The sequence below is a fragment of the Juglans microcarpa x Juglans regia genome, chromosome 1S (assembly GCF_004785595.1).
Source record: "Juglans microcarpa x Juglans regia isolate MS1-56 chromosome 1S, Jm3101_v1.0, whole genome shotgun sequence".
NCBI lineage: Eukaryota > Viridiplantae > Streptophyta > Magnoliopsida > Fagales > Juglandaceae > Juglans > Juglans microcarpa x Juglans regia.
Window position 1 is genome coordinate 18,102,112 of NC_054595.1, and position 60,948 is coordinate 18,163,059.

General features: G+C 36.0%; 5 protein-coding genes across 6 annotated transcripts; 4 read left to right on the forward strand and 1 right to left on the reverse strand.

The window, feature by feature from the left end:
* Positions 1-11,487: 11,487 nt before the first annotated feature.
* LOC121245999 (major allergen Pru av 1-like) lies at positions 11,488-12,579 on the forward strand. Its single transcript, XM_041143956.1, has 2 exons — positions 11,488-11,799; positions 11,992-12,579. The coding sequence occupies exons 1-2, from the start codon at positions 11,616-11,618 to the stop codon at positions 12,285-12,287; spliced, it is 480 nt and encodes a 159-aa protein (XP_040999890.1). The 5' UTR covers positions 11,488-11,615; the 3' UTR covers positions 12,288-12,579.
* A 26,922-nt stretch (positions 12,580-39,501) lies between these two features.
* Positions 39,502-40,225, forward strand: LOC121246000 (major allergen Pru ar 1-like). Its single transcript, XM_041143957.1, has 2 exons — positions 39,502-39,685; positions 39,927-40,225. The coding sequence occupies exons 1-2, from the start codon at positions 39,502-39,504 to the stop codon at positions 40,223-40,225; spliced, it is 483 nt and encodes a 160-aa protein (XP_040999891.1).
* A 1,142-nt stretch (positions 40,226-41,367) lies between these two features.
* On the forward strand, positions 41,368-42,714 carry LOC121246002 (pathogenesis-related protein STH-2-like). Its single transcript, XM_041143958.1, has 2 exons — positions 41,368-41,694; positions 41,787-42,714. Exons 1-2 carry the CDS (start codon positions 41,511-41,513, stop codon positions 42,083-42,085), a joined length of 483 nt encoding a protein of 160 aa, XP_040999892.1. The 5' UTR covers positions 41,368-41,510; the 3' UTR covers positions 42,086-42,714.
* Positions 42,715-50,104: 7,390 nt separating this feature from the next.
* LOC121246003 (proline-rich receptor-like protein kinase PERK10) lies at positions 50,105-51,479 on the forward strand. Its single transcript, XM_041143959.1, has 3 exons — positions 50,105-50,206; positions 50,315-50,399; positions 50,526-51,479. The coding sequence occupies exons 1-3, from the start codon at positions 50,189-50,191 to the stop codon at positions 51,224-51,226; spliced, it is 804 nt and encodes a 267-aa protein (XP_040999893.1). The 5' UTR covers positions 50,105-50,188; the 3' UTR covers positions 51,227-51,479.
* A 4,857-nt stretch (positions 51,480-56,336) lies between these two features.
* Positions 56,337-60,317, reverse strand: LOC121246005 (probable polygalacturonase). 2 transcript variants are annotated; one of them, XM_041143963.1, is made up of 7 exons: positions 59,850-60,317; positions 58,916-59,057; positions 58,740-58,838; positions 58,495-58,615; positions 58,227-58,401; positions 58,049-58,119; positions 56,337-57,477 (listed from the first exon to the last, which is right to left on the reverse strand). In XM_041143963.1, exons 2-7 carry the CDS (start codon positions 58,916-58,918, stop codon positions 56,807-56,809), a joined length of 1,140 nt encoding a protein of 379 aa, XP_040999897.1. In that variant the 5' UTR covers positions 58,919-59,057; positions 59,850-60,317; the 3' UTR covers positions 56,337-56,806. The 2 variants fall into 2 exon arrangements, with proteins under 2 accessions (XP_040999897.1, XP_040999896.1); XM_041143962.1 differs by having other exon boundaries at positions 58,740-59,057; positions 59,854-60,317.
* Positions 60,318-60,948: the final 631 nt, after the last annotated feature.

Sequence of the window (60,948 nt, forward strand, 5' to 3'; positions counted from 1 at the left end):
TCTTTTTGTTTTATGATTTGAAAATTTTGATTTTTTTTTAAATTTGAAAAATTTGTAATGATTAATTTCAAAAAGTTATAATAATTACTATTTTAAAAATATTTATATTTGAATAATATTTTAAAAAAAAATAAGATAAAATAAGAATTATTACCAAGCATCTCCTGAGAGAAGCATGTGACTTGAGCTATTAATTTGAGGTTGGAACACGCCATCATTTACTTGTACTAGTAATACTATAGGTGTTACACGCTGGTTACGCTGCTGCCTCCTCAACCCCTGAACTGTTATTTGGACCTTTAGAGCGGAGATTACCTAGTTCGGTTATATGAGATGAAATTAAAATTAAAAGTTGAATTTTATTAAAATATAATTAATTTTTTAATATTTTTTATTTTAATATTTAAAAATATTAAATTATTTATTATATTTTATATAAAAATTTAAATAAATTATAATAATTAGATAAGAAAATAGAATTTATAAAAACAAACCAGTCCCGAAACCCCATCACAAAGCCAGCTGTGGGCTTTAGTAGAGGCCTCACTCATTCTTAGAATCTTAGTTCTTAAAAGGTCAAAAGCCGCCGTTTCTTAAATTAATCACTCAATTAGGAAACTAATAATATCATCTAATTACTAAAAAACCGTTACGGGCGACAGAAAATAGAGAACAGATGTAGGCTTTTGCTACGGATTCTTTTCTCATGATAAATGATCGTGGTAAATAGTGTGCTAATGACATGAAAATAGTCGGTGGGAAAAAAGATAAGCCTTTTGCCACGAAATCATGTTGGCAAGTAAAATTTTGTGGAAAAAAACTTTTTGCCACGAAATAAACATTTTTGCGGCGATTTCTGGTCATCGAAAATAAATTTACCAAAATTATTTTTACTTTCGTGGATAAATAGTTTTTGCGGCAACTTTGTATCGCCGAATATAATTTTATCAGAAATATTTTCCTCTCATGGGGTAATAGTTTTGTGACGAGATTAATATCTTTTTGCGGCGATTGATAATTGTCGCAAATAAACTTGCCTACTAATTTTTTTTTTTTTGGCAATTCTGGGTATTGGTAATTTTGGCGACTAAATACCATTTGCGGCGATAACAACTCACTGCAAATAGTAATAAAAATTTAAAACCCTTCTTCATTTCTTTTCCCCCTAACCCCTACGATACTCTCGTCTCTCTCCCTGCGACTCCGTGCAACTGTCGAGGTTCTCCTCCCCACTGCGCCACCGTGAAAGGCTCCCCTTGCCGTCAAGCCACCGGAGGCCTTCCCCTCGCCCTCTCACACACTCTCTCTCTCTCTCTCTCTCTCTCAAATCCCAACAGATCCGTGCACCTCTGCCGTCTCCAGCCATGGCCATCGCCATCCTCAGTCGCCTACAGCTCCTACAGTCACCAATCGTCGCTCCACCCCAGCTCCCGCATATCTTTTCCTCTAAGCCGTGCGACCATAGCAACTAAGCAAATGATTTTCTTCCTCCCAAGTCGTGCGATGCCCTCATCCCACTACCCATTTTAGTTTCTTTCCAAGTTTGATTTAAGGTCTTGTTCTCATCTTTCGAAAGGGAAAACCTTGAAGGTAAAACCATTTTGATTCACTTTCTATTATGGTTTCGAATGGGTTTCGATTTCTTCAAGGAAGGTTACCCATTGATGTTTCAGTTTGGGTTTTTTCAGTGCAATCACTTGTGTTCTTTCCTCTACATGCCTATAGCAATATTTGGTCATCCATTTTACATCTTGAGAACGAGCTAAGAACCAAGGTAAAAACCTAACTTGACTCTATTTGATTTGGATATTATTTTGAAGCCATCCGAATTCTTTTGTGATGGAAAGCTTGTGTCTTGGGTTGTGTTTATTTCTCTAAATTGCAAAATATTATAATTGCTCTGTTTTGGTCCTAACTGAATGATGATGGAGTTGTTTTACTATATGATTTCCTATGTTTCGAATTTTGTATTTTGCTAATGAGCTTGGTTTTATTCTGAAGCAATTTAGTGTGTGGTCACTGGGAAGCAATTTAGTAAGCTTTTATTCTGAATATTATCTTTAACACCAAAAGTTATATCACATACTGAATCTGGACCCGTAGATAGTGTGATATTAATAAGGTGGCCAGCCACTTGGTCTCCAAAGGATATTATTCACTTTGGTGAATGTAATCACTCAAGAATTAAGTTTAAATTTGAGAGCATTGATGTGAATACAACTCATCTATAATGGTTTTCGTAGTAGCATTATTGAACTGTCTTTCAGAAACCTAATGGCGGAGGTCTGAAACATGAAGTTTGACGACTTTCCCTTCCACAAGATATCCTCTTCAAGTAGGCAACCGTCAACCATTTCTTATTCTTCAAGATATCCTTTTCAAATGATATTTATCACATTCTGGCAGCCCTTGAGTTTGTGTTAAACATGGTATAATGAGTTGGAGTGTTTGGGCTCTGTCTTGTCTCAAGTAGAGAAGTGTCTTATTTTTCCTGGAAAAGGCTATGCATTGTGTGTACTAGGCTACTAGCCATGTCCACAATTACTAATGGCCCAGTAAGAATTGGAAGACCTATGGGTAGAAATTTAAAAACTTCGCCCCAAAAAGAAGTCATGTAACTTTTTTTTTTTTTTTTTTGTGATGCTGTGGTGGCTCTAACCAAATAAAAAACTTTCCTTCCTACAGGAAGATGATAGTATTACGGAGACAAAAGTTGTTGCAGGACATGTGGCTGCCAATACAATAAGGCTTTTGATTGTTGGGTCCCAAGCAGGTTTTTTACTTGGGATGTCTGGTCAAAACATTGAGAAATTCATAAATTCTTGTGGTGCCACAACTACAGTTCTTGTTGAGGTATGGCAGACCTTTATGTTTCCATTGTTCTCACTTCTCCTTACCTATAATTTGTTTGAAAATCTTAAGCTATTATGCCTCTTTCACCTTTAGTATGTGTTTATGATTCTATCGGTTTGAGATTTGTGAAGCTATGTAATTATTTAGGTTTGTTGGATATTGAGTTTAAATGGATAATAGATTTAAGTTATATGTGTATATTGATTTAGTTGAAGAGTTGGTTAGATTTTACTTAAGTACAATGGTTTATAGATTGGAATTTATTTGAGGACCATGAGGTCCAAGAATTTGACAGCTTTGAATATGTTGAGTGTATTACGCATGAACAATGGATTGTGTGATGTATTTAGGTTGGGCTCAAGTGATAAATGAATTAAAGATCCTTTGGGGCAGCAAGCATACTTTATGTTTTTGGTTTGTTGGTTGGGCGATAGCCTATTTGGATTACAATGGAGTGAATGGAATGGAGTGGCTTCACTTGTGTTGTTGGAGTGATAAATAATTGGAAAACACTACTTTACCTCCTACTTTGACCGCTCAAAGTGACCGCTTGACTTTTTTTTTTAACTTAGTGATTAAGGAAGTGATTTTAAGTATATTGGTGTATTTTTTTTTTATTTTTAAAAATATTTAAATGTATTAAAAATGTGAAAAGAAAAAAGGGAAAAAAAAAAAAACGTCTGGCCAGTACGCTCAGCGGTAAAAGTGGGGCGGCATAGTGGCCCACCCTAAATAATTATTGTTGCCTTTGTCTTGTTGAGAATTAATGAACTACCACAATAAGAAATTTTCGTGCCATTCTATTAATCTTCCAACATACTTTTGAATTTGATTAATTGTTTCAATTTATTAGATCTTAACATTGCTGGACCTTTTCTTTCTTACGATTTAGGGTGTAGGGCACAATGATAAGAAAGTTCTTTTTCTTGCAGCTACTTTTCCTATCTCAAGCCTACGGGCAGTTTCACCACCAACCATCCGAGACATTCTTAGCCCCTAGAGTTTTGGTATAACCTCTATTTCCCTATCTCTTAGATTAATAAGCACACTTGATTAAATGATCTTGTATTTGAATGCTTGGACATAGGCAAGTTGTATTATATTTGGTTGGAATTGATTTGAGCCATGAATGAAGCTTATAAATATTTATGATTGTGTTTGGGGTTGGTGTATAAATAATATGAGCAGATTTATACATTGAATGTGTTGGTTTCAATGAACCAAGAAAAATGATGTCAAGGTTGGGAATTGTGTGGAGCCAAGAATGAAGCTTATTAAAATTTTGAAATTTGTAATTGTGTTGGATTGATGTAGATGGGCAGCAAATATGTTAGTAAGTTTTATAATTGATAAATTGAGTATGTGTATGGGCGGCAAATATGTTAGATTTTACTTAAATTCAATGGTTTATGGATTTGAATTTACATGAGGAGCTTGAAGTCCAAGAATTGGACAGATTTGATTATGTTGAGTGTGCTATGCATGCATGAATAATGGATTGTGTGATGGGGCTTAGTTTAGGAAACTTATGCATTTTTTCATTGATTAATTAAATTAAAGTTAGTTTAATTATAAACAAATTTTAATTAAATGTAGATGTTTGGGTTAGTTATAATCTGTCAGTGGTTCGAATATAATAATTATAGCCTATATTAGACTATTTGTTATGATTATTTTTGGCTCAGTCTCATTTTTTTTATTTGACAATTTTTGTTTTCTGAAATCTCATAGCATTTGCCGCAAATTAAACTTGTGGCAAATGCTTTTTTTTGGCCGGGAGTAATTATTTCCCACGATAAAATTTCTTCATAAATATGTATTTCCGACGAAATATTTTGTGAAAAATATATATTTCCCATGTAAGTATTTCATCGGAAATACCAAATATCACTTTTTCCATGGAGATACATCCTGGGTAAACACATTTTGCCGCAATCTCTTCCATGGATAATGATGTTATTTCCCACCACATTATATCACATGGGACCTTATTTGCCACGAAGAAAAAAAACTTTAACCGCTACAAATGTTGTGGGAAAAAGAATGTTTTTCCCATGAAGTTGTGGTTTGGTGGAAAAAGACTCTTTCTCTACCTATTATATGCCACGAGTCTCCCACGGAACAAATTGGTGGAAAAAAAAATTTCACTAAAGATATACTTTTTCCCACGAATATCACTCTTGGGAAAAATCAGTATTTGTTGTAGTGAAATTGTATAATGAATTAGTTGTTTGCAGCTAAATTTTAATAATTGAGAATTATTGTGTTTTTGGAATAAATGAATTTTTTTTGTTTCTTACTCCAATTGATTAGAATCTTTAAAATTTTTTTGGGGTGTTGATGTCGTATTTCACGGGCCTGGGCAAATCCATGCAGGCAGTGCCACAATGTGAATTATTTCGAGCCCCCGGCAGTGTTCCGGTGTGACAGTACGGTAGCGATTCATACGTCTATGGCGGTGAATGAAAAATAGATGTTGTGAAAGTAAAAAGAAATGACACCAAGATTTACGTGGTTCGCCAATATGCTTACGTCCACAGGAGTTTGGGAATGGAAGTCTCCAATATAATATATATATCTATTTACAATCACTAATGGATCCTCATATCTCATTGTATAGAAAAGGTCAATTGATCTTCTTCTTGATCTCTCAATCTGTCTTTCCATCCTGATCTCCCTACTTCCTTGGTCTCTCATCAATCAATCCTCTTTAATGTTGTCTGAGCATTCCCTTTTATAGGCTTGCCTGACCCCTTACTGTACATGCCAACCTGCCTTGAGTTGGCAAATCTTCCTTGTGTGAACCCTTTGCATTCTCTCCCTAATCTTCTAACACTTTATAGCCTCTCATATCGCTCTTGTCCCCTTCTTACCTCCCTCTGATATTTGCAGCCCTCATGTCTCTCTCTTGAACCATGTCCCGTAATGCAAAAAATTGAGGCACGGCTTAGCCGTGTTGCAGATAGAAGAGATACCGGTGGAGTTCCTCGTGGTTCTCTGACAACGTCTTACCTCGCCGATGCTGTCTCCAATGCCCATGGCTTGCTCATGGTGGCCATTTGCCTCGCACCCAAGCACACGGTGCCGTGCACACAACAAAGAACTCTCGGCGTCCAGTCATGGGCATGGTTGTCTCACCGGCGGTCACTACGTGAACTGTCGGCGCTCTCTGCTTTAGCCAATACAAGAACTGTCGAGAGGGGCCATTGTCTATCCCGCTGTGTACACGGGAGCTCTACAGTGGTACTATGCCCAAGCTCGATCTCCAGTTGTTACCAAACCAAGCTCAGTCTCCAGCTCTGAAACCACCTACTTGGAAGTCAATAGCTCGGAAACAACATGCACGGGGACCCTTAGCTCGGTAAAATACATGCACGGAGGCAACAATAGGCATGGGAGCATGCACTTCATTACATGAGTTCCTTTGCTCGAAAACAGCACACTCAGACTCCATGCTCAGTCTCCAGCTCGTTCTCTAGCTCTGACGTCACCTACTCGAAAGTCAGTAGCTCAGATCCATCAGCTTGGAAGTCGCTAGACAACCTGCACAAACTCACCCTCATGGAAAACTATTGCTTGGAGATCACCGTGCAAGAGCATACACTTCATTGCACGGATCCTTTAGCTCGGTAAGATACATGCACAAAGCATACACGTCATTACATGAAGCACCAACTTAGAAACCATCACACGGCTACATTTATCATGTATTGGATGAAATTGCGCAACTTGCGCATAAAGTCGCATGCGCGACGTCCGCCATGTATGGGAAGCCCATGACGAACCAGACCAATCGTACAAACAAAAATTGATAAAATTACATAACTTGCATGAGACTTTTTTGTTCTGCTCGGCTCGGATGTTCTGCTCGGCTCGAATTTTCTGCTCGGATCGATTTTCTTGCTCGGTTCGGTTTCTTGTTTGGCTCTGATTTTCTGCTCGAATCAGTTTTCTTGTGCGGTTTGGCTTTCCTGCTTGACTCGGCTTTTCTGCTCGGATTGGTCTTCTTGCTAGGTTCGGCTTTCTGCTCCGCTTGGCTATTCTGCTTTGCTCTGCTATGCTATTTTGTTCTGCACGGCTTGAATTTTCTTCTCGGTTTGGCTTTTCTACTCGGCTTGGTTTTCCTGCTCAGCTCAGCTATCCTGCTCGGCTCTACTGTTCTACTCTGCTGCACTATTCTGCTCTACACTGCTGCGTAGGCAAGCACAGACTCTCCCTGACTAAACAACAACTCCAGGTTTGTTACTCTCAAAGTTCATGTAAATTCTGTTTCTACTAATAAAGTTATTTCTATCATTGGAACGAACTGCCAGGAGCGAAAGGTCAAGAACCGCCCGACCTACCAGAAACAAGCCTGGTCTCTAGATCGGCCACGAAGTATAAAGCACAAGAACTGAGCCACGAGTTCTGACCTGCTAATAGCTATTCTCAACGCAGTCTAAATGACTTGCCGAACTTCATGCAATATGAGATGTGTTGGTGAGGGAGCAGGGCCCTCGGGCCCTGCCAACCTATAAGTGCCAATCCACGAAGTATAAAGCACAGAAACCAAGCCATGAGTTCTGACCTGCTAACAGCTATTCTCAACGAAGTCTAAATGAATTGTCGAGCTTCGTGCAATATAAGATGCGTTGGTGAGGGAGTAGGGCCATTGGGCTCTACCAACCTATAAGTGTTAATCCACAAAGTATAAAGCATAGGAACCAAGCCATGAGCTCTGACCTGCTAACAACTATTCTCAACGCAATCTAAATGAATTGCTGAGCTTCTTGCTAAGATCTCCAATGAACAAAATCTCCATCGAATATAATCTCCATCAAACAGAATCTCCATCAAGCAAAATCTCCATCAGTAATAGAATCTCCATCAAAAGGAATCTCCATCAGACAGAATCTCCATTAAAGGAATCTCCATCAAACAGAATCTCCATCAAATAGAATCTCCATCTGCGGAATCTCCATAAAAAAAGACCGAGTCACTAGACTCACGAGCTCCGCGCTCTCACATTATGAGGTCGAGTCGAGCCCCCGCACCATTTGAACTTCACACTCGCACTTTACGCGATCAAGTCCACCTCTTGCACCAATCGAGCTCCGCATTCGCGCTTTTTGCGGTCGAGTCAATCTCCCGCACCACTCGAGCATCGCGCTCGCTCTTTACACAGTCGAGTCCACCTCCCACACCATTCAAGCTCCACGCTAGTGCTTATGCGGTCAAGTCCATCTCCCATACCATTCGAACTTCCCGCTTGTGCTTTACGCAGTTGAGTCCAACTCCCGCACCACTCGAGCTCCGCGCTCGCTGTCCACCTCCCGCACCATCCAAGCTCCACGCTCGCAAGGTATTATTGGGCCCAGCCCAATAATGAGGTAATAAAAGCGAAAACAAACTGTGGAAATAGGAGCAAAAAGAAACTGAGGAAATAGGAGAAAGAGAAACTGAGGAAATAGGAACGAAAAGAAACTTGAGAAAATAGGAGCGAAAAGAAATTGAGGAAATATGAGCGAAGAAAAGCTAAAACAATAGGAACACAATAAATTTTCTTTATAATTTCCTGCCCCAAAATGGTACTAAAAATTAGCGAGGTTCTGTGAAGAGGAAAAGATACCCATAGCTCATAAATTGGGCCCAGCCCATCAAGATATCACTATGGACAAGAAGGGGGAGAAGAAAAAGACAAAAGAGGGAGACAAGGGGGAGATAAGAATGGACATGAAAGAGACTTGAGGGCTGCAAATGTTAGAGGGAGGTAAGAAGGGAACAAGAGGGATATGGGAGGCTATAAAGTGTCAGAAAATCAGGGAGAGAAGGCAAAGGGTTCATGCAAAGGAGATTTGATAACTCAAGGCAGGCTGGCATGTATAATAAGGGGTCAGACAAGCCTATAAAAGGAAATGCCCAGACAACATTAAAGATGATTGATTGATGAGAGACCAAGGAAATAGGGAGATCGGGACGAAAAAATAGATTGCGAGATCAAGAAGACGATCAACAGACCTTCTCTATACAGTAAGATATGAAGATCTATGAGTGATTGTAAACAGATATATATTATATTGGAGACTTCCCTCCCTAAACTCCTGTGGACGTAGGCATAATGTCGAACCACATAAATCTTAGTGTCATCTCTTTTTACTTTCACAACATCTATTTGTCATTCACGGCCATAGACGTACAAACCACCACTGTACAGCCCCACCGGAACACTGTCAGGAGCTCTAAATAATTCACACCATGGCACTACCTGCTAGGATTTGCCCAGGCCCGCGAAACACGACATCAACAGGGGAAAATAATTTTTAAAGTCTTAAACTAAGTAAATCCGACAATGTCATGATAAACTCACTTTTTTCAAATGAATTCTGCGAAGCTTATATTTCTTAAAACTGTATTTAGTATTATTTCTTTTTATGGTCTTATATTGAATATAGAAATAAATTCTAACAAGGAAAAATAAACAATATATATATATATATATATATATCCTTATTCTTAAAAAAAGGCTATCGGCATATAAACAGTAATAAACAGTGATTTGTGTTTGACACTTTCTTTCTTCCATCTATGCCCATGTGTTTATGTGTTTTTTTATCTTCCTTTTTTTTCCTTCTTTACCTCTCGATTTGAGTTGTTTTCCCGTTGTCGAGTAGGGGATGAATAGTGTTTATGTGTCTTTTTTTTTTTTTTTTTTTTATCGAATATTCAATTTGAAACGAGTCTCTTTGTTCGATGTTGGTCTTCAGGAAAACCGTTACAAAAAATATCAGTCCAATTTTTCTCACACCATTAAAAATACCACTCGAATTTGTACCAAACAAATCTCTTCAAATTTCTAAGGATTCACAAAGAAAATTTCTAACAAAGAAACCAACACAAAGAAAGGGAGAGATGAAAGGAAATCAGAAAAAAATTCGTTTTGAGGACTCCAGACAGAGATATGTTTAGATCTCGAAGAAACAACACAGATCCAAACAAAATCCCTTCAAATTTGTATAAACTCACTACATATATCATACTCATTTACATTAACATACCGATGTACACCAAAACAAACCAAATTTAAAAACCATCGGTAATATGTGTAGATCTAAAACATCCTTAGACCCAAATGCAATGGCTGCCATTTTCGTCGTCTATGTTGAAATAAGAGGCTATTTTCTTTGAATTCCTACAGGCTTTCAGTTGGTCTTTGTGGAGAACTGAGTGACACAGTGGAAGAGTTCGGAATGATTTTGGTCTTCAAGCTTTTGGTAAGGAAAGGGAGACGGAGAGGGAGGGAGGTAGAGAGAGGGAGATGTTGCAAAAAATGGTGATGGTTAGCGTCAATGGAGAAAAAGGAAAAAGAGAAAGAGAGAAGAGGGGATAGACTTGAGGACTTTAAGTGACTTTTGAGACTCTAGAAGCAAAAATTGATGATGGTGATTAAATTTGGGAAGATATTTCCCTTACTTAACAAAGCAATGGCCAGGATTAAAGGTTATACTTAAAATAAATAAAATAGTAAAATTAAGGGTAATGTTGTAAAATTTGTAAGGTTTGGTGTTTCATTTTTTCCACAAAAGTTCACCTTCCAAAATAATATATTCACTAAAGAAAGTTTCTCTTCTATTTTGCCTTATTACACGCTCATTATCTTTTTTTAATACAAAATATACATTAGTGGCCATTGATAAAAAAAACAAACTTAGAAATTAATGTTTTAACCAAAAAACAAATTTCATAAAAGTAAATTCAAAATAGACGTGACTTGATATAATACGTTAGACTGTAAAACTATTTTTATCATAAAGTAGATCATCTAATATATCATATAGAGTCATATCAATTTACAGATTTATTTTTGTGCAATCTATTTGTGGTTGTAATACTTCTCAACAAATATATTAATTCTTGACATGATCTATAAGGTGAAATTAATTATATTTTTACTATCATTCATATATACAATTTTGCAAATCTGTTAATACCCACATCCAAAATAATTACAAATCTTTATTTTAAAATGTATAAATGAATATTTCACTTAAAAGAATTAATAAAAAATATAATTTTTGTAAAAAATCTAAACTAGGCAAACTAGTCAAATTTTTATATTTTTTTGTAAAAATATAAAAAATATAACCATGACCGGCCAGCCATGGTTATTCAAAGTCAGCTGCCGAAGTCTATGTCAACTTACAAAATAGTGCAAATTAGCTAAGGTTTTTTTTTTTTTTTTTTTTTTCACGACATATTTGGTGTATATATCAAACACAAAAGCTTTTAAATTCATGTCACCAATCTCGCTTTTCTTTTTCTTTTTTTTTTTTATTAAATTACTATGATAGCAAGCCGATCGACAACATCATCCGCCAATTTGTTTTTCTCTTCACATGTGTGATAATGCTATTTTTTCTTTATTTATTAATAATTGATCTTAGTACTACATGAACATCTAGAATCATTCATCTTTTTTATAATATTATTATTATGATTATTATTAAAATATTTTTCGAAGGTGCTTTCCTTTGACTATTTCGCAACGTCCCATTTGATTTAAAAAAATAACATTGAAGTTTCGTATAGTGGGGACTTTCAAAAAAATAAAGACGAAAGTAACTAAAATTCTTTGATTTGCAAGGGACTTTTCATACAAGGTAATCAATCATGAGCCTCACCCTATAAATACCAGCCTCTGGTGTTCGTATTTTCCACACTCAAAGCTCTCTGAATTCATTCAACCAACCCTCTCTTCATCACTTTCAAACCCTAATTAGCTCATCATGGGTGTATTCACTTATGAATATGAGACCACCTCAGCTATCCCACCACCAAGGTTGTTCAAGGCCTTTATTCTTGATGCTGACAACCTTGTGCCAAAGGTTGCACCTCAAGCCTTCAAGAGTACCGAGATCCTTGAAGGAGATGGAGGGCCCGGAACCATCAAGAAAATCACCTTCGGTGAAGGTTAGTTTTTACAGTATTTATTGTTATCCGCATGAATCTTTTTGACAATATTATATGTTTAATAAATATTACATGACTCACTTTATGTGTCTATCTCTTTTTCAATATTTGAGATCGAACTCGAAAAAATCTGAGTCCGACAACATATGATCATATTAAGAGTTGTAACAAATCTTGGGGAATATTTTGCAGGTAGCCAATACAAGTATGTGAAGCACAAGGTCGAGAAGATTGACCACGCAAACTTCTCATACAGCTACAGCTTGATAGAGGGGGATGCTTTGGGTGACATACTCGAGAAAATCTCATACGAGATCAAGCTCGTAGCCCATGAGGCAGGATCCATCGTGAAGAGCACAAGCCATTACCACACCAAAGGTGATCACGAGATCAAGGAAGAGCATGTGAAGGCTGGAAAAGAGAAGGCTGCTGGTCTTTTCAAGGCTATTGAGGGCTACCTCGTGGCACATCCTGATACCTACAACTAAAAAAAATTTAGCCTCTTGTGTTTGGATCACATGCATAATGCCTATAAAATCTCCTGCATCGATCAAGATCAGTCATTAATGTTGTTGTTGTGGCTTTCAGCTTGTTTTGTGCCCCTGCAGTCAATCATTTCATTAGTCTTGGCTTGCTAATAATGGAGTTTGTGGTTGTGGATTGTATGCTTTAGTTCTGTTGATGTTCTGCTTCATGAGAGAGAAAAAAAAGCTATTGGTGTAATAATTTCAATACATTATATGTATAATAAAAATGAATCATAGTAATATTACTTGTAAACTGCATTCCTTATTTTAAGAATTTGTGATCCTCTGCTTCAAGTTATTCTTTATGGCTGCCCCAAATTTTTCAGTCCCTATAGCTTTTGAACTTGAGGACATGTTCAATATTTTCTTAAAAGATAAATGATTTAACTACAAATAAATTATATAAAAATAAATCTACAAACTGACGTGATTTAATATACATGGTACGTTAAATTATAAAATTATTTTTATTATAAAATAGATCAAATATATTATATAAAGTTACATAATTTATTTTTGTAATTTTTGTAAAATATTTTTTGCGACGGTATCACATTTCTTTCCAAAATCAAAAGACTTTCAGTTTTTCACATGAATCTTCGTACAAATTCATTTGAACAGCTATATTTACTGAGAAAATAAGACGTTGAAAATATTTCCCGACAGTACTCGAGGACTTGGAAGGCAAGGTCAATGCATGTTATCCTCTTCCCCTTCCATCACTCTTTCACGACAACTTGCAATAGATTAACCGTCACGTCAATTAATTTTTTGTTGACTCAATAAAAATTTTGTTGATTTTTCAAATGCATCAATCAATCCATAATTATATCTTGTGATTTTAAAATCATTTTCTAATCTTGATCTTCGTTAAGAATGGTAGGGTCAGATACGATATTGCCAACTGCCATGAAGATCGGTCTGGCTTCTAGAAATATGTTTTTGAGTTGTGATAATTTTAAATAATTTTTTAAGTTTTTAATAAACTAAATAATAAGTAATTTAAAATACGTACGTCATATTAGTTTATATAATTAAGAATGATAAAATTTAGGATAAAAATAATATTTTTACCAACCATGGTTACATTTGGATATTGAATTAAGTTGAGTTGAGTTGAGTTGAGATGATAAAATATTATTAGAATATTATTTTTTAATATTATTATTATTTTGAGATTTGAAAAAGTTAAATTGTTTATTATATTTTATGTTAGAATTTAAAAAAAGATTGTAATGACGAGTTGAGATGAGTTTAAGTTCCAAACGAAACTTAATACATGTTTCATTAGAATTCTAATGAACTAGGACTAGATACATTAAATTCACACTATATAGTATATATCGCATAATCCGAAATACATTAACAGACGTGACGTAAATCCAACGGTTTGGGTGAGTACTTGCACTTGTACTTGTGATGATAGACTCACTTTAAAGAACAATATATCGGATTAATAAGGTTGAGAAGTGATACACATAAAAGTAATTCATAAGTATTACTATTTCGCAATTAAAGAGTGAATTTTTTTATAAATAATAGTGAAATAATTTGAGTTAAGATATTTTATTGAGATTTTGAAAAATGAGAAATAAAAATTGAATAAAAATATTATAAAATTAAAAGAATGTTATAATATAACTAATATTTGTTTTAGAATTTGAAAATTTTGTATTGTTTTTTATTTTTTGTTTAGAAAATTAGAAAAGTTATAATGATTAAGTAATTATTAAATAAAAAAACTTGAAGATTTAGGCCTCGTTTAGTTCACGTACATAGATAAGATGAGATGATATGAAAAAATTGTTAATAGTAGCGAGATAATTTGTGAATAATAATGAAATGGTTTGAGTTAAGATGTTTTATATGTTTTTAAGAAATGAGAAAGAAGAAGTTGAATAAAAATATTATAAAGTTAAAATATTGTTAGAATATAATTTTTTAATATTATTTTATTTTAAAATTTGAAAAAATTGAATTGTTTTTTGTATTTTGTTTGAAAGTTTGAAAAAATTGTAATGATTAGGTAATTTAAAATTTAAAATTGAAAAGTGTTTATATTTAAATGATGTTTAAATATTAAGATGAGTTAAGATGATGAGTTAAGATAATATGTAAAACCAAATTGGCCACACTTTTAGTTTTAGTAGCCATTTTCCGTTAATTTGTATTTTGTTTTCTACTATTAATTTATTTGGGGGTATCTGCATTTGTTGCATGTTTATCAATTTTTTTTTAAATGTTGTTTCTTCGTTTAGGATGCTTAGGACACAGCTCATAGGCGTAACTAAACCCCACACAAAAGGATCAAACACAAGATCCGTATATGCTATAAATAGTCTAAATTAAACTATTTGTCGTGCAATGGGTGTCATTTCTCATTTGACATATGATTAATGAGTAGTACTCTACGTATACTTACAATTTAATTTATAAAAGAAATTATATTGATTTTGTCAATTTTTTTAATAATTCAAATTTTGAATTTCAAGTTTTATAATGTTCAATATATATTAAACTGATACATGGAGAAGTAAGTTTTTTATACATTTTTCATAAGTACAATTAACATTTTCCATGAATAATATATAAATTTTGACAACTTCTTGTTTAGGTCCTACTAACTAAGGTTGTATTTGGTTGTTAAACCAAATTCAACTCATTTCAAATCAATTATTGATAAGATCAATTATCTTTTCAACTTCTTATAAAAATATTAAACTCATCTTAATTTACTTCATTCATTTTAATCTACAAAATTAAACTGATCATCTCAAAGTAAAAAAAAGTTAATTTTATCTATTTATAAAATATTATTATTTACAATTCAACTCAATTCATCTCAACATTCAAACCTAGACTATGCTAACCGACAGATAAACCGAAGAAATTGATGTTATGTATGTGGACGTATTAATGGTTTTGGTCACAATACCGGTCCCCATGCACTGAATTCACTGTTTTTGTTCAACATCAATCCTTGTCGATACCAAGTTGTAGGTGTTCTCTTTTCCATCGATCGTTCACGAGTTGTCTGATCATGTCTATAAAATGTGAACAAAATTCACGGTAATCACATCCCCACTATACACACTCTCTTTATAGTTTTGGACAAGGCTAACCCTTTTATTTTTCTTTTTTCTTTGCACTATACACACATGGATTTGGGACGTCGACGATGATAAGCAAAGGATCGTCATCATCTTATTATAGAGTCAGGATTAATTAGAGTAAGATCAGGATTTGAATTAAGACATTTGTTCTAATATCTTATAAAATTATCATTTATCTCAAAATTTTAAACTGATGTTAATAACAGATTTAATCATTTCATATTATATTGTTTAGAGTAATGCTATATATAGTCGTGGAATGTGCAAGCGATGTGCAGTCGTTTTGAAAAAAAGTTAGATCTACTATTAAAAAATTAATTAATTTTTCATGTGAATTCAGTATTTATTTATTTTTTTTTAAAATGATTACGCGATACTTATATATTCACGATTACAACTATCATTTCTCTATTATTTAACACATCCTAGTCTCACCCATGCTTTTCTTAAATTCTTTGAAAAATCCCTTGGCATATTACTCATCCTTCTTACCAATTTGGCTCAACACATGACTTGAAAACATCGAACATGCGTACTAGTTGAAGTACTTTTCCTATTGGAATGTGAATTTAATTACCCTCTATTTTTCATAATTGATGTAACTATATATATTATGCTTAGGGACATGGGGTTATTGAATCAAATATCCTCTATAGCACAACATTAATGTTGAAATTCTTGTATAATATCAAGTTTAAAATCTTACTCCCATCCATCTTGTTCATACATTTCTCAAATACAAAATTGATATTAACTAATATCACCAATTAGAACCTATTGACTATATGCTGTACATGATCACTCCACCCCAAATTAACTAATATATAGTTTTTGGCTTGTAGTTTTAGAACTGTAGTCTAGTCCACAACTTCAAAGGTCAAACATGGTTGTTCTAAGAATGAAACTTGAAGCTACTTGGAAGATTAAAATCTAAAGAATTTGAGAAATTTGACCAGGTTTAATTTGCTTTCTCCTTAAGAAAAGGGGAGTGCTTATATTTTACAACCACCTATTGTAAACTCAAGCTTATATCCCACGTCACTAATATTTCAATACAAATATATAGAATATAGGGAATGAGTTGTACAGTCTTCGAATGTGTAAGGTTTGTGTACTCTTGAGCAGATTTAGAACTCACATAAAAGTACAAAGAACTGCACGAAGTTTATAATATATCCTAAAGGAAAAATCTAATTGTAAACAATTATGCGTACTAATACGTGCACCCATTCAATATGATTGGTCAGAAAGTAGATTTTATTGAAAACAATACTAATTTGAATTTAGAATATGAAGGCAATAATATTAGTACGCAGATTGGTATGCAAAAATAGATTCGGATCAACCCAACTCATGTCTATCTGACAAAAAGTCCTAAAAAGGAAAATCACAAACAACAATGTTTTATCATATCTATAAATGATGATAAACATTGACCAGTTCAGAGTTCTCTTGTTTGAAGATCGAGTTAATAATGTTTATAATCAAATTAACAATAAAATAATGTCCATTTGATTGCAAGAGTTTAATATTCTTGTCACCAACCTAAAAATAAAGAAAATATCAAAGTAGAAGCATTATATTTAAGAAATACAGAATAGAGAATTATATAAAATTATATGGGACTCCCTTAAATAAAAGAAAAAAGCAAATATAAGGATCAAGTGTATTTAAAAAGAGTGTTACTTGATAAGATAAGAATGTTATCGTTATCTTTTTATTTATCATTATCTCATCCAGAGACGAATTCAAGATTATAACTCTGGAGGAGCCAAATATTTTAGGTTGTAATAAATAGTTTAATTGGATTTTTTAAGTCACACCACTAACTATCTGTGTTAAATCTTATCTCATGGCCAATAGCGAAACCAAGAATTTGTTTTAGGGGGTCAAGCAAAACTAAAACTATAATAAAATATTTTTTGTTCTATTTCTATACGATTTTTCATGCGGTCTAGAACAATTTGATAGTAAGATCTAAAACAAAAACAAAACACGTTTAATACAACCTATGTATTAAAAATGTATATGATATATCAAGAACAACATATCATTGAAATAACATAAAGACATTCATACAAATATATCAAACAAAATAAATACAGAGTGTCTAAAATTGTAACTTGCGTTCTTTTAAAGAAACAAAATATTAAGTATTGAATCTAAATAAAGATTCTTAGCTATTTCTCTTTCAATATAGACAACTAAATTATTTGCTAGAAACTCATCTTCAATTTTGTTGCGAAATCTTGTTTTAATAATATTCATAGCTGAAAATGCTCATTTACTGGTCGTTGTAGATATTAAAAGAGTCAAAACAAAACAAATTAATCTATCAATAAGATAGTTTGTCTTTGATTTCTCTGTCTCTACCAATCTTCGACATAAATCTGCAGTGGATGACAAATTTTGAAACTTTAGATTAGTAAGCACATCAACTTCAAAATGCTTCAATTGAAACCTTAAATTAATTTTCTCGTTCTCAGAAAAATCAAGAGGATAATACTTTTCCGCAAGACAATAGATAGTATCAATATTAAAATATTTATAAGTATCCTTTGGATCCAAAGCTGAGCTAAGGGTTAAAAGCTTTGTCGCTCCTTCACCAAACCTACTAGATACTCTGGTAAACTTGTTCTGCTCATCAAGCTACTAACCATATCCTTCAAAGTCTGATTTTGTCTCTCAGAAACGTCATTCTGCTTAGGTGTCCCTGGCATGGTATATTGAGGTACTATCCCACATTGTTGTAAACATTTTGCAAAATCACCCATATTTTGACCAGACTATCATACTTCCCATAGTACTCACCACCACGATCACACCTAACAACTTTAATACTTTTCCCACATTATTTCTCTACTTCAATTTTGAATATTTTAAATTTCTTAAGAGTAAATGATTTATCATTAATCAAGTAAACATATCCATAGTAAGAGAAATCATCAATAAAAGTTATGATTTGCAATAAATAGTTCAACTGGATTTTTTAAGTTGCACCACTAACTTTCTGTGTTAAATCTTATCTCAAGGAATACTAGTACTATTTCATCTTCTTGGCAAATTTCTAGCAGTTGATTTGCCCACACACGCACACGACCATCTTTTGCACATGCATGCATAGAAATGGATTTATCTGCCCCTAGGGAGGATATGATGTAGGTTGGTATTGGAGATGATGGATTTTGGCAGAGAATTGAGTACGAAAGATCCACTAGTTTTTGTAGGCACTGTAAACTTCAAGGGCATGATGTTATGGATTTTAGAAAGCTTTTGGGTAAGGCCCCTATTGTTTCTAAACATGAGAAACCTATTGTTAAGAATGCCAATAGTACTGAAAGACATGCAGTTGAGAAAATATGGGTTCCCAAAAACAAACCCAATGAAAACTCAAGAATGCCTTCAACTAATAATCCTAGGTCCTCTACAAAACCTAACTCCATCATTAGGGGTGTAACAGGTCTGGTTCAGTCTGGTTTTGTATAGTTTTTAGAACCAAACCAATATATACCAATTTTAAAAATTTAAGAACTGATACTGAAACTTCCGGTTTTTCCTATTTCGGTCTGGTCCAGTTCGGTTTTTCCAGTTTTATGGATTATCTATGTTAGTAATAATATTATGTTTACATATACTAAACTATTAGTCTATTTATATTATAGTATAGTATATTATTTTATAATAATTAATACATACTAGTATAGTATTGAATTTAACTATAGTCTATATAAGTTCTTGACTTTTTATATGAGTATATATGATCAAATTGTTGTATATAATATAAATCATACTAAGAACAAGAATCACAATCATCAAATCACAGTTTAGAAAATATACATGCGGAAGACATCTTGAAAGCAAATTTTGATACTCCACAAATATTAGTAGTCAAATCTTCCCCTCCCTACTCCTTACAAAAGTATTAGCCTTCAATGGGGTAAGCCAATAGACACACATGGAGAGGAAAGGGGACATAGTCATATATATAGAAGACTTATGGAGTCCTCCCATTAAAAACTCAAATCCTAATTAGAAGGTTTAAGAAAATTTTAAAATAAAACCCTTAAGCTTCCCAATAAGGTTTAGGAAATTTCCAAAATAAAACCTTCAAGTTTTCTGACCTACATACGTAATTTACCACGTTAAATAGGATATAATCCTATATTACTAAGGTGAAAAAAACCCCAAATGATCACTCAATATATAGGGTTTAACCAAAGTACCATTATGAACTATATATCTAACCTGTTTTTATAAAACACAAAATATGCAATCAAATGAAGCCCATATTTTAAAAATATTATAACATTCTCCCACTTGGGCTAACATTGATTGCTATTAAATAATAAAATAAAAACTTGTTTTGAAAATGACTCTCGGGTTAGACTATATAGGTGGCCACACATATGTATGGCTCTAATGATATCACCTTAGAAAACACAATCCTGTCCAATAAGAATATTAAAATCGAACATGGAAGTCATTTCACCACTTAAATGATGTAAGACCACTCCACAGCTACAAATGTTAATATCCTTATCGACATGGATCTCCATCCTTCGACCAATGTGGTAGTATGTAGTATGAACTTAGCACCAATGTGATCAAAAGTTGTGCTCATTCATATCAGTCCTTATAATGCTTCAAAATGAAGCCACATGCCTCTAAAAGAGACTCATCTTATTTTTTTATCCATTATATCTCGAGATTTTAATGATATCATAATAAAATACATAAGACAAATGCTTGTTTGAAACATAGTTTATGAATAAGGGAGATATATATATTATTATTATTATTGAAAGGAGCTGTACCCAACAACATATGGGTTGCCTACGTGCCCGATAAAAAGGGATCAAGCGAAAACGTAGTTTTTTTTTTTCCCATACATAAGTAACTCACACTAACCAAAAATATCAAAAGTCTCCACAATACCCATATTAGTAACATGTGTTTTAAAGACTTTAGGAGCGAGTCCTTAGTCAAAGGATCTGCCATCATCGTCTCCATATTGTTCTATCTTTGTTTCTCATTCCTTAACTTAGTCTCTAACTACCAAATACTTGATGTCAATGTGCTTGAACCCATTAAAACTCTTATTATTCTTTGAAAAGAACACCGTTGCGCTATTATCACAATAAACAGTAATTGGTCTCAAGATGGAATCAACAGATTTTAGTCCAAAAATGAAATTCCTTAACTAAACAGCTTTGATCGTAACCTCGTAACATGCCACAAATTCAGCTTCCATAGTAAAAGATGCCACCAAAGTTTGCTTAGCACTTTTCCAAGAAACAGCACCCCCAGCCAGTATAAAAACATAACATGAGGTTGATTTCAAATCATCTTGACATCCAGCAAAATCAAAATCTAAGTAGCCTACCACCTCAAGGTGATTTGAGCACTGGAATGTGAGCATATAACTTTCAGTCTTCTTCAAGTATCTCATAACTTTCTTAGATGCTTTCCAATGCTCTTGCCCTGGATTTAACTGCACCTACTAAGAACACTGACTGCATAGGCTATATCTAGTCTAGTGCAAACTTGAGCTTACATCAAGCTCCCCACAGCACTAGCATATGGTATATTATTCATAGATTCCTTTTCTAGCTCATTTCTAGAACATTGAGTTTTGTTGAACTTATCCCGTTTTATGATGAATACATCACCAAGTGCACAATTTTGCATTTCAAACATTTATAGTACACGTCGTATATAAGCCTTCTAAGAAAGTCCCAACAAACCACGAACTCTATCACAATATATTTCAATACCAAGCACAAAAGAAGCTTCTCCAAGATCTTTCATCTCAAAATTAGCAAATAACATTTTCTTTGTCTCATGAAGTAATTTCAAGTCACTGCTAGTAAGCATAATGTCCTCAATATACAAAATAAGGAAAATAAAGTTTCTCCCACTGGTCTTGCGATATATGCACTGGTCAACTATATTTTCAATAAAACCAAGAGAAGTCACAACATCTTCAAACTTCAAATATCACTATCGAGATGCTTGCCTTAGGCCATATAAGGATTTATTTAACTTACATACCAAGTTTTCTTTTCCCTTCACAACAAAACCTTAATGTTGTCTTATGTAAACCTCTTCAAAAATATCTCCATTCAAAATGTTGTCTTTACATCCATCTAATGAATCTCCAAATCATAGTCTGTCACAAGTGCCATGATAATTCTAAAAGAATCCTTAGACAAAACAGGTGAAAAGGTTTCATTATAATCAATATCATCTCACTGAGTGAACCCTTTTGCAACCAATATTGCCTTATTTCGTTCAACATTCCCTTTTGAGTGCAATTTGATTTTGAAAATTCACTTATTGTCTATAGCCTTAGCATCTAGAGGTAGTTCAACAAGTTCCCAAACTCCATTCTGTTCCATAGAATGCATTTTATCTTCCATAGTACTTTGCCATTTATCTTACTCATAGCTTGTCAAGGCTTGATTAAATGTAACAGGATCAACAATATGCCCAATATAAAAATCACTCTCCAAACAATTAGATAATGTAATCATTTGACAATGCAGACTTTCTTTCCCTTTATGATCTTCTGACTTGTGGTTCAGAAACTGACTCAATAGTTGTTGGAGGAGGAAAATGAAGTTCTTCTTGATGCCTAGGTTCTTCATTAACAATTTCAATCGGCTGAGAAACAACTATTTCCTGTATAGCAGGAACTGGAACCACAACTTGATTAGGTTCAACAAAAGGTTCCTTCAATACAGAACTCCTATTATCACCAACATCATTCTCCAAAAATTTGGTAGTAATGGACTCAACAATTCTAGTGCCACGATTAGGACAATAGAACTATATCCTTTTGAACTATCTGGATACCCAATAAAATTACCAAGAGTGGATTTTGGGTCTAATATCTTTTTAAGAGGATTATAAATCCTAATCTCAGCTGGGCATTCCCAAACTCTAAAATGAATCAAACTTGGCTTACGTCCTGTCTACAATTTAAAAGGAGTTTTTGAAACAGGTTTATTGGAAACCTTGTTCAAAATGTACATAGCAATTTTCTAAACTTCACCCCATAGATACTCTGGTAAATTTGTTCTACTCATCATGCTCCTAACCATATCCTTCACAATCTGATTTCGTCTTTCAGAATTGTTATTCTGCTCAGGTGTCCCTAGCATGGTGTATTGAGGTGCTATCCCACACTCTTGTAAAAAATTTTCAAAATCACCCATGTTTTGACCAAACTCATCATATTTCCCATAGTACTCACCACCACGATCAGACCTAACAACTTTAATACTTTTCCCACATTGTTTCTCTACTTCAATTTTGAATGTATTAAATTTCTCAAGAGCAAAATATTTATCATTAATCAAGTAAACATATCTATAGTGAGAGAAATCATCAATAAAAGTTATAAAATACTTATTTCCACATATGGTAGAAGGTAAAGGTCCACTAATGTCGATATGTATCCAGTTTAAAAGACCATCACTCCTAGTATAACCTTTTCTTGTGGATTTAGTCTGCTTTCCTCTTATATAATCCACACAGGTATCAAAATCTGAATAATCTAGTGAAGGAAGTATATCAACTTTTACCAATCTCTCTATTCTTTCCTTTGAAATGTGCCTTAATCTCTTGTGCCACAACATAGATTATGATTCAAGAATTAAAGACATTTTCTTTGCTACATTAGTTACCAAGAAACTTAACCAAAAAAAGCCAAAGACATTCTATTCTATATAAACCATCACATAAAAGATCATTTCTAACCAAACGATAATCATAAAACAACTCAACTTTTCCATTACCAAACTTAAAAGAAAAACCAAAATCAACAAGTTTTGATATAGAAATTAAATTCCGTCTCATTGACGGTACAAAAATTGTGTTCTCCAAAACAAGAGAAAAACCAGACTCCAAATATAACTTTACTACTCCTATAAACTCAACTTTCAGTTGAACTCCAATCCCAACGTACTTCATTCTCACTTGGCCTCTGTTTGCTTATGAACCTCTGCAAGGAATTTGCAATATGAATCTCTGCAAGGAATTCACAATATGAATATTTGCACCCGAGTCTATCCACCAATAATTTAAAGGTACATCTACTAAAGAAGACTCAATACAAACTAAGGCCAAGGAGGTACCTGCCGAGTTTTTCTTCTTCTTCTCTAACCAAATCTTAAACTTAAACAATTATTTTGTCAATAACCATTCTTTTTACAGAACTTACATTGATCATTTTTCTTTATAGTTCCTTTTGGATCACCAGAAGCTTGACCTCCAAACATTTTATTGTGCTGATTTTGGTGCGACTTATTGTCCTTATGGAACTTAGACTTATGATTATGAGAAGACCCATTGTTCGGTGGTGGCTGAAAAGCTAATTGCACTGTTTCAACAATCTCACGACGCATCCTATACTCATCTTGGGCACACACTGCTATTAAATCATTTAAATCTCATTTATCCTGCTGAGCATTATAAGCAACCTTTAATTAATTAAACTGGCTAGGAAGGCTATTGAGAACATGATAGACCAAAAAAAGCTCTGCAATGGGAACTTTAAGGGTTTCTAGGTTAGATGATATATGTATCATTTTCATAATGTACTCCCTAGCTCCACTTGTACCATTATATTTCATATTCATTAGTTTATCCATCATTTCTCCAGTTTCAGCTTTATCAAACTTAACAAACCTTTGTCCTATGGCATCCACAAAATTTTTAGCATTGTCGTTGTCCGAAATAGTTCCCATAATGGAATCAGATATAGAATGTTTAATAATTTTCAAACAAAGCCTATTAGCCATTTCCCACTTTTAATACTCAGCCACATATTCAGCAGTGCTCTTATCTGTAGATTTTGAAGGCTACTCCTCTAGGGCAAGATCCAAACCCAAAAGACCAAGTGCTATTTCTATGTCTCGTTTCCATCTCACATAATTATTCTCAATCAAAGTTTTAATAGCAAATAATTGACTTGAAAGCGATGAGGCACTCAAAACTATGGAAACGTAAAACAATAAATTTTTATTTAATTATCATCCAAACATAAAGCATGCAGTCAATGGATGATAACAAATCTATCTAATTAACATGGACTATTAATTAGACAATCCGTAATTAAGCTCGAAACCATATAAGCTTTATTACTGTAAGAGCTTAGATGCATCATTGTAAAGTTACTTTTGGACCGACTAAACAACACTTTAAAAGGTACTCTTAAAACATATCATGAAGCAAATCAATAAAACCACATCAGTTTTCAAAATACCATCACCTTTAGGCAGAAGGGAATTTCTAGACTAATGCAATCCGATGATTAATTGTCTCATGCCATTTTCAAAAAGAAAAAAAAAATTCACACACAATAACACTTTTTGGGCAAGATATTATGTGCAACAATTTAAAAATGCAATGATATGCATTTTCTTTTAAATGAATAAATATTAATGAGTGTGTCACTTTGGCAGCTACCACCCACTAATATTTCAAAAGATTTCTCTTAATGGGAAAATAAGGATGTCAGAATAATGCCCATGAAAATTCAATCTCAAAATGGTAATTATGCAATAAAATCATAATCATCAACTTGTCACAATTCAAGTCAAAGTTTAAATGTGATTGAGAGACAAAAATCAGTAAGAAAAGTTCAAGCATATATGATATCGATCCCAAAAAAAATCTTAGTTTTAGTTCTAAAGAACTTAGATATATAAACTCATATTTTCTTAGAAAATCTTGAACGTCAAAATTACATAACTTAACCCCTATGTGTTGTCATAAAAATATCATCTATATTTCTTTATATCTGCACGAAGGAAGATATAAATATATAGATTATATATTTCGAGAGAATTAAGCGTGCGTTGGAAGATTCGTTATTCAAAGGTGTGCTTAAAAAAAAAAAAAAAAAAAAAAAAAAAAAAAAAAAAAAAAAACTAATTCGGTCATACCAAGATAGCGCCATGCATGAGATCGATAATATGATGGATAAACTGTTCAATGATCATGCATGCAATATAGATCCTATGAAGTATATATCCTTATCTCATGATAATTATGCTACCTAAATCATGTCCTTTTATTCAAATTCTAGTACTGTGGAAAACATGCGGAAATATGAAGGAATCAATAGATGCGTACATGCTGAGAAGTCAAACGTACGTGTGAAAAGTATACAAACACTACTTTATGAACAATTCTGATCTTAGTCTGTAGGCTCTGCTATCAATTGTTGTATATAATATAAATCATACTAAGAACACAATCATCAAATCACAGTTTAGGAAATATATATGTGGAAGACATCTTGAAAGTAAATCTTGATATTCCACAAATATTAGCAGCCAAATATTCCCTTCCTTACTCCTCACAAAAGTATTAGCTTTCAATGCGGGGCAAGCCAATAGACGCACATGGAGAGGAGAGGGGACCTAGCCATATATATATAATTTATGGAGTCCTCCCATTAAAGACTCAAATCTCAATTATAAGGTTTAAGAAATTTCCAGAATAAATCCCTTAAGCTTCCCAATAAGGTTTAGAAAATTTCCAGAATAAAACTTTTAAACTTTCTGGCCTACATACGTAATTTACCACATTAAATAGGATATAATCATATATTACTAAGGTGTAAAAAATCTCAAATGATCACTCAACATATTGGATTTAACCAAAGTACTATTATGAGCTACATATTAGACCCTTTTTATAAAACACAAAATATGCAATCAAATGAAGCCCATATCTTGAAAATATTATAACACAAATGTGTAAAAATGTATTTATAAAAAAATATATATTTATAATTTATTATGCCAAATATATATTTATCATTGATATATATATAAAAGTAAGTTTATATTAATAACTTAATATTAATATTTATGTTTAAGATTAAAATTTTATGTTATATTAATTTGATATTATAAGATTAAGATTTAGATTTAGATGTTATATCAAATGTTATATTAAAAATTATAAGATTAATTTTTATGTTATATCACATGTTATATTAATTTTATGTTACAAGATTAATAGACTTGAATAATAAGATTAGAATTTCATATTATATGAATTAGCAATTTAACATATAATATATATATAATATAATATAAAAAATTATAAATATATATACCAGTCCGGTTCGGTTTAAACCGGTTTTCAAAATATGAAAACTGGTACCGTACCAGTTTTAGACTGGTTTTGGTTCTTAAGAACCGATACCGCACTGGACCGCTTATAAACCGGGTCCGGTTTGATTTTTCGATTTTTTTTTTTCACACCCCTACCCATCATCACAAGCCCTGAAATATCCCAAGACCTTCAAGCCACACACCAAAAATCCCAATCCCCAGACCCTGCTTCTATCATTGCAGAGTTATCCCCAACGGCCACTCTCAATGGGGATACTATTGGTGGAAGTCTCTGATCATCAATTACCTATGATTTCTCAAGATGCTCCTCCCTCAGAGGATGTACCTATTTACAACTCTTTTTCTATATGCTTGTTAATGATTTAAACCTTGACTCTACTTGTGCTATTTCTGAGGAAGATCAACAACCCTCTAAAGCTAATCCCTCTGACTCGGAGATTGTGGTAAGTTCTGGCAAAGAGAAAGGCAAGAGAGTTACTCGAGTAATAGGTATAATTCCTAACACTAAAACCCAGATTATATTGTGATGAACTCCTTTTTAATCTGGAATATGAGAGGCATAGCCAATAAAGGTTCTATGCTTCACTTGAAAAAACTTGATTACTCTTTATAAACTGCCTTTTATTGCTTAATTGGAACCCATGACCTCTTTCACTAAGGCGGCTAACATCGAAAAAAAAAAAAAAAACTGCTTATTAATCCACGTGCATATGGCAATAAAGAGTTGGTTTTTAACTACTCTCGATAAAGTACATTTTGAGAACTTTGTGAGCATGTAAACTTTGTCAAAATATATCAAATATATTCCTAATTTAACAAAACAATCACCTAGAGATAACAATAAAGTCCAAAAAGTACTAACAACAATGTTTCTAACAACAATGTCCCCAGTAATACAACCATGTCCACAATACAAGTAGTACACCCAAGATCATATCAATATACATAAATTGGATCGAGACTCTAGCAAGAAACTAAAGTCCCTAACAACAAAGTACCAAGTAATTGGTCCCCATCACAAACACTAACAACAAAGTGACCATCGGTTGGTCGAGATTATATACAATAGCAAACCAACAAAGTCCCTAATTTTTTTTTTTTTTTTTTTTTTTAACAGGGCATGCTCCCCTCAATTTATTAATAACCCTTGCTTAAGGCGGAGGAAAACCAACATTATATCGACCCACCAATAAACCAATACCACAAAAAGACAAAACCGAACCAAAAGTAAAGAAAAACACAAGATTTCTATGGCCGAAAATTTGGAAGTCCCGTTTTATCTAACCGAATAATCCCCTTCAACAACCTTGGCAAATTCTGATCACCTTCGTAACAAACACACCTCCCTTCCTCCCTTGTCTTGTAAGAAAATCCGCCGCTTGGTTACCTTCCTGAAATTGATGCCCCACCATGAAATTAACACCTTGAAGCTCCTTGAGTAAGTCATCCCAAAAATCCCACAAGTACCACAAAGAACATCTTCCCCCGATGAGCCAATCCACCACTAATCTGGAATCACTCTCAATGACCACATTAAAAATATTAAGCTTTTTGCATAATACAAGCCCCTCCCTAATAGCCTTTAACTCTGCCTCATTATTAGTACCATGACCAAAGTGAGCTGAAAAAGCCCCTGGACCCTACCGAAAATGTCCCTAATCACGCCTCCTCCCCCACAACTTCCCAGATTGCCATGGTAGCTCCCATCACAATTTAATTTCATCCAACCAGCAGGTGGTCTCTTCCAAGCAACCAGACGGAGATGACGAACACATTGAACTGGCTGAGGCACATCAAGACTGCTAAGAAGTTGCATGTCATGCCAAGAGAGAGGCCCAGTTGCCTTGATTTCTCCTGCCAACACTCAAAGCCAATATTTCACCGACAACCATACATTTTCGACTGAGTCTTTCACTCCTTCCATCCTAACCTTACACCTCCTCATCCACGGTTTCCAAATGATCAAACATGGCAATAAACTGAGCATCAGACCTTTGACAGTTGACCTTCATGCACAGTGAAACCAAGCCGACATTCTTGCCCACCAAGATTGCAAATGCAGATGTGGGATCCCCAACTCATTACTAGCTTTTTCCCATACCTGGTTAGCAAACTCCCCCATGCACAAGACGTGATCTAAAGATTCTAGAGCTTTTCTTGTGCAACAGTCATTGCATGAGGCCAACGACACGCCCTTGCTTTGCACTCTATTATCCACCACTAGAGCTTGAAACCTTGCTTTCCACACACACACGGACACCCTTTTAGGAAGCAATCGGTGCAAAATCCACTCCTACCAGTATAATGGTTCCCCTTTAAGCCGGAACACTTCCTAAGCACTTGCCGAAGAGAAAATTCCATCCTTAGATGGCTTCCAGATAAAAACATCTTAACCTTCTTTGCCCACTAGAATTTTCGAAACAATCTCAACCGTGATCTCTTCACCAACTAGATCCATTAGCCTATCATAATCAAACCAATAATCTTTTATTTGCAGTGAATTGTTTTTAATGTCATCCACACGCACGGAAATAGGTCCTGAAGCAAGCCATCTATCATGCCAAAACGACGCATTTCCACCTCTAAAACCTTGATGTTCTAGTGACCTCAGGTAAAATCGAAACAATGGATTTCCAGAGCTGGGATCCTAATGAGTTCGCAAGGGCGAGAACAACATGTCTAGACTTTAAGTATTTTGCACAAAAAAAATCAATCCACAGGTTCTTCATCTACATAATCCTCCATGCAAACTTCATGTGCAGTGAACGTTAGACTTCTTTAAAGTCCCGCAAGCCCAAACCTCCCTCCTTTATAGGCTTACACAGCTTTCACCAAGCTCTCAATTTCATCACCTGAACACCATTGACATCCCCCCAAAAAGAAACTAGCTAAAATAGAATTAATCTGCTTGATGGTAACCAAAGGCACACTTGTTACAGAGAGGAGATGTATAGCCATACTCGAAAGTACATGTCTCAACAAAATCAACATTCCCTCTTGTGAAAGAATTTTTAACTTCCACCTGCCACCTTGTTACGAATTTTAGCCACAAGAGGTTTCAAAATTCTAGCCGTTAGTCCCCCCACAACCAGCGGCGCACCCAAATATGTCACAGGAAAATTTCCTTCCTTAAAACCCGTCATTCTCATCAAACCACGCTTATGTGAAAGATTAATAAACTTTGAAGGATAAAAAGCAGATTTTTCTTTAGTAATCTTCTGGCTTGACCATCTTTCATAAAGATCTAGCGTCTCAATAAGCCTCTTAATAGACTTTCTCTCGCCATTAACAAAAACTAAATGATCATCCACATACAATAAATGGGAAATCAAATGAGCTCCTACCGGATGGTAAATCTACCAATCCGACCTTATTCAAAATTCGTCCTTAACAAACACGACAAAAATTCCTCCATCACAATAAATAGATAAGGAGATAAAAGATCTCCTTACCGTAAGCCCCGAACAGGTTGGAGAAAAACTTTTGAAAGTTCCATTCATCATGGCTGAGAACCAAGGGGACTTAACACACTCCCCAATCAACCTGCAAAAATTGTTAGAGAAGCCAAAACCTTTTAGCACCGCCAAAAGAAAACCCCAGTTCACCCAATAATATGCCTTAGCCATGTCAAGTTTCACCATCACATTGCCACTCACGAATTTCTTATTCAAAGAATGCAGCATTTCTTGAGTAAGCATAATATTTTCAAAAATACAATGCCTAGACACCTTGCTCAGGAGAAGCCAACTTATTTAACATCTCTGACATCCTTTTAACTATAGTTTTTGAAAAAATCTTGTAGGCCACAGAGCAAAGACTAATACGTCAAAATTTATCAAAACTTTTTGGCTTCTGAACTTTAGGAATAAGAACAATGAAAGATGATGAATAAAACCTGGGCAAAGGCGTAACACAAAAAAATTCACTAGCTGCCTCCACCACATATTTTTTAACAATATCCCAACAAGCAATATAAAATGTAGATCTGAAACCATCTGCCCTGAGCTACTATATTTAGGAATGGAAAAAAGTGTTTCTTTTACCTCTTCCTCTAACGGATCCATGCGAAGCATATGATTATCTTCTGTCGTGATACTGACTTCCAGTAACAACGACAAATCGGTAGGTTCCACACTTGAAGTTTTCGTGAGAAAGTCTTTAAAATAATTCATGGCACCAATGTGAAATCGCCACTAAAGATAAAAGCTTACCTAGGAGATGCATGCAACTCCTCAACAAAAGGCTCAGAAATCACCACTAAAGATACACTTTTCTTGGTAACTAAACTTTCAACCGCTTTCTAGATCAGCCTAAACCCCTCACATTCCAGAACAATATTGTATCATTCATAGATTAAGTTTTTATGGACAGAAGTGCACCGTTGAGATTTCTTTACTGCCGTCTTAGCAAGACCTGTCCGCTAATCAAATAAGCTTCGAGGATCAACATCAGAATCATAAATCTTATTCTTACCCACCCTCAAAATTCGGTCATCCACCTCCCAATCCGAAGAGTAGTCAGGCACAACAACACTTTGTGGTGCATTATCCCCATCCAGGACCTTTTCTAAAGACGCTATTTTATCCAAAGGCTCACAAACCTCCATCATCTCATCTATAGGTACAACTCGCACTACTTCCCCCTGAACATCATTTTCATTAAAATTCTTGCCATGCTCCTCATCACACCAAACCTCCACACACACTGCATCACTAGCCTTGACCTGCACCCCTCCACCACTCAAAACATCGCCATGCACATGTACTTTTTATACCCCAACCGTAACCATATCACCCTGATGGTTAATGTCAGGCCCACTAATTAGACAACTCGACAACATTCCTCTGTGATCACTCCGTAATGAATCCTGCCTATCCCCCTCGACACCGACTACTTTTTCCCCTTCAGAAATTTGCACTGCCTTGTTCTTATTCTCATTCATGTTACCCAACACTCCTTTATCAGATTTCAGTTGCCAAATCTTTTTCGCCTTATGTTTTACCTCCTCTTGTCTCCTCTCCCCAACCTTACAGACCACCGACGTGTGCCCTTGACGGAAACATTTCTGACAATAAAAACCAAGTCTTTCATACTTGGCTTCCTGCCATATTCTTTCCGACGGTGAAAAAACAATTGGGAAACCCTGTACCAGCTCTACAGTCAGGTCCACTTCCACACAAATACGTGCCCCTGAAGCCCTAGTTCGATTGAGTGTCACATTATCCGTCCCTAGGTATCGACCAAATCTTGATGCCAATTTCTGTAAGCAATCCTTCCTATACAAATGCATCGGCAACCCTGGCAGATAAATCCATTGAGGAGCCAATGGAGATTCCTTATGCAAATCAAACTCTTTCGTCCATTTGAAAAGCTGAAAAGTATAACCCCCCACCGTTCGACCTTCACGTGCCCATCCATGCACAAAATCACGTTCATTTTTCATCAAGATCAAAACATGATATTCATCCATAAAACTTATCGTTGGGATCTCTAGCAACCCCCATGTCTTAACAACTACATGTCAAATATCATCAATAGAAGGTCGAGATCGCATGAACTTCATAACTAATGCAAACCGAAAGTCTTCTGCTGCCTTTGCCATTTCTGGTTTCGAAAAAATAAATCCAAATTCCCTGTCGATCTCCACCAGAAACCGCATAGGTACCTTGAAAGCAGGGGAATCCGCTGTATAGGACACCACCTGAGCGTAAGAAATTGCCCCCGAGCCACCCTGTTCAACAAGCCCCACCAACAATGAAAACATCAGAGAGGCTACGGTCGTCGACATGGGCAAACCCTAGCAAAACACACCAAAAAATTTTCAAAATTGGAAGTCCCAGAAATCACATAATTGCCTCAAAATCACCCATTAATTAGGCCTGCACTTTGATTGTATCAAGTATAACCAAATAAATATGCAAAGACACCAATACACACGAAATAGTGTTAGTGAACATCGCATGTCTGCTTCTTGCTTTCAAAGCTTGACTTGATCATTGTGGAGTCTCAACTCCCTCTTCCCAATTTCATCATCTCTCTTTTGAAGCTCTTCTTCCTTTCTTAACAATTGAGTTTCGCTCTTTACAAGTTCTTTCTCTCTACATTCACTACTATTTGCCCATTTGAAATAGTTATAGTATGTTAATCCCTAATTATACACAAACAAAACAAGTATGCTTGATGTCAAAACTTAGAAAAAAACATTAATACGTCAAATCGAAGATTGTGTCTACCTCTGTATTATATTTTTGGACATCCAAAGAAGGGTCACCCGAGATTTCTTTGAGTATTTGATGTTCAAAGTGGAGCTTTAAAACCGCAGATGCACACGCGTTCCTCAAAGTAAAATTAACCAAAGATGATGAGGAAACTAATGATGACATTCTAAATCTGTCACAAGGAATTACAACGATTGCATCTAATGACATTGAGTGAGTATGGTCAGGAAAAAATAATAATGTCACCAGAAAATACAAAATCTATAGTTCAAGTATTTCACAGACTCACACAAGTATTTCTAGTTTAGTGATCTAATCTTGATATTATCTAGAGTTCAAGTATATCTAGTTCAGAATACAACAATTCACAAAGTCACTAGAGAATTAAAAGGGCAAAGCAGTTTGTACAAGATCCACAAAGTCAGTTCAAGTATTTCAGAGTCACCATACACAACCTTCCTCTACTCAGCTGTTTCTCAAAAAGATAATTGCAGCTTGAATTACAATCATGCAGTGCTAAATAAACATGACACATGAGACTGCAACTCTTCTTTCCTCCCCTTTCCATACTCTATTTAATACCACAAATTATTGGTAATGTGTGTTAGGATGCATAAAAGTTCTTCCCATTCTTTTGCATAATGATCAAGCAATTAAGCCTTGTTTGTTTTCGTAGATGAAATAAGTTGAGATAAAAGTTGAAATTTGAATAAAATATTGTTAGAATATATTTTTTTAATATTATTTTTTTTGGGATTTGAAAATTTGGAATTGTTTATTTTATTTTGTATGAAAATTTGAAAATTTTGTAATAATTAGATTAGATGAGTTGAGGGGACTTTTGTATCCAAACCGGGCGGAGTGCTTAAATATTTACAATATTCAAAGAAGAGGAAGATTATTGTGATGAATTGGTGCTGCTTTCGTAGAAGGGATAAGTCAATTGATCTTTGTCTTGCACTATGAGGTGGCTATTGTTTTATTGGAATTCTATTTTTGGGTTGTTTGGGCAATGGAAAAGGCTGGGAGATTATAATTTTGGAGATTTTCTCCACTCCCATTACCCTCAAACAGTATCCAACTAGAGGGTTTTATCACTTTAACAAGAGCAATTGATGGAGGAGGCGGGGAGATAACTTTGTAAAGGAGCTAAATTTATTTTCTTTGCGATCCCTCTATGTTGGAACTTGGAAGAACTTCTGCTTTCGTACCGGCTCTTATATGTTAATGCTTATGTTTGCATAAGTATGGGGGATTCAAATCAATGCTTTGAATTGCACATCTATATGAATTCTTCATATTTAAGAATAAGGCATTTTCTTGAGATTATATGTTCTGATATCAATGCATCAATAGATTATATCCTTTCCTTGGTTCACGTATATGGTCCTTTTTTCTGCTTAATATTGCCTTTTTTTTTCTTTTTTTTCTCTTTTTTTTTCTTTTTTTTTTTTTTTATATTGTAGACCACAGATGGTTTGCTGGGTGGTACCATTCACATCTTGGATTCGGATTGCCTAAAACAAGCGGGGTCACACCAATTCATAACTTTTTGAATTTTATCTCCCTAAATTCTGCTGAAGGTCAAAGACAGTGAAAACACCCATTTGGCCATCCCCTTTCAGCCCTCTACTTCCCCTACTTCTTTCCTCTCCTCCTTTCACCATTGCTCTATTTCTATGGCTCTTCCTTTGTTCTTCCCTCCCTGTGGTTTTCCTTCCATCCATTTGACAAAGTCTAAACTCACTCAACCTCCACACCCCAGGGTTTTCAACATCTCTTAGCTCCATCAATACATCACTACCTCTCCTTTCATCGAAAGGGCCCCAAACCTTGCCCCTTGGCTAAGCTTTCACTGCATTTGATTTAATTGGGAGTAGTATTTAGAATTTGCTTTAATGTGGAGAGAGAATGAGAATGAGAGGGAGAGAAAGGGAAGAGAAGGGATAAATGGCAATGGAAAAGGCAAAAGATAAGGTTGAGGTGAAAGAGCATCCTACGAGAGTGAATGTGTGGAGCATGTCTTTTTCACTCAAAATTGTGGAGTCTTATTGGCTTTTCATCGGTTCTTTTATTTTTTTATTTTTTTTTTAACTTGTTTAGTTTAGGAAAGATAGGTTGTGACTACATTGATATTTAATGGTTATCTTTTAGATGAAATGTTATTTTTCTTTATGAATAAGAAGATTTTATTAAGACGAGTAACTAGGAAAAGCCAAGTAGACATGAAGTATGCAAATACTGAACCTAGTTACAAGTCAGAAACTAGAAAAAGAAACAAGAAACTCATGGACACTAGTTCCATTAAAGACAATGGCCAAAGGCCACAGAAATAAGGTATTAAAGAAAAAACATCTAAGTTTGTCCACCGAGTGTTCCTTATCTGTTAGTTAATAAATAACAACCATATATATATACACACAAATTTGTTAATTAAATTGATTATTATGATGAAAATCATTTTTGGTTGGATCTCGCTTGATGTTTCCAATTCTCTTGATGATTAGATTTTTTAAAAATCACGTAGCACTTGGACTCTCAACAGTTTGTATGGATACTTTTCTTTTCCTTTTTTTTTCCTTGGTGGTGGCTTTTGTCTTTCATAATCCTGAGCAAAATGCTTGACATGCTTGAGTCTTTTATCTTCTGCAGCGTTTTGAAGCTTTAAATCAGCGTGCTGTGGCTGTGGTTGTGGACCCAATTCATAGTGTAAAAGGGAAAGTGGTGATTGATGCATTTCGTTTGATTAACCCACAAACCATGATGCTTAGCCAGGAACCGCGGCAGACAACATCTAAGTGAGTGCTGAACAATTTGTAGTCTAGCTTTTCTTTACAATCCAGCGATTTGACCTCTTTTGATGCTTTTTTCAGGCATTGATCCATGGGTTAAATCGGCATTATTTGTAAGACCCAGTGATGTGAGGCCCGGTCCCGTGAACAAGGTCCAGCCTTTCTTGGAGAGCCTGATATGGCGCCGTTTTGGGTGAGCTTTTCTTCTTCATTAGCTTCCTTCCCGATTGTTTCTCTCCCTCTTTCTCTTTTCAGTTTTCTTTGTTTTTCTTTTCCAGCCATCTCTCACTCGCCCATTACACATCTTTCCCTCCCCCGATTCTTCTCTTCCCTTCGTCGGTTTCTGTTTTGTGAGTCCAGGTTTCATGCCGGACTGCTTCCCCATTTTCCTTTTCCTCTGCTCTGTTGTTATCGAAAAATATTCCTGTAATTTCCATTCTCTCTAAACAGCAGGTTTTCTTCCCCTCAAATCTGGTGTTTCTCTCTTCAGACTCGTCTCTTCTCTCCCTCTCGCGCAGTGTTCTTCGTCTTCAAGTATCTCTTCCTTTCTCTCTCAAGTCGACGTCTTCCCTCTTTTTAGTTTTCTTTTCTTTTCTTCTTTGTTTCATGTGTTGCCTGCATTGATTTTCCAAGTGGAGCTGCTGCGATTTCTCCCTCACTGATTTTTTTTCCTTTAGACGCTCACCCACTCTCGCTTCTCTCTTGTTCTCTCCCATATGCGAAGTGGTTAATCTCATTGCCAAGGTGTTGACGCCGAGCTCTGTCGAACGAAGGTAAGGTAACCGAGTGTCCGTTGTACATTTTTTTACATGGTGTAAATTAGTGGCTTATATTGTTATGATCGTTGGAAAATTTCTACTGTTTTATAATTGAATTTGAGGGTTTTGTAATCTGATGGTGAGTTGTTTTTGAAGAAGAATTATAAAGGGTGGCTGTTGAGCTTGACGTGGTTGTGTGGGAAGAGTTTTGTAACTGTTCGGGGTTGTTGATGGTTGTTTTGAGTGTTTATATAGACAATTGAATTGACATGATTTTCTTGTAGGTTATAAGTTGCAGTCTGAGTTGATATTGACAGTCAAGACTATTTTTATGGTTGGTTGCGTGTGACGAAGTGTGTTTGATTTTGGTTTGGTGGATATATCAGTCATTATTGAAATTGAAATACGATATCTTAGACTGAAGTGCGAGCTGTTCGGTTTAATATTTGGTTGTTTGAGTTGGGTTATTTTGCTAAAATGAGGGTTGGAATCATGAGTTTTAATTATTTTGGATCGAAGTTGTGTCAATGGCCTTTTAACACTTAGTGTATATTTTGTTTCTATCAATAGGTGACGAAATCATTAGAGGTCGAATTCAAGGCATAGATAATACACTGCAGGAGTCAAATAAGCAGGGTTCATATGCTAGACTTTATACGAGTTATTAAAACTGAGGTTGATTTTCTGAAAACTTTGCATATTTTGTAATGAAATGAGAACTTGGGAAAACAAAACCAACCCCGATCGCTTATTTGCATTACTCATGAAATCTGTGTGGAAAAATAAATAAATAAATAATTTTCTGAGATGCATTGTGTAGACATGAGCTAAATTCTATCATGTGATCTCTGAAATCTGAAAAAGAGCAATATTAGGAATCTGAAAAATTGTGCATTTATTTAGAAAGATGCTCTGACTTTTGTTTCAGTATGTGAAAATGACCTGATTATGTTTTGGTACTCTGTTTTATTTTGATATAACATCAGAAAACCTTTGGCATGGTGTACTGATTTTTGTATCTGACTCTGTCTCTGCTTTGCTCTGCTCTGTTATGCTCTGCTCTGTTTGGGTTGCTACCAACTTCTCTGTCTCTGAGTGCACCCACTTTGGAAACAAAGTGGTTTTATTGTGGTCTTTCTTGTGTGCACACTCGGGGCTCCAAAAAGAATAAAAGAAAGATTTCACATCTGTCTCTGCCTGGTTTGGCCATCGGGGTTAGCACAACCATATCACGTGGGGTGAAACATGGTCTCTACTCTGTTTTGATATGATGATGATACTCAGTTTATGTTATGCCAAAGTACCATGGGTTTTACTTGTCTTAAAACCATCGCTCGGTTACTTTTTAAAACATATTTTGTTTTGCACGATAACTCTGGAAAATATTTTGTTCTACATGTTGTACTTTGTAAATGCTCATATTTTGCATGCTAGCATATGTCATCTGCTTACTGAGTTGTTGATAACTCACCCCCTTATCTTCATAATATTTTCAGATGATGTGGAGAGTCCAACTGAAGACTTGGATTAGAATGATGAGCATGATTAAGCTGAGGAGATAGTATTAAAAGAAAGAATTATGATGTCTTTTAGATTTGATGTCTTTTAGATTTAATTATGTTTTTGGGTTTGGTAAGACTTATGAAATTATCAGTTTGGTATGTTATGACTACCAGGAGATTGTGGACCCCTTGGTTTATTACTATTGCAGTAATGACTTTGCGAAGTTTTTAATGTGTTTATTTAGAAGATATGAGATGGATTTTGCTTATGAAGTATTTTGGAGATTTTTTTTTTTTCTTAGATGTGTTGGGAGACATGTTATAAGTAACAGGTAATAATTCTCCAACCCACCCGGGTATGGAGTGTTACATTATTACTCTATAGCAATTAATTACATGAAGAATGAACTTGAGGAGAAGATGTTGCTTAACCTTGATAAGAAGAAATGGACTGATGGCTTGACACTTAAGAATTGAAATTGTATTGTACGTTCATAAGATAATATTCCTGAGTCTTTCCCTGCTTCAAAACTTACAGGATGGATGGATGTATGCCACCTAAAAGATAATGGAAGTTAAGTGAAATGCGAGACAAAAACTCTGGATAATATTTATACGTATATGCATATGCATAACAGTAGATGACATATTCTCGTATAGGAGGCATCATGATTTCCCACGGATTAAGCAGAAACTGCAAACATCTTGATGGCGTATTTACAGTGAAGATGTCAATTGAGAAAGAACAACATGCCTTTTACGGTTTAGCTCAATTAGCAGCGATGCCACTGTCAATTCTCCTTGTTTTTATTCTCACGCTACCGGCATTTATCCCTTCATTGTACTTACATGTTTCATTGCTTTGGATTATTTTGATCCACATTTTTGTACATTTGCGTACCTGTCCCCAAGCCGAAAGGGTGTCATACATATGCCATCGAGATCCATAATTTTGAACTTTTGTGTTCGCATATTTTCTAGCATAAGGTGGCCAAGAATGCTAATCTCGTTTGTTTTCACAACTCTTTTAAATTTATCTCATCTAATCATTACAATTTTTTTAAATTTTCGCACAAAATAAAATAAACAATTCAATTTTTTCAAATTTCAATACAAAATAAAATTAAAAAATATATATTTTAACAATATTTTATTCAACTTCTAATTTTAATTTCAACTCATCTCATCTCATCTCATCTTCGAAAACAAAGGAGTAAAACTCTTTAAATTTAAAAAACATTCTTTGTCCAAATTTGAAGGTTTTAAATGAGAAAAAGATAGATATATTAAGTGAATTTTACAATATTTATTGATGTTCATGAATGTTATGAAATTCGCTTCATATATCTTTAAAATTCTACTTAAGCACAAAAATTTGGATAAGAAGTTGAGAAAATCTTGATTAGAGTTAACCTCGAGAATGACAATACCTTTAAATAGTCATTAATCTAACGCACACCCTGACAAACACTTGCAACCGAAAGAAGACAAGTCCGGGAACAAGAGTACTGCCTCGACTTCAAACTATAAATACCATTTCCCTGCTATATTCCCTGTCAAGTTCAAGAAACTCAACACTCTTAACTCATCCTCTTTAGAAGTTAAAAGTTCCCAGCTAGTTTTAATCCTTTAGGAAATCATGGGTGTAATCACATATGCAGACGAGTACACTTCCCCCATCACTCCAGCCAGATTGTTCAAAGCCTTGGTCCTGGATGCTCACAACCTGATCCCAAAACTCATGCCACAGGCTATTAAAAGCATTGAATTCACTCAAGGGGATGGAGGCGCTGGTAGCATCAGGCAGATCACTTTCGCCGAGGGTAACCAAGCTAGCATATGTTATTTTATCATTACAAGATTTCACATCTTTAACTAGAAGAATTATATTATATACCGCATTCTCATCTCACTTTTGTATGTGACATTACTCATAAAGCATTAGATCAACTCTTATTTCTCTGAACAAAAAAAAAAAAAAAAAAAATCCAATGGCTGATGGATAATGTCAGATTGATACAGTTAGTATTGGAGAAGAATGTAACGCGATTGTTATACGTGCAGGTAGTCAATTCAGCACACTTAAGAACAGAATTGATGAGGTGAATGAAGAGAACTACTCATACAAGTACACTGTGATCGAAGGTGATGCATTGGCTGAGAAGCTGGAATTCATAACTCATGAGGTCCAATTCGAGCCAACACCAGATGGTGGCAGTAAAAATAAGATGATAACAAAGTACCATACCAAGGGTGACATTGTGATCAAGGAAGAGGACATCAAGGCTGGCAAAGAAAAAACACTGGGGATGTACAAAGTTGCAGAAGCCTATCTCCTCCAAAATCCTGATGCCTACGCTTAATCAGCACTGTTTTTTTCTTGAATATTAGTGCTCTTTCGGCCAGTCTCTTATTATAATTCTGCTTGCTGGTGTGGCTTCTTATGCTTCTGTCTGTCTGTCTGTAATCGCCATGGATTGGCGTTGTAATAATTCTCAGTCAGCAATGATTGTGGGTGTTAATTATTGTAATCATGCACTGTTTCTTCCAATATAGCTATACTCTCTTGAGAAAGTTAAAAGCCTGGTTTGGATGAGAGCTAGATAACATAAACATGATTCCTGTGGTTGTTTCATTTTGCATTGATTTAAAGTTTCGAATGACCTAATAATATTAATTAACTTCTTTTTTTCTCATTCTCTCCACAGAAATTGAAAATACGATATATCACTCGATAAATTAAGAGGCCAGAACCATTTCATGTGCTGCTTGTACTTGATTGAAATTTTATTTTTTTAAAAATGGGTTTTTTGTTTTTTTTTTCAATTTTGGACTGATCAAATAAAGAGATTAATAAAAGTGGATGTCTAAAAGAGATTCCCACATTTTTTAAAAAATAAAAAATAAAAGAAAAAACCATTTATCTAAGGAGTAATTCTATATACAATCATGAAATACGTAAATACCGCGTAATTGTTTTGAAAAAGAGTGGGGTCTACTATTAAAAAATTAATTTTTTTCATGTAGGTCTCATGTTTTATTCACCTTTTTCAAAGCGATTACACGACGGTTGCACAATTCATAGTTGCAAATATCTTTTCTCTTATGCAAGACGGTGTGATGTTTCCTTTACAATTTATTACTCCCAATCCTAGAACATGAAAGAGAAATATATATCTTATTAGTGTTAAAGAACTGCTACATATACAAATTAAACCCACAAACTGACATGATTTCCTGAAATCTATTAGATCTACTTTATAATTCCCAAACATAATTTTTTTTTTTTTTTTTTTTTTTTTCCCTGCTGAAACCGGCCTACCTAATCTGAAACCATGGAAACTCCGTGTCACTAATCGTGACCCTGGATATTTTTCTTTCTTAAAAAGAATCTTCCACCCCGTGTTGATATGGTCGACTTCACAAAGAGTTCAGGTTCATATTATAATTGAACACCACAATGGACTTTGAACATAGACGAATATTACAATATTAAATCAAGCTAAAGCCACCTACCCTCTCCCCAATTTCTGCATAGCTACAAAAATAAGGTCTTCCCATTCCCCTCTCAATACAATTCCCTCACTGATCCCCTTCATTTCATCTCTTTCTTCGTAGCATTGCCCTTGGTTCGTAGTTTCAGCAGTTATGGGTGTCATCAAAATCAGCCATTCTTTTGCAACTCAGGTTACTCCGGACAGGATGTTCAAGGCCTTGATCATGGACTCCCATAACATCTGCCCCAAGCTCATGTTCTCATCCATAAAGAGTATTGAATTTGTTGAAGGCCAAGGAGAGGCTGGGAGCATCAAACAGATCAATTTCACTGAAGGTAATTAGCAATATGATCTGTATTTTGAAAACAAATATGTAGTTATGTTAGTTGTAACATAATAAAAATGGTCTGTTTGTTACAATCTGCAGCAAGTCCTTTCAAATATGTGAGGCACAGGATTGATGCAATTGATGAGGAGAAGTTCACATGCAAGCACACTTTGATCGAAGGCGATGCATTAATGGACAAGCTTGAATATATTACCTATGAGGTGAAGTTTGAGGGATATGGCAGAGGAGGATGTATCTGTAAGTTGAGCAGTGAATACAAAGCAAAAGAAGGTGTAGAGATCAAAGAAGAGGATATTGAGCTTGGAAAGGACAGAGCCATAGGGATGTACGAAGTTGTGGAGGCCTACCTCTTGGCGCACCCTCGTGCCTATACTTAAAACAAGTCATGTAATGATTTTCGGCATCTGGCTTTAATGGATGATTCTATCTGAGTGTATGTATGTCTTGCTTTCTTCCAAGAAATTTTCTTTTTTGTTCTTTGAGATTGTGCAAAAGATAATTAATATGTGAATTACCATCACCTTATTGTTTGTGATTACAAATTTACAACTCAATCTGTTATAGAGCGATTAAAAAGTGTGTTCTAGCAGTCCCAACAACTTCATTAACCAACATGGGCTGCGAGCTCATTGACATTTGTTTCAGTGACAGTCTGTATACTTGGACAACTGGAAGATGAGGCAAAGTCAACATGAAAGAGAGACTAGAAAGAGTCATTGCCACAATCCCATCTGACTCAATTTAATTCCTAAATTCTGCAGTATCTCATTTCCTAGCCACCTCTTCAGACTCCCAAATACTGCTGGTGCTGATCTCTATCTTCCCCTGGCCAATTTATTTGAGGAATTATGGATTCAAGAGGAATCTTCCTTTAAGGTGATGTCGACAGCTTGGAATCAACCTTTTTGGTGGGTCCTCCTGTATATGCCATAACAAAACAAGGATGGGGAATTCAAGCGATGCATAGCCAGCCTGTATATGCCCCACAATCCAGGTCCAGCTAAACTCAAAGTAACAGCTCATTTTCTTTAATACTCTATTTGAGTATAGTATTTATTTTAATAAAGCATACTCGTACCGCCTAAAATGGATTTGCTCCTTCAATATTCTGTAACACGCCCATCAAGCCAAACTCCAGAGATGGCGATGAAGAAGGCGAGAAGGATGGCATCTTCTGGGAGTCTAGAGTCAAGTACGAAGGAAGGGAAGGGAGTTCAGTTCAGTTAGTACTTTAGTTGGGTATGGGCCATGTTGTTAAGTGGACTGAAGTGGTATTTATTTGGGTTGTGGTAGTGTTATTTTCTTGAGTGTTTTGTAAGTGTCGGCCTTGAGAATTTCAGGCCTTACGTAATGTTTCGAGTCTGGGCTGGACCCGTATCTGGATCAAGTATATTTAGTGGTCTTAATTTCCGTCAAAGACGTTAGGTCCATCTGAGGGTCACCTGCTTTGTAATGAACCAGAGACTGTTGTTTGGTTATTCTAAAAATAATTGGAATCTTTTTCTCTCACTTTCTTTATCTAAATCTGGAGGTTTTCTCACCTTCCAAGTGGGATCTTTCTTTAATACCCTTAATCCATTATAAAACCGTTACATTTGGTATTAGAGAGATACCGGATTCTATGAGAAAAATATGATTTTTATGGCTGAAAGAACCCGCATGACACAACTGCAAGATGGTCTGGTAGCCTTGAAAAAGTCCATCGATGCAGATCTGGCAACCCTGAAAAGACAAATGGAAGCAATGATGCAACATATGACATATTAAACAGCTGAAATGCAAAAAAGAAACGGAAGCAACAGCCCAGGTGGCTCTTCATTGAGGGTGTTGAATTGGGAAGAGGTGGGGAAGTGCAAACCAGATCTATCAGACTGGATTTCCCATTGTTTCATGGGAAAGACCCCACGGGTTGGTTATATAAAGTAAACTAATTTTTCTCTTTTTACAACACTTTACCCCAACACCGAATACGGTTGGCCTCATTTCACATGGAAGAGCAGGCCCTTGTGTGGTTTCAAAACCTTGAAGAATCTGACCAGCTAACTGACTGGGATTCCCTAGTTAGATCCTTATTCCTACAATTTGGTCCTAATGCCTATGATGATGTTATGAAGCCCTAACTAGGCTAAGGCAAGGAGGTTCTATGGAAGAATATAAGGCAAGGTTTGAATCCTTAGCCAACAAATTGAGGAGGTTATCTGACCCCTATAAACTAAGTTGTTTCTTAAGTAGCCTAAAGGATGAGATTAAACTTCCAGTGAGAATGTTTAGTCCCTCAACCCTAGCTACAACGTATAGCCTCGCCAAAATCCTAGAAGATAACCTCAACCTAGCCAAGAAATAGACCAAACCCACTCACTACCCTTCAACAGAACCAGGTTTATTGAAAACCCCACCCAACAAAAAAACAACCAGCTGAACCCACAAAAAAATAACCTGACAGTTCACAAGATTAACCAAGCTCAAATGAAAGATTGGAGGGATAAAGGGCTATGTTATTATTGTGACACCAAATGGAACCTATGTTATAAATGCCAAAACCCAAGATTGTATTTACTAGAGGAAGTCTTGACTAAAAATGATGAAGAAGGAACTCTTGAAGAAAACTAACCTAGAGTGGAAAATACAATGACAGTGGGGGAAGTTAATGTTGTACAGGTAAATTCCAAGATATCCTTGCATGCTTTGATAGTCTCCTTCGGGCCCAAGACAATGAGAGTAAAGGGTACCATAGGAAATACTTGGATTACCATCCTTATTGATACAAGGTGAACCCATAACTTCCTAGACCCAGCAATATTAAACAAAGTTGCTTTGCCCCAAATAATCCTTAAAAAAGTCAATGTAAAAGTGGCCAATGGTAACTTGCTCCCTGGTGAATGGAAAAGTAAAGTTGTGATGGTGAAAATCCAGAAGGTGGTCTTTACTTTGGATGTTCATGTGTTAGTACTTGCAGGGTGTGACATGGTTTTAGGAGTGCAATGGCTCAGGCAGTTTGGACCCATTTTGTGGAATCTTGGAAAGTTGACCATGCAGTTCCATTACCAAGGAAACACCATGACCCTCCAAGGCTTAACTCCAGCACACTTAATTGAAGAGGGGTCTCTACACCAAGGAAACAAGTTAGAAAAAAGATAGTGTTTTTGCATGTTATGGAAGGGATAATAGAAGATAAACAGCAGAAAGTAGAAGGGGATTTAGCCACGATTCAGACTTTGTTGCAGTCCTATGAGAATGTATTCCATGAGCCTAAAGGACTACCCCCTACCCGGGCTAGGGACCATGCTATCAATTTGCTGCCAGGTACCAAGCCTATTTCTATAAGGCCTTACCATTATTCGTATTACCAAAATGAGGAAATTGAAGAAATTGTAAGGGATCTTCTGGATTCAGGGGTCATACAACCTAGCCAAAGTCCCTACTCCTCACCCGTTCTCTTAGTTCAAAAGGTCGACGGTTCATGGAGGTTATATGTCGATTATAGGGGTGTAAATCAAGCCACCATCAAGGATAAATTTTTCATTCTGGTGGTAGAAGAGTTAATAGATGAATTGTAAGGGTTGAAGTTTTCTCGAAACTATTAGAGTTAAGGTTCGAGTAGCACCAAATAAGGATCAAACTTGAAGATTTTTCCAAGACAGCTTTTCGAACCCACGATGGACACTACAAGTTCCTAGTGATGCTCTTCGGGCTGACCAACGCACCATCCACCTTTCCAAGGTTGATAAACGAGGTATTTAGACCCTTCCTTCGCAGATTTGTGTTGGTGTTTTTTACGACATTTTAGTTTACAGCAAGAGTGAAAATGAGCATGGAACACTTGAAACTTACCCTGGACACATTGAGACAACACCAACTTAATGCTAAACGTGGTAAGTGCAGTTTTGGTTGTCGTGAAGTAGCATACATTGGCAACTTTATTTCAGAATTGGCAGCCATAAAGGATTGGCCACTCCCGAGCACTTTAAAAGGTCTAAGGGAATTTTTGGGCCTCACCAGCTATTACCAGAGATTTATAAAGGGTTATGGGGAGATAGCTGTCCCACTTACCGACATGCTGAAAAAGAATAACTTTGAATGGACAAAAAAAATCTAAGGATGTTTTTTTATCAACTTAAGCAAGCTGTGGTGAAACGGCCAGTGTTAGTACTACTTGATTTCTCTTTTCTCTTTGTGATTGAATATGATGCATTGGGTTCAGTAATGGGGGCTGTTTTAATGCAAAAAGAAGACCATTGGATTTATTTAGCCAAGCTTTGAAGGGAAGAACTAACTATATGTCGACCTAAAAGAAGAAGTTGTACACAATTATGGCAGCGGTGTAAAAATGGAGGCCATACTTATTAGGACAGCCCTTTGTGATAAAGACTAGCCAACAAAGCTTGAAATACATTTTTTTTATATACATGGGGATGGGGGATTCAATCCTTGGTTCTCTTAATGAGAAACTAAGGTATTGCCAATTGATCCAAAGGATCTTGGCAACAAAGGTTGAAATACTTGCTAGATCAAAAAGTAGGCACCCCTGTACAACAAAAATGGGTCACCAACCAGTTGGGGTATGAATTTTGTTAGAGTATAAGAAGGGAAAAGAAAATGTGGTGGCTAATACATTGTCCCGAAAGGAAACTAAAGGAAAATGCTCTATTTCCTTAATTTATGGGATGGGTCGAAGAGTTAAAGATGGCATATGGAGAGGAAGAAGATCTTCAACAGTTGGTGAGATAGTGTAAAGAGAATAAATTGGCCCCAGCTTACTCGTTGAGAGGGGAGTTGCTTTTGTATAAAAATAGGCTATATATTCCATCCCAATGATCATTTAATGCTAAATTATTGGAGTTTATGCACAACAGTCCGTGGGGAGGCCACTCAGGGTATGATAAGATCGTTCAGAGTTAGAAAGGAGTTCTACTGACCAGGATTAAAAAAAAATGTCAAGCAGTTCATAAGAGATTGTGATTTGTGCCAGCGAATAAAAATTGATAACAACCTGCCTAGTGGGTTACTCCAACCCCCTTCCTATACCCCAACAACCAGGGTCCCATATTATTATGGATTTCATCAATGGACTGCCTAATTCACAAGGATTTAATAGCTTGTGGGTAGTAGTGGACAAACTCACCAACTATGCACACTTTGTTCCCCTCAAACACCCTTATACTACCTAAACAGTAGCAGAGTTTTTTTTTTTTTTTTAAGTGTTTTCAAATTGCATGGGCTACCACTGTCCATTAAATTGCATGGGCTACCACTGTCCATTGTTTCAAACAGGGACAATAAGTATACAAGTAAATTTTGGTATGAGTTTTTCCCACCCTAAAGGGTGCAAATGAACATGAGTACTGCCTACCATCCTTAAATGAATGGTCAGACAGAGGCTGTTAACAAGGCAGTGGAGAACTACTTACGATGTTTCTCGGGTGACAAACCCGAAGATTAGTCTACTTGGGTACCTCTAACTGAGTGGTGGTACAACACAACCCTACACCACTTCACTAAACTCACCACATTTCAAGCCCTGTATGGATACCCTCCACCAAGACTCATCAATTACATCCAACGGACTGCTAGACTAGAAGCTATGGAAACTAGTTTACTGACTAGGGGCCAGATTTTATAAATTCTCAAGCATAATTTACATAGAGCGCAAGAAATGATGAAAAAATATTCGGATCTCAAAAGGACGGAACAAGAACTTCAGGTTGGTGATTGGGTATACATGCGCCTTTAGTCGTACCAACAGATCTCCATCTCCCACTGCCGTGACCTCAAGCTATCCCTGAGGCATTACGGTCCCTTCCAGATCCTTCAAAGGGTGGGATCTGTGGCCTATAAACTGGATCTACCCTCAACTGCAAGGATTCATCCAACATTTCATATATCTCAGTTTAAAAAGAAAATCGGGGCAAGGTTTACAGTGGTGCCTAAGCTTCCGCCAGTGGACTCCATGGGGTTCTAAAGTCAGAGCCTGAAGAAGTCCTTAGGCACCGTTTGACCAAAGTTTGCAACCAGCCACAACCAAAACTCTCCATCCACTGCCGAGGGTAGAATGCTGAAGAGACGATATGGGAGACCATCGGCAGCTCAAGGAAGACTACCCCTACCTTGTGGGCAAGGTCTTCTAAGAGGGGAGGGTCTGTAACATGCCCATCGAGCCAAACTCTAGAGATGGCGACGAAGAAGGCGAGAAGGATGGCATTTTTTGGAATTCTAGAGTCAAGTACGAAAGAAGGGAAGGGAGTTCAGTTGAGTTACTTCAATTGTTACTTTAGTTGGGTATGAGCCATGTGGGCCATCTTGTTAAGTAGACTGAAGTGGTATTTATTTGGGTTGTAGTAGTCTTATTTCCTTAAGTGTGTTTTGTTAGCGTCGGCCTTGAGAATCTCAAGCCTTACATGGTGTTTCGAGTATGGGCTAGGCCCATATATGGATCGAGTAAACTTAGTTGTCTTAATTTCTGTCAAGGACCCTAGGCTCTTTTGAGGGTCACCTGCTTTGTAATGAGCCAGAGGCTCTGTTGTTTGGTTATCCTGAAAAAAATTTGAATCTTTTTCTCTCACTTTCTCTCTGTAAATCTAGAGGTTTTCTCACCCTCGAAGTGTGATCTTTCTTTAATATCCTTAATCCATTATAAAACTATTACATATTCATATAGCTCTCCTTTCACTCCTCTAATTGGGAAAATTGAACATATGATACAATGGCTATGAACTCTATTTTACTCTTTGAGATTGTCTATATATATATATATATATATATATATATAGAGAGAGAGAGAGAGAGAGAGAGGACTATTTGGAAGCCTATACATTGAGACATTAAACACACCATTAATGTCAAAATGTGTCACATTAATTAATTAGCATAAAAAATATTGAACTTTTGAATTTGTATAATTGCTCGTCTCACAATAAGTAGCATGTTTACGCACTCATTTATAAATAGCAGAATTCTACTGTCATATTGATGAGCTATTTGATTTTTCCAGATTTTCATTTAAAGACCTTATTGATAAGTAGACAAAGTTTCATGAAAAACAAAAAGAGAGAGAGCCTAAACCTTGGGAAAATGATAAAGATATAACCCTTTTTACAATTATTTCACAACTTTATTTTAAAATGAGGATATTTTTATAAAATGAGTAGTAAAATAATTATGCGATTATACGAAAATGCACCTCATTTAACAATAACTTCCGGTCTTCCACAGTCCAAATCCCTTTGTATGAAATTTATAGTATAAAATGTTGCATATGCTCATGTCCAGAAATAGCTTTTAATCAATGAGTCCTTGAAAAAGCAACACATGCCCAGTAAATGGGGTGTAGAACAGATTGTTTAGTACTCCATTAATGTCGAGAGGGCATTTGGCAGGCAATATATTGGAGTCACCAACCTTGAGGTGCCTGAAAAATCATCTACATTGAACCTCGCACCATGTTTAAAATCAAGAAAGACTAGCTAAATTGAAGCCAGTAGGCATCAAGTAAGTAACTATATGAAGGAATCTCCAAGTTTAAGCAGAAGTACTCCCTCTCGAACAAGCAGCAATACTAGGCATAATTAAAAGTGGATTCACCAAGTTGCTATCAAGCAAAATGTAAGCAATGGATCTCAAATAGCTACTTAAAAACTTGCAACTACAAAAAAACTGAGCAGTTCTTCACGGATTATGCAGCAAATTCGACTGTTCGACAAGTTCGAAGTCAAAACTGCCTATTCATGGTACCACTTAAAGGTACGGCAACTTATTTAGCATAAGAACAGAATCAGTTGGCTCGAATGAATTATCACATAAAAACAAGCATTAGTAGTTTAGATTATGAAGTAAATCTAAAACTAAGAAATCCCCAATGTACTAATAAAACTAACAGCAAAATATTTAATTTCCTGAGTCAATTTCAGTAGGGGAATCTTATTTTCAATCTCTATCAACCTTTACAACAAAAATGAAAGAAGGTTTGTGCCTTCCAACTCCAAAATATCGTTAGAGAGATAAACTACATCTCTATGATTGCATAGACAATTTGATAGCGGTTTCTTGTGACAAAAGAATTCCTTGATAGTGGATATCCTTCAGCCTATAAAGCTGCTTTTGATTGTTTGACCCAGAAAGCATGCATGCAAGGTTTTTTGTCATCTGCTCTAACTTTAACTATTTTGCATGGACGGTTTTGGATATCCTAATCTGTCTCTCTGACGTCCCCTGATTATAGATGGCCATCCGTCATAAAGTAAATTCCCTTCGAAACCCCTTTCTTGATGACTCCTGGAAGATAATCAAGCTATCAATGCCCTTCTTTCTTTCCATTCCTATAAAGAGATTCCTTGCATGTCCCACTCCTTTTGCTTTTAAAGTATTCCAACCCCGTGTACAAATAAATGCCACCTATTGGATTCTTCATTCTCACTTCATCATCTCCAATACGCCATACATACCAAGCAAACATCTCTTTGTTCCTCTATCTTCCTTATTGCCTCATGATTCCCGAGTTAGAGGTAAGCCTCCAAACCCACATCACCTATATCATTTTTATGCAGAATATTTAATTTCCATATTGTACATTGCAAGGGATTTTCCAACCGACTAGTCTTTTTCAAATGCAGAAACCTCAAGTCACTGAGATACAGGTCCGAATGGACTGCAATGGGTGTGTACAAAAGATAAAGAAAGCAGTACATGGCATTAATGGTAAGCAACTGATATCAAGAAAGTTCCTGAATTATTTTCTTCTGAATTTTCCTTCATGGTAGCAGAGAATCATCTACAAAATTGGGTGTGCCTGCTAATTCTTGAGTTGGCTTTGATTTTCCACAGGTATATATGATTTCCACATCGACTTCTCTCAACAGAAATTAACGATAATAGGGTGGGCAGATCCAGAAAAAATTGTCAAAGCCCTTAAGAAGACAAGGAAAATTGCTACCATTTGTTCATACATGGTACCAACAGAGCCCCCTGCTCCACCAACAGAACAAGCACCTCAGGAAGGTGGTGAACCAGCCCCTGATGCACCGAACCCTCCCCCACCAGAAGCACTGCCAGCCGAAGCAGCCCCACCACCAGATCCACCAAAAGAACCCCCAGCACCACCTGAGAATCCACTAGCAGATACTGCACCACCACCTAGGGCTCCAGACAATTACGTAAGCCAACCAACAGACAAACCCACTGGACCAAAAGATGTAGGAGAGGTCCATGTAATATACCGCCATCCACCTGACTACGGCTACAGATACAGTTACAGTCATGGTTATAGTGGAGATCAGCATAAGTACCATACGGGCCAAGGATTGCCACAAGAGCCACCACAACCCATGTATGTTACACACAGCTACAACACATACAGGCCATCACCTTATGTCACCGAATATGAGTATGTCCGGTCACCGCCACGACGCATACATTACAGTAGGATGGACCACTACAGTGATGACAACCATAATAACAACAGTAGCAATGGAAATATCATATCAATATTTAGTGAAGAAAATCCAAATGCTTGTAGGATAATGTAGAAAAAAATAAAGGCCTGTAAGGGAGCTCCCATGCCTCCCAAAGAGACTTGGAAGAAAGTTAATGAGGGTTTATCAGCAAAAGAATAGAATATAATGGAACAGTAATATTTTCTCATAAGCATGTGAGAAGATTTAGAAAAGAATTGGATTCCAGGCTTGTGTGTTGTGGAAGCTTTTCTTATTTTTATTTTCTGGGTTCTGACTTCTGAGGGCCAGCAGGTAGTACGTAGTATAAGACGTGTAATTAAATTAACATACATTGAGTCATTATGAAATAAATAAAACTTTTAAAAGAGTCTCAATATTAGCATCTTGATCTCTAAAATCTGGTTAAGCATCTTAGTCTTCTCTCCCCTTACTATCCTTATGTTTGTATTTTTCCTTTTTCTTTTTTGGGTAAGTTCAGCTTCATATAAGAAAAATACCAAGTACCATACCAATGGGGCCTACCTTGGTGTGATGCATACATGCGCCATAAAATGGCAAAAGGAAATGCCTAAGAACTGTTAGGAATTTGGACCTCCCAAATTCATCTCAGGATCTACTTTTTTGGTGAAATATGAAGAAAAATAGAGAAATAATAACAACACAATAATTTACGTGAAAACTCCTAAAAAAGGAGAAAAACCACCAGACCCAGAGAAAAAAATATACTATGTGAAAAATTATTACAATAACACAATTTTTCTCTTCACCCCAAATGACACCCACAAAGCTTCCCCACTAGCAAAACTTTAACTCTCACCTCTTTCCTTTTTACAAAAAAGGTTAATAGAGGAATTTTCTTAGAGTCACAAGTTACTAATTAAGCTTATGACTTGGTGTAATTAACTAAGAGGCCAAGCACCCTATTTATAGGCCATGTGCCTTGGCTCCCTTTACAAATCCCATCGGTGTGGGACTCCAAAAGGAGCACAAACCCAACAATCTCCACCTTGCAACTTTGGCTAGTCCCACAGCCACGCTCTAGCGCAATGAAGATCTTCATAGCTTCTGCCATCATGCTCCACCATAAAAGCATACCCACTCAGAATAAACTAATTCCAAGCATTTCAATTTCGGCTCGTGTCGAAAATAATCTTACTGAAAAATTATGGTGCAACTTCCACGTTTGGTTTTCTTGTAAGTTCATCAGCCATCGACATAAATTTCCACCACACACCCTACATTAATGCGAAACCAATGTCTATGTGCAAACTTGTGGACCCGCTAACATTAACACATCCTTTATCATGACAACTTTGAAAATTAGCGACATGCCATGAGGATGTACATGTCCCTTTAACAGACATCGTCTTCCATGGAGAGAGACACAACATTAGTTTCATTACCAGTATCTCCATTTACTGACTTGGAGCCACTTGCCGAACCTACTCCTACTCTTGGATAATTTTTCTTGACGTGCCCAGATTGTCCACACCCCCAGCAGACTACTTTCATCTTCATGGAGTTCTTCTTCTTCCCATTACTAGCTACTACCAATGCAAAGTTTTCAGGTAGACTATTTCTTCCACCACCTAATCTTCTTTCTTCAGAAAAGAGTTTACTGGTAACTTCTGAAAAAAATTATTTTCTCATTCCCATATATCAAAATAGGCTTCATATGCTCATAAGAAGGTGGAAGAGACCAGATGAGCCTCAAAGTTTGATCCTTATCATCAATTTTAACTCCAACAGATTCTAACTCAGAGACAATGCCATTGAGAACACTTAAATGATCTGAAATAGTCGTACCTTCACTCAGCCGCAGTGTATGAAACTGCTCCTTCAGGTACACCCGATTCGAGACACATTTCGTCTGATACAACTCTTCGAGTTTTTCCCAGAGTTCCTTTGCCGTAGATATTCCATGTACATTTGCAAGTACATTCTTGGTCAAGCACAGACGTATCGCACTTGCTGCTCTCAAATCCAGATCCTTCCAATCTTCATCGCTCATTACAGATCTGCTCTTTGTTTCATCAATCACGCTAGTATTACTGCTGACTTCAAGGGTTGGTCTATCTTTCAACGCCTTGTGTAATCCTAATTGAATCAAACATCCTTGACTTGAACTTGCCACAAGCCAAAATTGATTCTCCCATCAAATTTCTCCACCTCATATCTGATAGAATTTGAAGCCTTATTTCCTGACATTGCTTCGATGAATTTTTACCGTAAAAATGAATAGTACTCACTAAGTAAGTTCCCAAGAAAAATTATTCTTTCCTTGACAGAACTTCAAGATTCACAGGAAATATTGGAGGGTCACACTAGACCACTTAAATACCAATCTCCTAGACAGAACCTCCTTAGACTGTACGTATCCACATTACCACACCAAAGCTCCACCACCAAAAAGAACCTAGTGGCTCTGATACCACTTATTAAGAATTTGGATCTCTCAAATTCACCCCCAGGATCCACTTTTTTGGTGAAATATGAAGAAAAACAGAGAAATAATAACAACACAAGAATTTATGTGGAAACTCCCAAAAATAGGAGAAAAACCACCAGACCCAAAGAAAAAAAAATACACTATGTGAAAAATTATTACAATCACACAATTTTTCTCCTCACCCCAAATGACACCCACAAAGCTTCCCCACTAGCAAAACTTTAACTCTTATTTCTTTCCTTTTTACAAAAAAGGTTAATAGAGGAATTTTCTTAGAGTCACAAGTTACTAATTAAACTTATGATTTGGTGTAATTAACTAAGAGGCCAAGCACCTTATTTATAGGCCATGTGTCTTGGCTCCCTTTACAAATCTCATCGGTGTGGGACTCCAAAAGGAGCACAAACCCAACAAGAACAACCCAAAACCCACAGGACCCGGCTTTGCACCACTTGCATGGCCTTCATGCAAGTTAACGGCACAACCAAGAAAAAGCAGAAAATTCTCAACCTTGTAGCCTAATTAGCTCAACCCAACAACCAGAATGCAGAAGCTAACCATGGCAAAATAAAGTGCACATAACAGAGAGGAAAATCAACAAGCACAATGCAAAGGGATGGAAGGCAACCTACCAAAGGGATAGAAACTGCATGTCCAAAGTACGATCAAAAGTGCACATAGCTCAAACTGCATCTCCAGCCTGCACAAGCGCAACTGCAATTAGGCCACACAATTTTCACAGTCACACGAAAATAATCCACAAAAAAACATGTTAACCGGCTGCAAAGGATGAGGTACTGGAGTGAAGAAAGTTGCTATCATGAAGGCGCCAGCTAGATGCCAGCTTCCAACTGGATTGGGAGCCATGAAATCTAGTCATCAATTTTATCCTTTCTCTAACAAAGTAGAGAATACCAAAGTATAGATGAAGCTGTTTTCTAAATTTAACCCCTTAAGAGTCTAGTATTTAGAGTTTGAGTGGGGAGAGAGAGAGAGACCAAGAACCCTTTTCATGGTGTGTCAAAGTAACTCTAACTCAAGTAACAAAATGCCCATTCCAGCATTGGATTAATACTTGTGCAGATTAACCCAAGTCTAATATTTGGTCTTTAACTCTTTATTAAGTGCCCATACTGCAATCACAATCTAATTGGCATCCTAAGTATGCATGATACATTTTCAAAAATGGAAGAAGCAGAATAATGGGTCAAAACAGGCAAGCGCATGTTTTTAACAAAATTGCTTGGCCTTTCAGGAATGATACCGAATATATGCTTACAAAACTGTGCCCTGGTAAAAATTACAAGCAAAAATTAATAAAGAACAAATAGAATAACACTTGACTGGAAATTCTAAACATAACCCAAATCCCCTCCCCATGAGCAAGGAGGAAAACTAGACCGACAAAATTGTAGGCAATAAGGACAGGGAGAGAGCCTGGCCATTGAAAGGTTGAAGCCGCAGTTAATAAAGGCAGCACCTGCAGATACCACGTGCAAATTGATGTATATCCTGCAACATGTTAAGCCTCTGTCTTGATTCCTCGTTAAACTGCTAGAAATGCACAACCCATACGACATAATAAAATCGTTTCCCATCCACAAATTTGAGCAGCTCTACCAACATAAGGGTGTATTGAAGAAACCTTAATGTCAAGCTCCAAGTACCTCACCAAGGCTTGACCAAAAAAATGTCAATCAATCATGTTTGCCTACTAAATTTATGAACTTCTAGAACAAGTAATATATAAATCAAAAGAATATTGTTCTTATAAAAGTATTTACCTCTTATGATACAATGCACCTAGCTCTTGTCATCGCTCCTTTATTCAGATTCCTCATCTTCTTCTACAAAAAGAAATTTCGTTCACTTTCATTGATTTGGCTATCATACGCCAAAATGTGAGTTTCGTTCTGTGAATCCCTGTCGGTCTGTTAAAAGAGCATGAAGAGTTCATTTAAGCACCAACAAATTCATTAGATAATACTGCATTGATGAAAGGATGTAAAGTTAAAAACTGTGTTATCACAAGTTGCAAAGATATTGCAAAAAACTGTGTTCGGATGGCAACCCTTCTGGGTTTGGTAATCTGGATGAAGAGCACATGATTTAAGCATGTCACAGATGGTGGAATATAATAGAAAACCAAAACCCATTTCCATGCCCATGTTTTTGTTGGGGTATTTTACCTATGTTGAAAAAACGAATCCTCCCTTTCAACACACAGCTTACCGTCTTCTGGTCAGGGCCGGGCCGGTAACAACGTAACAAAAACCTGGTCCAATGAGTTAAGATAAAAGTTGTATAAAATATTATTATAATATTATTATTATTTTAAGATTTAAAAATATTAAATTGTTTATTATATTTTGAGTAAAAATTTAAAAATATTATAATAATTATATAAGATTAAATAAGTCAAGAAGTTTTTTTATCCAAACCTTCCCATGAGTCAAGATCTGAAAGGATGCATTTTTAGACCGACTTGCAAATAGAATTTTTCTTTTAAGAAAAGAAAACAGTTTTCGAGTTTTTCCCCCCTTTTGTAAAGGCGAAATGTCTCCTTGACGTAAAAGTCGCCGTTACAAGTTCCTTTAAAACGCCTAGATTTTGTAAAGCTTTTTCAGGGCTTGGGTTCTATTTTCCAGTCCGAGTTTAAGCAGGCTTTCACAACTGGGAACAATATCACATTGGACATTCTATCGAGGGGGGTGGGGGGAAGACAATGGCCAATAAAACAAAATAATATTAACGGAATACAGAAGTAAAAAGTGATAAAACTCATACAATCTATCTTAACCATGATAACCCAAAACCCTTTATTCCAATCTCGCATGGATCCTCTAGAATTTTCCTTTCATATTTTCCATCTCACTTGATATGTCACTCCACATTAAAATAAACATTTTACAATGAAATTACACTGCACTACTAACAGCATCGGATTACCTCTGCACCGCCACTATCAAAAATTTCCTTACACATGAATGAAGAAATGAAGCTGTACAAATAAGATGCACATCGCATCATGCATGAATGCAAATATAGGGGATGAAGAAACAAAATAGTGTAGACATGTGTCTTATTGGAAAGAATGTGGCCTAACTTGAAATGGTAAATGGTAGACGAACTTTCAGTTTTTTCCTCATGGTAAGGTAGGGCTGAAAAATATGATTGTAGTATGGACTAATGGAGGGATGGTATCATAAGGAAGCGGCTTTTCCATTTACATGCAGGAGGGAAAGGCAAGCTGAGGAAGACATTGGATTTGAGCTTTGAAGGTCAGGGCAAGCTTCGGGGAGCACGGACTCCGAAAACCCACAAACATTGGAACATTCCCAGGAAGTAGATCCAGAACTAATCGATAAGGAGACATTGAATAGACAGATGGAAGTAAAAGGAGATTCTTCTATCCCTGTAAAGCTTCCAGCAATTGTGATATTTGTTCCAATCACATCCTTCAAGGTCATCTGATCTAAAACAGGGAGAGCATTAGGATCATAGTTGTTGTCTGGATGGGATCCGCACTGACCAGTGGCAGCAAATCCCAGGTAGATGTTTTCCATTTCAACATCTGATATAATTATTCTCTTGATGTAACCACCTCTGCCCTTGGTGGTTCTAAACACAATGCCGCTAAACGAGTTGTACAGGTGGACCTGCTCAACATGCACGTCAGAAATGCCACCAGACATCTCACTACCAAAAGCAAGGGAAGAGCCTGAATATGATTTTAGGTGGACTTTTCTGATGTGAACATTAGTGGTGGGTCTCCCATAAGCAATGCCATACTCATCCCAACCACTCTTGAGGGCAATGGCATCATAGCCCATGTCAATGATGCAATCCTCTATGCATACATTATCAGAAGAATCTGAAAGCACAACAGAATATAAATGTGTCTGAGCAAATATCTTCTCATGTATTCATTCATTTTGAAACAAAAAAGAGGAACCCCAAATGCATGCTAGAGAGAGAGAAAGGGGGATTGTAAATCAACTAAAGGAGCAAACAGATAGTGACTGACATGTAATTTCAGAATATGGACTGTGAGACCTTAATACGACCTTAACATCACAACAAATTTACAATGCTTCTTCAAATGGTTAGATGATATCATCCCAAACAGAGCTCGGAGTTACAAGATACGGTTCAAATAAAGAGAAAACATATTCAAATGTTTCTATCTACTTATATTTTCCCAGTTCTCACCTAAGAATTGGGAGAAGATAACATCACAACAGCTCTGGGTTTTCTGGCGCAACTAAATTTTATAAAATTCTGTAAGTAATAGCTTTCTATAATTAACACAGTAGAAAAGGCCAGGTGGACCAGATATAGACTTATGAAGAATAGGCAGTTGATGTGAGAGTAAGCAGTATTTACACCTGATATCATTTTTCTCCCAAGAAACCAAAAGTGGCAAGTCAAATATCCTTACTGACCTGGGACTACACCAAGAGTGTAGGGGGAACAAGGAGGAGAAGAGATGGAGACATTTAGAACATGCACATTACTGCATTGAATCCAACAAATATAAACTCAAATCCCTCCAATTGTTAGGAAATAAACTTATATTTTAGAGAAAGGACGTGTACGAGTAGCTAAGGCTTTTATAAATACCTGCAATAGACTGGATGGATGTTATATGCAGGGGCATTCAAGAAAGTAAGATTTGAAACTACAACATATTCAGACGCTATAAACTCCACAAGATGAGGACGGCTGTAATTCAAAGAATGACCACTGTACCAATCCCACCAAACCGAGCCCTGCCCATTAATGGTTCCATTATCACCTAATGCAGCAAACAAAGGATGTCTAAATGAGGCACAGCTTACATAGAAAACATCTTCAAAAAAGGCAAAAAGAAACTTATAGTTAGATATACCTGTAATCACTACGTCGTGTAACATGTATCCATTTATCAAGCTTCGATATCTTCCTCCAGGAAGATCCATCCCTCTTCCATATGATGGTAATGGTTCAACAACTTCCCAATGAGATGGGTCCTTAGCAAAAGAAATTACTAATATTGTTAGAAGTATTTCTTGCACAATATCTTCAAACTGGTGCAGAAACCAATAAGACAGAAATGATAAACATGTGGTGCAAAAGGGACGGGCCGAAAATTACCTGAGATCCAAGAATGACAGCACCTTTTTCCAAGAAGAGTGTAAGGTGGCTGGTAAGATTGAAGCTTCCTGTAAGCCACCTTCCCGGTGGCACATAAAGCTGAGCACCACCCTTATCAGCAAAGGACTTGAGATAGAAAATGGCATTCCGGAAGGCTAGGGTATTCAATGTTTTACCATCTCCCACAGCACCAAACTCCAAGATGGACACGCTATGTGGTCTCGGCTCCAACGTCAGCTTGTAATCACACTGTCCATCACTCTCTTCTCCCTTCGTTTTAACAGCATTGCTAAATGCCAGCAGCAAGAGCAATGCCACCTGCGAGGCAGCAAAAATAAAATGGGAAGCAACCGATTCTCAGAAGAATTTCTACAAGCAAGAGTTTTAATTACTAACACGCAATTCAAAACGAAAATGAGAAGATAAAGTGCACAAGCACAAACAAAAATGAAGAATTTGATCAAATGGATACCATTGGAGGATTTCAAACGACCTACAAATCAGTTACATGAAAGAGAATCAATCAATGCTTTGATTATTTATAAAAAAAAAAAAAATGAGAAAGAATCAATACAAATTCCAGAGTGAATTAATCAATTCTCATGAAACCCACAGAAATACATTACGCAGGTAGAATATGCTGCCCATTGAATTGTCACTACAACATACGAATGTAATCTGCGCTTCTCCTCCGAAAAGACAGAAATTAACCAACTCTGAACTACTTAATATTTTGATAAGTTCGTAAACGAGTAAACTGGAAAAAATCTGCATTCATTAAAAGTTTTGCAAGATCAGACAAACTTTGATTATATCAAAGATCATCCATTAAAAAGCAATCTTAGAAAAAAAAAATGAAAGAGATTTGAGATTGCACACATAGAAAGACTGATAGATTTAACTTAAATCGAACACCTCCTTCAGAACTATTGACGAAAGCAAGAAGAATCTGCAACAGTCAACACAGATATAGAAAAACTAGAAAAAAAATTATATGTGGGCAATTAATCAAACCAAAACAAAACAAACGAGTTCTGAAACATCAGGTTTGGCAAAAAAGGAAAAAATATGAAGGGAAAAATACAACAAACCCAGAAAAAAGAAACGTACTTACTAGCATCTTCATGGGACAAAAGCCTTGGGAGCAGTCACTGACCAAAGAGACAAAGAACAGACGGTGAAGCCCAAACACCGGAAAAGAACAAAACAGCAGCAGCGGGATGGAGAAAAAAAGGAGCAGGGTAAGGAGGAGACGAAGAGGAGGAAGCACCCACAAAAACAGGGGAGCTCTCTGCAAGTATAGTTTGTATAGGTGCTTATTATCCGCATTGATTATGTAAATGACACTAAAAACCAATGCTTATAAATGGCAGGGAAAACAACAGTAGCATTGTTTTTTAAGGGAAAAAAATGACAGCTTTCCATGCACAGAAGCGGAAATCAAGCTCAGCAAAGTGCAAAGAGAATATAATATTAATAATTAGCCACTAAATTGGTAATTATTTCTCCCTTCCAATATGATTAATAACGTCTCTCGCCGACAGAATTGTTTGAAACGGCCCCATATCACAGAGAGATAGAGAGAGCCAACGGCCCAACAGAGCCATAGAATTGTCAGCGAGGGAATAGTGGTTTTGCTTGCTTACATTTGTTATGAATTGATGAGTGTAAGGACAAAAAAGAAAATGAGAGAACAATCCCATTAATTCGACTAAATTAAAATCATTTAATAGAAATAATATTAAATATTTTTATAAATTTATACTATGTTAACACGTGGAGTGATGTCGAGGGTGGTACGGGGAGAATGCGTGAAACTTGGGGTGATGGGAGAATAAAGGGTGGAATAAAAATAAGTGGAGGATGCATGGGGCATTGAGACCGCATGTGGATTGACAGAGCAGACAGGGAGAGAGAGAGGGGGATGTGGGCCACCTCAATCATGTCGAAAGTTGCCAGCCTGGCATCAATCACTTTGTCGTTTGACAGAACATAACACAAGACAACACACCTGATCAGGATCTCTCGTGGGTCCCTAGGTGATGGTCCGAATTCTGCCACGTAATCTATCCTTCAACCAATATTTTTTTTTTTTTGAAAGACAAACGGATCCTATGACAACAATCCACTTAGCTACGTTTATTTTCGCAAAAGTGGTAAGATAAATTAAGGATAAAGTTATAAAGTTAAATAAAATATTATTAAAATA

Coding starts and splice junctions, on each gene's coding strand:
- LOC121246002 (XM_041143958.1), top strand. CDS start 41,511: ATGGGTGTCATCAAAATCAGCCATTCTTTTGCAACTCAGGTTACTCCG. Junction 41,695..41,786: donor ACAGATCAATTTCACTGAAG/GTAATTAGCAAT, acceptor TACAATCTGCAG/CAAGTCCTTTCAAATATGTG.
- LOC121246005 (XM_041143962.1), bottom strand. Junction 58,616..58,739: donor CTGTCATTCTTGGATCTCAG/GTAATTTTCGGC, acceptor TCTTTTGCTAAG/GACCCATCTCATTGGGAAGT. Junction 57,478..58,048: donor CACTCTTGGTGTAGTCCCAG/GTCAGTAAGGAT, acceptor TTGTGCTTTCAG/ATTCTTCTGATAATGTATGC.
- LOC121246000 (XM_041143957.1), top strand. CDS start 39,502: ATGGGTGTAATCACATATGCAGACGAGTACACTTCCCCCATCACTCCA. Junction 39,686..39,926: donor GCAGATCACTTTCGCCGAGG/GTAACCAAGCTA, acceptor TTATACGTGCAG/GTAGTCAATTCAGCACACTT.
- LOC121246003 (XM_041143959.1), top strand. Junction 50,400..50,525: donor AGCAGTACATGGCATTAATG/GTAAGCAACTGA, acceptor GATTTTCCACAG/GTATATATGATTTCCACATC.
- LOC121245999 (XM_041143956.1), top strand. CDS start 11,616: ATGGGTGTATTCACTTATGAATATGAGACCACCTCAGCTATCCCACCA. Junction 11,800..11,991: donor GAAAATCACCTTCGGTGAAG/GTTAGTTTTTAC, acceptor AATATTTTGCAG/GTAGCCAATACAAGTATGTG.